The following is a 68,629-nucleotide window of genomic DNA, read 5'->3' on the forward strand; positions in this document are numbered from 1 at the left end:
TATAAATTCGCATTCTATTTCTATTGTAATTCTGCTTTTGCAGTTAAACAAACTTTGTCATAGCATCATCATTTACTGTGACCCTCTGAAAATAAAGTGAACACTGATTAGCACATTTTCGGGCACATGTCATGTCTGTCACTAAACAATGTCTTAATTTTAAATTCTTGTTCAGAATCACTGCTTTGACAACTACTGTCACTGTTCAAGGTCTGCACGAAGCTTCAAACTGCATATTATCACCCATTGACAAACTCGACATTTTATGAAGAGCCCCCTCTCACACTGACTGATCCTCCTTACCCTGTGTAAATAAGTAACAATTCATTTTATAACCTTGACTTTAAAGTATAGCCCTTCTACCCTCTTTTTTCTTCTTCCTAAACAAGTGACAAAGAACAAGGAAGCTGATTGAAGGGGTCCATTATGTATCAACTTAAAGAAAGGCAAAGTGATTGATGAAACTAGCAGTCACCTTCACTGCTAGCTACTGCACCTGTATCCTTTTTGTCAAATGACCTGAAAATCCTGCTGACAGTTTAACATTCACCACAAGGATACATTCTCTAGTCCTGTAGTTGTGAATATTTTTATTTGCTCAGAAATTCATGAGAAAATTTTTTAAGATGGAAGTACACATTTAAAATCAGTAGCAATTTGTATTTTCTTCCCACGTATCATGTGCTTTCTAACAGTTTACTTGGCAAAACTATTAAATAATACTTGCCAGTAAGCTGGCAAACCACAGCTCCTCTGCAGGTGTCACAGTTAAATCATTTACATTATGATCACTGTTTCAGTAAAATTTGCCAACAGTGATAAGAGAATCCTTCCCACAGAAGAAAACTAGTTTCCAGATTTCAGACTAAGTTTCAGAGCTTCTCATCAATAACCATTTAAAAACAACCCCCTCACCTTTTTTTAGTTATTATTGTCAGTTTTTAGATAATATCTGGCTATTTTAATATTATTACGGCTTAGTAGGTCAAGTACAACTTTCTTTTACCTCAAGAAAACGATTAAAAATGCCAATCCCAAATCATTCCTACAGTATTGGACCTGGTCTACTACTCTCTGTATGAAATAAAATTTTCACTGGAAAAGTGACAACTGAGAGGCAGGAAAATCTCAAAAATAATAAAAAATCCCTTCCTTTACTCTGTGTGGGACACAGCACCATTTCCTTTGGGCATTTATTACCTGTTAAAAACCAATCTTTTGGTGAGTGGCAGTTCAGGGTTTTTGAGAGCAAGCTGCAATATTTCTTCGGGTCTGCAGAGTCATAATTAAAGCTGAACTGAGTGGAATTGGAGAGGGAAGGTCAGCAAGGTGCCGTATGAGAGATGAGGCTGGGCTGATGGGCACCAAATGAACAAATTATGATGGGCCCCACTCAATGTGATGAGGTCAAATGCTTGTTTCTACCCACTGACAGTTCAATTTCCCTGAAATGTCTCTCGGTTCTCTATGAGCTAATTATGAATGAAAAGTTATCAAATGCCCTCACCAAAAAAGAGCTTTCTTGGAGCTTTTAATGTCAAAATATTGTTAGAAACACATGCTGGCCCAGCTTTTTAGCCAAACAATATCCAGAATAATCTAAATACCAGTGTTATACTACATACTTTTTACCTGAAGTATTGACATAAAACATTCTACAACACATAAGTTTTATAAAACAAACCCACATTGATATTGCCATTTATTAACAAAAGGCACTGTGCTTACAGCTTGTATTACATGAACCACATCTCTTTCAAATATTTCCACATTAATATTCACTTCCAAGGAAATTTTGCTGGATTTTTAAAGTACCAATGCTCAGCTGCATTCCAGCATGCAGATGACAGCCCAGCACAACTCTAAAGACACTGATAAAAATACATAGTTCTTTCATGAAGCCTCAGCTTGCAGAGTACCCTCCTGATTGCCTTTGTGAAGTATCATCTTTTGAAAATTCAAGTCCATATGTTTGCATATACTTCCAAAGTTTTAGATAAGCAGTAAGCATAGAAATTTGTAAATAGACTATTACAGATGTAATAGATCCTTTATGTTAAAAGAGAATAGAGAAGCAAATGGACTTTAAAACTAGCAACTAAGAACAGGAGCATATGAGAAATTCACACTACTTATTTGTGCAGAGATAATTTTGAAGACTTTTTTTGTCACAATTATTCACTACTTCAAAGTTAAGAAATTACAGCAGTCTAATGCTTCATTTTAGAATGTTACCTGGCTTCCTTTTACTATAAAGCTGTTTCTATTTGATATGTTTACTTACAAGTTAGAATTTTTAAAGGAAGCTAAGAACAGGTGGTCAGAACTTTACCTGATTGTATTATTTTTACATTTATACAAGATGGGACTGTGTGAGCATATTAATCACACCAATGTTTAAATTATACAAATTAATGCAACTGCAGCACACACACAGATGCAACAGGATGTTAAAGTCAGAGTGTATTTGATACACATTGATTCATAAACTAAGATTACTTTCAAATGTTAAGAATATGACATAAAATGAGTGTGAATAATGTAAAGGGAAACATTTACATCAGTGTTTTCTAAAAATTCAATGTAATTTTAAGGTTGCTTAAAGAAATTGGCTAAAATAAGCAACTGCAGAAGTGTAACAGAAATACTTTTAATCACAAAGTTTGAAGCAGTCATCTATGTGGCTAGCACATTTATCTATAATATAAAAGTAAGCCTGCAGGTTTTCAGTATAGCACAGTATTAAATTTATCAATATAACAGTTGCTGTCATTGTAGTTGGCATACTATCTACTTTAGTAGACACACTGCTGATCAAGTGTTACTACAACAACAAAAAAAACCCCAAAATTGTGCTGTAGAGCCTTCATGTTTAAGTACCACAATTAAGGCCAGAGAAATGCAGTTCATTCATTACAGAACCTTTTCAGGAAGTTGATTTTTTCTAATTCTTATTGTAATTGCATTGTTCTAATCCTGTATTATAAAGGCAGCTGCTTGCCTATCATTTGTACTTTCCTCGTTAATCCTGACTCAGTGAATTAACCTTTAATTACAGCCGTTAAAATTGAAATGAGCCTCTTGTCTGGCTGGGGCTGCCCCCTTCCAGTGCATGAGACTGATAAAAATTTTTAGGGTCAATGAATATGTCCCATGTCATGTCTGATAGATGCTAAAGATGTGAGGAGGTAAATGTTACCTTAGAAAGATGTGATTGAAATTTTTAAAAGCTAGGTTTTATTGACAAAGTAAAACAAAATTGCATCCTGTGTTACCCCTCCCTCTCTTCTTTCTGAGTTACACAGCATAACACACATACAGACACACTCTGTTTTACATACATTAATATGTTACACATTTAAAGAATAACTTACGGAATCAACGACACGTATTACACACCCTTGCTTTTAAATACCTAGCACCAACTCTATTTACAGCAGTCTTATTTTAAGGAGCAAAATACATGTATTTTTCATGTTGGAAAGAAAAAGCAGCATTACTTTAAATTCTCTCATAGATCTAAGCACTGAATTCTCAGAAAAGTTGGATTAGTTTTAAGGACAGTACTGACTTTCAACAGAAGGCAAAAAAAGATTGAGGGTTTCCCCACAGTAACTTATCTAAAGAAGTTTCTTCTTTTGCAGTATCTCACATCCCCTTTGATTTCTATTTTATAAATTGGATTTTAATATTGTAATTTCAATTTACTTTGCAATTTTAGCACTTTATTTTAAAATATATTTTAATATTTGTTTAATCATTTTTGCTCCCAAGATAACAAAACAGCAAAATAGCATTGAATCAAGAGCATTACTGTTAATCAAAGCTCCGATTACGCAGAATACAATTTAATTAATACACAAGTTGATAACTAATTATACATAGTATATAATTTATAACATATAAACTATACAATGTATACATTATATATAAAAGCATAAATAAAAGACCCAATCTGGAGAGTATCTAGTACTAAACCACACAGTAATCAACTAAATAAATGAAATTATACATATTAATAATACAATATATCTCTCAGACTGGGCACACTATGACTTGGTCCAGTGCCTCGTATCACAAACTTGTTTCTGACTCAGAAGAAAGATTATGTCTGAACTTCCAAAGCAAATTCTCTAATTTATTTAGAAGAAAAGAAGTTGAAGGTTCTTAGTTCTTAAGTGTAGTGCTTGTTAAGTTTTAATGTCTTAAACATAAGATGGGTATTCTGAAGGCTTTGACACCAACAAATATCACAAATATTGATAAATTAATTCCTAATTAAAGAGTAAAGGTGGAATGACACTTTAAAAAATACTCTCATAGCAGGTTTGAATTTTTTTTAAGCTATCATTTTATAAAAGCATGTGTAAGCGGTTTCTGAAAGGACATTATAACTTTCGAATTTTTTACGTAACACATATACTATGTTAGCAATTTAAGAATTCCCTCTTATATAGTAAACTTATATAAACATAGAGAAATTAAATTAAGCATGCAGGAGGTCTTTGTTTCATTCCTTCTCTGTCTTGGCAATGGTTAATATCTGCTGATGAGTAGCTACATTCATTTGCAGATCTCCAAATGCTTTCCCAAGGTGAGTAAGCACCATTATCCTCATTTTTCAGATGGAAAACTAAAAGATTAAGTTACTCCCTCCAGATCACACAGCAAGTAGTAAGCCAAAAATAGAACTCATTTTCCATATGTAACACCCAGTTCTGTATGCACTGGACCACACTGCCTTCCCACAAGCATCAGGTCACACCTAATCAGCTCTACAACTGAATTTTGGGCAGCACTAAGGTAAAGTTGCTTTTTAACTCTAAAATTTCAGACTATACCTTTTTATTTGCTTCATAGGTACAAACTTTCCCAGGCGCTCTGCTGACACGGTATCTGTAGCAAGTGGTTTCAACTGAGCTTTAGGCTAGTTACAAATGTTCTAGGGCACAGAGTAAGGGAAAATGGAGACAACGCAAATTCTTTAAACTGTTCCACATGCAAAAAGCACAATCTTAAGAAATGAAGCTGGAGAGAAAACTATGCAGAACTCCAAAAACACCTCTTCTCCATATGCAAGTGTAGTCAACAACACAAACAAGCTGTAAGCATGTACAGGGATAGGATATACATGGACTGTTTTGCAGCACACTTCCCCCTCCACCTCTCTCTTTATAATAAAAAGAAAGGCATCAGAAGAAGTATAATGAAAACACTGCATAGGAAAAAGCTCTTCTGTGATGAAACACCAGAAGGACAACACATTTCTTACAGGAAGATGAAAAACAAGAGGGCAAATAGTGAACTATAAAAATTAATAAAATGATATCAAGAATATCGTAACCTTGTGTTATCCTAACACAGAAACATCTGAGAGAACAGAAGATGCGGCTAACATTGAAAACTGATTTAAAAGAACCATCTTTTGTCTCAGTAAAAAAATATGGAAGTGTCATAAGAGGGACAGTAATATAAAAACAAGTTAATTAAAAATCAATGGTAGTTGAGCACACAGTCCTCTGCTATCACAAACAATAGTACTACATCTCTTTCACGGTATTAACAAGTTAATGTTTCTTCTGATACAGCCATTCCTGAAGTAAGAACTCAGACTAGAGCTTATATGAATGAAAAATGTATTAAAGCTATAGAATAACTACCGCTAACCAGGCTCTGAAAAAATTAAAACTCACTGAGCGCACTTGAATAAATATTTGGAAGAACTCCTATTCATTTCTCTACTGTAGGATTTTGCAAATTTTTAAGCACATTATGCTAACTTGTCCTGCAAGCTGCACACCAGACTACAGCCATGATATTAATCCATTATGCAATTTTTGTGTTCCCAGTACTTCTAAGAGAAGATCCTTCATGTAGGAAATGAACTTACTTCAGAGTCAGTTTTAACACTTGTTGTAGTGGAATGAGAAACAGCCTAAATGGCCAAAGCAACCTAAATGTTAAGAAAGTTTCCCCTGTAAAGACTACCCCCACAACCTAGAAATGGTAAAAACATATTTAAGGTGTTCTATACTGAAAAATATCTCTAGTTGAATGTTGAGGGACTTTATGTTTACTATTTCTCAAGGAATTCTGTAAGTGTGCTCAATTTGAAATTAAATGTATTTATCATCTGGTTTGACAGGTCTGCAGTTCGACCTTGACTTTTGTCAAAAGCTATTATTTCTGCTTTATGCATCACCACTCTAAAGAAGTTCTCAAAGTGCATCACATTGAAAAGTTCTGTTGAAGACATGAAACAAAACAAGATGATTTACTCCTTCCTTTCTAAACAGTTTCTGTGGAACTATTAGAAGCAGCAAACAATAAAAATGTATTATTGGTAATAACTACTATCAAGAAAATATAATGAACATGCTGAGTAAAACCTTAGTAAGTAAAGTGGTACCACTTCTACAATTATACCATAATTCCATATACACAATAATAAATGACAACACTAAATTGTTGCATTAAATATTTTTATAAATACTTCCTCACTGCAGTTTTCCCCTCCTTTGCTTTTACATGCTTTTATCATGACCTTCTCTAACTAACGCTTGACTTTTTCCCAAAATTATTCTCTACTTGGTGCAGGAGAAACAATCTGCTCCCTCAAATCCTACTTAACTCAGCCCATATTTCCACACATTTTTTGCCCCATGTAACTGCTGCGACTATCAGAGCTCTGGTCCAGCTGTCAATTCATCTTTGCACTAACATCGTTCTGTATCATAACAAGTTTCTTGCTACCAAAGCGGTATTTCCTTCTCACTTATTTTTAAAAGTATGTCATTTTTACTAGTTAATTATCATATGCAGCACAGTCGGGGCTCTACACATTTGGGAGAGCAATTGCTTGAACATTTTTACCATCTAAAAAGCTAATGAGAAAAGAACAGGTGGTTTAGCTTTTTTTCTCATCAGCTGTGTGATGGGTAGGAACTAATGAGCACTCCCCTCTTCTGCTTCTCTTTGATACCATAGGTCTCCTCTTCCTCCTCTCAGCATTCCTGTTTAAAATATTATTTGCTGCAGTAGGCTATAACCCTCCCAGTCTTTATGTAATTCATGAGTTTTGCTTTCAATTCCCTCTTCTCCGACTTTATAACCCCTTCAGGGACAACACCCATTTCCATGGTTTTCAGATAACCACTTTACACTGACAGCTTGCAGCTTTCTCTCACCTCCTATTTTTCACAGCAGCACATCTTCAAGTATCTTTCAAACCTGCAAATGTATGCATCTAAAACTCAACTGACTCCAAATGCAGAGTTTCCTCAAGCACTCAGGTCTGAATCGTCTTGCCTGTACACCCTGAAAAGCCTATAGAAGCCTCTGGTGACCTTAGCTACCTGGTTTGGTTGAACCACCTGAAGGTAAGACTACATGCACCAGAGGATTTTCTTTTCCTGGAATAGACTATAATACGCATGTGTGCATTTATATGAGGGGAACATGTGCTATATGTAAACATGAATCATAAAAACAAATTAGCCACAGGACAAAGCATTAGGTTGTGCACTGTAGTTTCTATTCAAGGATATTTAGGTTTTGCAGGTTTAAAGAGACCCATACCATTACTGTAAAATCATTCTTGTATTTATGCTTTTTATAATGTTCAGCAGCTTTGAATTTGAAGTTTCTAAAAGCTGTATCCAATTACAGTCCTGAATGATTTGAATAATAGACTGCCTGACATATTCCAAGATAAGTGGCTGCTACATTTCTTTGATATTAGGGTCATATACTGTACTTATCTATTTTTACTCCATGCTCTCCATTGCCTAGTAATAAATTAATTTCTCACTGTTACTTTGGCATGTGCCCTAGAGTTAAATTCATTTTCTCTCCCATTGAAGGAAGAAAAAGTTTTTTGAAGTATGACAACTATCCTCCTTATTTTTAGAATTAGTCATCACTCATTAAATTCCAAGTCCTATTTTAAGACGAATATTCCCCCATGAAGTGATAAAAGCTGTTTTTATATTTTCATTTTTTAGAAAATTAGCTGATGGTGCTGAACAACATGTGACAATAGTTATTTAACTACTGGCACACAAGACTTTTTACACTATATGGATATTATCTGAAAGAATAATAGAAGAGTTTTTAACCTTAGTGTTTAGCATTTGTTGCTTCCTGGTACACAAAACTGAGCAAAAGACCTCATGTATATCTACAACTATTATCAATGGTAATGAATGCCATGAGCTTAGATCTGAAAACAAAATATAGCCCAAAACATGTAATCACTGTCCAGGCAGCAACAATTAGGTCTTACGTGATCTGGGCTGTGTGCAGTCCAGAGAGTATGAGAAGATGTTCCAGCTGGTTGCATATTTTACCAGGAACTCAGCAGTACTGAGAGAGGCGTTTTGTAGAATCGGCCCTTGCGTGCAGAAATTGTCCACTGTTTAGCCTACGCCTTCTAGCTCTTTGTATCTAACACCTCTATTTCATGTAGCTACCTTCTGAAGAATGGGAAGAAGCAATTTAGGAAATGAATAGCGGCAATCATGAGGAAAACAAGCATGAATGTGGGAGAGGAACGTGTTCATGTATTGTAGATGATGAAAGAACTAAAGACACTGGCAAACAGAGGGTGTTCTCAAGCATCCAACGTTACCGACTGCCATCTTTAACTTACCCTCAAAGATGGTAATTCTGAAGTAAAGCAAAGACACCAAACTTATTCTTAAGCTAACCCTGTGCCAGGAAAACAGATGATTGCCTGTGTTTTGAACTATCAAAGCCATAAAGGATGGCAAAGGAGCAACTGTGGGATTGCAATCACGGGACTAACAATGCAGTTGTAGTTAAAACACAGGCTTGCCAGCTAATGCTGAATACTGCACTATAAAGTAACATGGTACAGTATTTCTGGCATTTTCAGACTGTGTGACGTGTGAATCACTATGCACCAGGCAAAGTGACTGCCTGTCCGCTTTTACTGTTCTGCTTGAAATTTAAACCACATCACAATTTTCTTAGATAAGGCTAATATCCAACAAATTATCTTAAAGTCTACCTTTTCAACACCAAATTTAAAAGCCTGTAAATGGAAAACCAAATCATCAGCTAAGATCTTTTATTTCTTGAGTCAAATTATTTGTGCAGTTCATTTATGTAAGAAGCATTTAACTTTGAAAAGGTATTGCTCCAAAAGCCAGCACAAAGTACCTTAGCAACAATTATTAAAGTTGCAGTGTAGGTTCTATATACCAGCCTCAGTAGAAACAAGGCTAGGCTAAAAAATGCCTGTGCCACAGGTATTTTTGGTTTGGTCACTCGCATCCACTTTTGCAAGGATAAGTATCCTATGTTATACCACTGCAATTACTTACTAAATTGCAAATTTAAATTGGAAAAAGAAAACAACTAAAAAAACTCACCAACCAAGAAAGAATGCAAAGTACTATCCTTTCCCCCAACAAAGGAATGCCCTCTACCTCCATGACTTTGCTAACCTTAATTATACCTATAGTTTTGAGATTCCCTAATGGAAAGTGCTACAAAGCAGAAAGCACTAACAGAATGAATCATGACACATACTGATACACTACTGATTGTAAATCTATACCCTTTTTATTTGCACTGAGGAGCTATGCTTCGTATACTCATGAAAAATTACTTCCAAGTAGCAAAACATCATAATTGGAGGCATGTATGGTAACAAACAGGCTGAGGATTAATATGTATGTGATTTTCTTGTTTATTTTTCATTGTGTAGCAACTATACGACTTGAAAGGTCTGTACAGTTTGGATATTTAATCTGTGAATTTAAGTTTCCCTGAGGAAGAGAAAAAGACTGAAAGAGAAGGTTAAAAATCCTTGAAGGCATCCAAATCAGACATGCAATATTCATACTTTTCTCCACATTTCAGAATATAATTATTACACAGCAAAAAAAGCTGCCAGCCTTGCATAAAATGCAGAATTTCATACAAGATATTTATAGGTGAAAAAAATTTAAACCCCAATCATTAATGACTGCTTCAAAAATATGTGAATTGCTTAAAGTAAGATCCCCCCCCTGCCCTGTTCATCCACACACCCCATTTTTTAAAGGCTGCTTACATCAATGATTGATGATCTTGATGGACTTAATCCCTCTAGGTCTGCTGTTAAACTTGGGGACAAAACAACTGCTGTAGGAACCGCTGTAGGAGTTGTCAGAGGACAGACTAGAAATAAAAAGGCAGTTGATATTTAACTTTAAAAAGGATTAAAATACTGGAAAGGACAATGAGCTATTTTTATTGAGTGCAAAAAGGTTTTAAGTCTTGATATAATTATTTTATCCTTGTATATTTTTTCAGACATATAGCCCCAATATTCAAAATAAACAATGAAAATATAAATAAAACTGATACATAGATGTGTTAGTTACATTAAGAGTATTTTGTCCTCCTTTCCCATTTTTTCCTCTACTTCATCCTTCAGCCTGATTCATACTATGCAGCATATTTTCATTTACAAGTTATGCGCAAAGCACTCATTAATGCAATTCTAACATGCATTGCACCCACAGAAGTAAACACAAAGAACAGCACTACAGAGCATAGCCAAAAAACAGTGTCAGCTCTACCCTACCCTCCCAAGACTACATTTTACTCTGTTCTTCAAAATTGTGATTTTTAGCATCTTATTGTAGTACCACAATTGGTTCATAAGTTGCAGAGATATTGTGCAAGTAACATCCATTAGCACCTGAGAAAATAAGCCCACTTTAACAAAAAACAAGTCCAGGCATATAACAGTTCTTAAAATAAATCTTTTACATACCACTACATTCTAAAATTTGAAACTATTTCTCAGTTCTAAACCAAACAAACAGAATCATCTCCTGTAATAACTGTGCTTAAAAATAAGTTGACAGTCTAAGCTTCTTTTTTTTTTCTTTTGGTCAGGAAGCTGGCACAACAAATAAACAGAATCAGTGTTTCACACATTTAAAATTCATTAAAATTCACTGAATTAACTGAATTGAATTTATGCCATGACAAAAATTAGCCTTTAATTAAGATACTTACAATCATCTAAATCTAAGAGAAACACGTCTTGTTTAGTTGGCGTTTTTCTATCTTGTACTGGTTTTTCTTCTTTCTGTTAAAATACATGAATATTTAATCCTTTACAGTATCAGCCAAAAAACCCAAAGTCTTTAATACTTTTCTGAAGCAAAGTGTATTTTCTCTGCTGTAAAATAAAAATGTATCTATTTTCAGAGCTCAGGATTCGGAGCATTTGCCTAGTAAGAAAGATTTCTTTGTACAGTTACACTGAACGTAAACTCCACATCTGAGTTACATTTACTCCCCTAAAACCCTTTTTTTCATTTAATATTAATAATAGTCACTACTCAAAGAAAACTTTTGGAGACAGATCAGACACTTCATTTGAGACTATTAAAGCACAGATAGAAGCTTTTTTTTTTTTAAAGACTTGGATGCTAACATCTCTGTTTCCATATGAAAAACAGGACAAAACCCATTCAGTAAGAAATTAGTGTTATTTGCTCTTATCTAGGAGTATGGAATCCTGTCCCATCATCTACTGGGTTTTTACTTAATTGCTGGAAAAATAACAAAACATTGATTTTTGTCTCCAAAAAAAGCTTCTGTTTTAAGCCTTAGGATCAAGTTCCAATACCAGTAACAACCGGCAGTACCTTAAGTAGAGTAGAGCAGTAATAAGAGTAATCTCGGTGACTTGGCAAATAATATTTCAGTAAAATTTCTTTCAACTAATAAACAGTTGCAAGCAAATCTAATAAGAGCAAGTATTCATCATACATACAGAACATGTCTAGACAGTGATGATTCAGGACAGCATTTAGTATGTCACAACGCAATACGGACTCCCACTAGGGTAGTTTAGTAGAAAGTATTTATCTTTGGATGTAGCCAGAACCTGGACACGTTACCCATTGGATTTTGTGATCATGCTGTTCCTATCCACTCTAAAGCATCCTTTGTCTGGATGGGCTGAAGAACTCCCCTGACTTTGTTCTCTCCGCCTCACTCATCTCACAAAAAGCTTTGTTACTCTTTCATAGAATAACTGCCTTTAGACCTTATGACATTGCTCTCTACTCAAGGTATTGCAAGTTATTTAAATGTAGTTACAGGAGTCGCACTTCGTGAATCTTCTAGTTTACCAGTTCCTCTTCAACAGCATGTGACAGTTAAATGCATACACATATACTGTTCTTTTAACTTTTCTAATAAAACAAGAGGCATAAATAAGTAAGTAAAACTCCATGTGCCCATCTGGGCTTCCATTTCTTGCAAGCTGTCAAAGTCTCTTCAGACACACAGGATACAAATTCATACAAGAGCTTGGATTCCTCTCAAACTCAGAGTTTGAGTGGATTAAACTCCAGAATCACATTCTTTGACTATTACCATAGAATAAAATGACTACTTCTAAAGATGCATTCCTTTTCCTCTAGTTTCTCAGCTTCAAGGTCAGTTGCAGACTAACAAAAATAACTATTTTAAACTATAAAAATAACTATTTGCTTCTGATTCTGGAAGAAAATCTACGGTTCCCTCCAAAGAACATGGAAGAAACTAGCTACTATTCTCACTGTTTGAAGCTGTTGATGTTAATGACTACAAGGTTTGACCTGAGCCAAAATGACATTGTTCATCATTTTCTTCCAATAAACCCATGGCTCAAATAGACAGTAGTCATTTATGTGATCATTACAGATGTCCTTTAGATATTCTGGGAGGAGAAGAATCTTGTGAACAGAGAAGAATGGAAGTCAGTATTTTAAAAATTATTTTTAAACCAACATACTTAAATAGTTGTTACTGTTATGGATGTTGAGTGTTTTACTATTGCTGATTTATCTGAAACACAAAACTCTTCTAGACAAAGGAAATACTACAAAATATACTTAAAATGGTGCTAATGTTATTCCATTCTTTAAATGCCTTGTCCAGAATTAGTGAGCGATTCTGCTGCAGAACCTCAAGTTTCATTCTGGTCACAACTACCAGACTTCATTTTTCTCTTTCAGTGTGACCACTGGCAAGTCATTAAGCTTCTTTAAGCTACTTCAAAAAAAAAAAAAAAAAAAAAAAAAATGAATCTATGAAATAAGGATGAAAAGTGTACTTCATAAGCTACATGTCCTAGTTGAATTACTCATGCCCATGAAGTGTCAGAGAAAAGATTTCATGACAATTCTTTCCATGAATTCCATGTCTTTTTATAGCACCATTTGGTGAATATTTAGCCCTGAATCAGGAGTCTGGCTGTTACCTGCAGCACTTTTAAAATAAACTACGTATCACAAGTTTTTTGCTAAACTACAAACTCTTCAGACACAAGAACATACTAAAAGAGAACACTGTTAAAGAAAATGCAAATACATTCATGCAGTTTCTGAACTTTTTCACTCCTTATCCCCAGTTATCCTGGGGATAGTTCTATCTCTAACTGGGATAGATAGTTCTATCTCCAACTATGATCAAGGTTCAAAGGTTATTCTTAGCCAGAATTCTGTATTTGCTGATTATTCTAGATGGGACAAGGGATTCCATTCCCTTTTATTGTGCAGTCAATTAAAGTCTATCAAAAGTGGTTCAACCACATGAGAGGCTATAGCACAAAGACGAAAATTTTGAATATGCTTCAGTTCCACCAATGGCAGCATTGCTAGGTCAAGATGTTTAAAAAAAATTAGGAGTCAGAGCCAAGAAATCCTCTTACTGTTAACCTGTTTACTGAAGACAAATAAGATAGGACATTGTATGTCACAAATAACACCAACAGTATGATCCTAAGGTCCTTTCCAACCCTAACTATTCTATGATTCTAAGATTCTATGATAATAGTACACTTCAGTTTGGTTTTTTCTGTTATTTATTTTACTATTCTGTTGTAGTTATTAAGTGAGTGGTTACAAAGCTTGATATAGAAAATGCATTTTTGATATACTACATAATTCATCTTTAAAAATGGGGAAAATCCTTCAAGGGAATTTCTTTGTTATACTTCAAAACAAAATAAAATGGTCCTAAGATAAGGGACAAGTACAGAATCATTACATCAAGGGAATGCTTGTTAAAAAAAAACTTCCACTGCACACTAGCAGAATATTGTACTTACACACATCAGTTTACTGTAACAAAAAACCAAAAGAAAAAAAAAACCTCCGACCATAAACCAAAAAACTCCATCAACAAACAAAAATCCCTACCATCTGGGAAATGTAAACCAGCATGCTAACTAAATCAATATAAAGCTAATGTTAAAGTATAATCACGTCTTATTTTCTACTTCAGTCAAGTGTGTCAAGCTTAAGTAAATACTCAGCTACTTATATGTGTATGCATGCTACACACACACATAAATACACAAATATTTTCATATTTATATGTCTTTTTCTAAATATATGAGTCTACACATATTGTGCGTAATTCTGTACGAAACACCAAAGAAATCGATTTACAGGAGTCTTGCCTATTTCAAACATTATTTTTAATTCGCTTTTTCCAAGAAAAGAAAATTGATTGGCTTTCTAGGAATAATAAGTAGCCAATGAATGCAACAAACACTAGCAACAGATATTCCTATTGAATAAAAAAGGCTCTGCATTCTAAAGCAAGACAATAAAAAGGCTCTGATGTGTCTGGCATTGCTTTGGAACATATTTTTTCATCTTTTTTCTTAAAACTAAGTCTACAGTATAACCCAAACAGTTTCCTACCAAGAGAGCCCACTATGGGAAAAGAATACTAAACAAAGAAGTTAAGCTATATTCCATCAAACATTTCTCCATTTGCAATTCATCTTGGTAATAGAGATAGAACCTGGTAACTGCATATAGGACTTGAAACAGGAGATTTCTCTTGCTCAATGCATAATTCATGTGCTCCGCCTGCAAAGTGTGTAAAATGAGAATTTCACACCGCAGCATGAGCCATGGAGCTGCAGAGAAAAGGCAGATGAAATCATATTTTGCTGTGCGATTTTATTTCTTATTCTCCCAATATTTATACAAAACCATCACTGACAATCCAAATGCATTGACAGATCACCCACTGTTTCCATTGTGTTAGCACTTGAAAAGAGATCAGGCAGAAAGATAGACAATTTGTTTTTGTATATTTTTTAAATAGTGGATCAGGTTTTTAACAGCTGAGTGACTGTATTATACTTGTATAAGGAGGTCAACAGTAGCTGATTTTAAAATCCCACTGTAGAGACACCTACTTATACATGCATGATCTGAAAATCTGCATTTTAGCTCTACAGTATTTATGCTTACAGTATAATATGTATCTGAACACCTCGAACTATCCATATTTCAAAATGATATAAAACACTGCAGTACAAGAGAGTGACTTTTCTATTCACTGCAGTTCAATTACAGTGAACACAACAGCTTTTACAAAATGATTCTTTAAGAAAAAAAAAAGGAAAACAATAATATATGCAAGAAAAATAATCTGAAGTTTTTGTAACCAATTTTAATGCTAGTATATGCATGGATGTATGCACAAATTAAGCTCCCATGTGAAGTGTAATTGAACCTTTTTAATTATGAAAATTCTGCTGAACATGGCAATGGTACGCAACAAAACATACAGAACAGTAAACATCACCTAATACATCAGCCATGCAGCATACATCATAATGTGTGGCAAACTGAGAAACAATAAAAATAGAGCCTACTAACTACTCCTCTTACCAATATGAAATTCAAAAAATAATTAGTTTTATTTAAAAGGAAAGGAAATGCTAATGAATCATCTCCCCATATATACTGACAAAATTAAGAACACCCTGTAGCAGAATAACAGAAGAAATAGCTTTTCCAGTAAAAATCTATCATAATAAAAACATGTGTTTCTGAAAGCCTGGCTGAAACCATCTGCTTCCTGGGTGGCCTGGAAAGAAGCAGAAAAGTTCAGAGATTTTCCTGTAAATGAAATGGGGCTTTGAGCAACCTGGTCTAGTGGAAAGTGTCCCTACCCATGGCACAGGAGGTGGTACTACGTGATCTTTAAGGCCTCTTCCCAGACAAACCATTTGATGATTCTATGATCTCTAACGCTCTTCACAGATCATTATCAATTGCTTCTTGATCAAGTAAGATTTCAGGACTACCGCAGCTTTCTTTCTCTTCTCTTAAAATCCAAGGGCTTGACAATTTTCCATTCACTTCAACAACACAATCCTAAGCTTCTTGGACATCTTGTTTCTCATATTATTCAGTGTATTTAACTTAACGCATTCTCGACTGCTGTTTTAAAATACAAAAAGTTTCCTTATGCTAGTAGTCCCCAAATATCCCATGAAAGAACTAGGCAGTTTAGGTAACTGTAGAGAAAGAAATCATGAACAATAGCACTGATATCCTGAGAAAAATGGACAATACAGCTGAGGGCAGACATTACTCTCTGAACACGGTGTTGCACTGGCTGCTCAAAACTAAGCATGTCAGGGTACCTATTACTTTCTGGTGAAAAAATACTGTGCTAATATGAGAAGCTGCAAACTGTTAGAATTAATTAACATCCCATCTAGTGTCAAAGGAGTTTATTCTGATTAGAATTTTCTTTTATTCTGAGAAGAATTTAGGTTGTATTTGTTGTGCTACTATTTTTTAGCAAGATCCAGTTTGCCTACCCTACTAGAAAAAACTCTGTCATAGATGAATTATCCAGTGTGGTACTTGGGCAGGAAACAATGATCAAAACATAGAAACACACCTCCATTTCTCAGATGCTACAGTCTCATTTCATCTTTTGTTCTACTTAGTGGAAGAAGGGAATATATTAAAAATTAGGGTTACAACACAGAGTTCTTACACAGACCTATAAAGTTAGAAAACAAAGATCATGGGCAACATTAGTTCAAGATTTAGAGAAACAGAGAACCTTACTTCCGCAATTAAAAGAAATGCACACTGAAACAACTTAATAAAGTTAAAACCTTCCCTCTTTAACTTTTCAAAACACACCTGTCCACCAGCTTCTACAATTGTATCAAGTGCAACAAACAATGACTGTTTTGACTATTCTTCATTCTATACAGTAATCCTGAGTGAAATATCTTGGCTTTATTAAAAATCAATTTTCAAAACCACATATTGGTAGTAAAATGGAAACTTCTGAGCTACAATTTTATCCTTTTTTTTTAAAAATAAAATACACAGAAAGAAACGCACAAGAAATATTTGATAACAAAGGAGTAAGTTTCAAAAATTCTTTTGTTATTCTACCTTTACAGATTAAGCATAAATTTCCCCATTTAATTATTTTTTAAATGAAAGGCAGAGAAACAGAAACCAATTCATGCCATAAGCTTTTGCTTTATAATGGTAGCTTGAGTATAGTGAGCTTTTAACCTCCTTTTCTTTACTAAGGTAAGGAATTAAACCTGAATTGACACATGAATGGTTCTGTTGAGTATTTCTGCTTATTCAAACATTTCCAAATCCAATTTAAAAAAGATGCATTTGAAAGTTTGCTACTTCATCAATGTTGTAAGAAAGGTAATACAATTTGAAGTAATGCAACAATTTTTAAGCTTTATTCCTATCAGAGACAGCGAGCAATAAAAAGTTCATTACTCTTAAGAATATTAATTCTATAATTTATGTACACACCTCAAGTACAGATGCATTAATTGCACCACTTTCAATTTTAACACGAAATTTTAAAAGCAGCTAGTGGTTTTATTACAATGTCTTCAAGCTCTCAAGAAACAATATACTAACATTTGTTTCTTGGTTTTGCTCACTGTCAGATGGAGGTCCTCTAGTAATCGTATGTCAAGATAACAATCATCCCAAATCAGGATATTACTTTTGCAAACTACCCTGCTTTCACCAGTTCAACAGTAACATAAAAAAATTAATTAGGTTCTATTATTCTTTATCTATCTGGAGTAAAAATATAATGCAATTAAAACTGAAATATGCTTTTAATTTTAAAATATTCTTATTTGCTTTACCTATCAAACTACTTTGATATTGGTCTTTCTATAAAAGGTCAAAAATTTTTTTCAGACATTCTGGGTTTTTAGATAGCCATAAAACCACTACCATCTCCATTCCTGCAGAAAGAAACACATATGGATTGTTAAATGCATCTTCCCATTATTGGATAGGATATAAAAAAAATCCCTTATTTTACCTTACTAGAAGTAGTACTTCTAGATTTTTCAGGCTCAGAGTCACTTTTAGAATACGATCCTGACTTGGAGTCTGAAGAACTTTCTTCTGATGAAGCAGATTCCGTATCAGAGGAACTAGATGTGGTTACCTTTTTGGAGATGCCCTTTGTTTTCTTTTCAGTGTCCTCTGAATCACTACATATTAAGAAAAAACTACTTAAGAGACATGTAAAACCACCAAATGAATCTGCTTAGGCAATATACTATGTTAACATTTCAAAGTTTTTTTAAAAGAATTTTAGATCAGTATTTAAGATAAAAAGCTCAGCTACAACGTTACACAATAAATCATCGCATATAATCTAAACCAACAAAACAGCCAAACAAAAACGTGAAGATATTAAATATTGAAATTATTTGCATGCAGTGCTTGTGACATTTCAGAAACACGGCAGACACCCTTTTACATAAATAAATTTTCAGACTATTCCACCTGTGATTAACAGAATCTTGATGGTTTATAAGATGTTTTTGCAAAGTAATGTTGGTTTAAAAAGAAAAAAAAAATCAATGCATTGAATTTATTTCTTCATTAATTCTTCTAAATTAAGCCCCCTAGAAATAAGACCCATAGTATCTACAAATATTTCAACCCATTAAAGGGTTTATACAGAAGAGCTATTACATTCTGACATCTCTGGTCATATTGAGTACCTTACAGCTAATGGACTTCAGAGACACTGTTCTTCCCACAGTAAAGTTCTGTTCACCCTGGCAGTGCTGGATTCTGTTACTCTATGCTAATAGCTACAGAATATTGTTAAAATCTGCCTCCTTTGCTTCTAATAACACTATAATTGCCAATTATAGATCACCATTTTGTCTTGGGTGGGGGGGAAGCTACTACCTAGAATTATCGCAAGAAATGAAAATTGTTCCCTAATGATTATCATGAAGCAGGTAAATTAGTGTTGCATATAGAAAAACTCCCTCTGTTCTTGGCGCTTCAGGCACCCATTTTATACTTCCAAATCAGGTGTTTCATATACCACCTGATTTAGCTACTGCCCCAAGACAATAAATTGGTTACTAAAGTGCTTGAAGGGTAACAAGGTCAACAATAATTAAACAAATCCAGACCACTCAACTACTAAGAGTCCCTCTGGACTCAAATTAAGCCGTTATGCATTATTGCTTAGCGTTAGGAGCAGTACAAAAGAATGTACTATGCTGCATTACAGTTTGAGATAGCAATGTTGTAAAAGGGAAAAAGACAGAGGAGGAGAACTGAAAACATGACAGACAGGAAAATAGTTAGGGCAATGCCTTCACCTCCCAAGAACCTTTCAGGACTGAATTGCCTAAATAACATTTAATCAAAATTATTAAAAGTCAGTATTAACATCTAACCCATGCTAATATTGCCTCCCCATGTAACTGAACTTGAAATCGACCCCACATATTCTAGTGAAAAGCATTATATTTGGAAAACAGCAAACATGAAGCTGCCAAAGCTAAAACTGAAAGAATACACACTTCACAAAAATAGTCCAGTGTAGCATATCTGATTATTAAAAATATGGTGAAAAAACAGGTACTATCAAAATTACATTTAAATATGACAACTTTTAAAAACTTGTTGAGGTCAATGAACTAAACATAAAAATTCACTAGCTAACACTATTTAAATTCTCTTCTTCATGACGTGTAACACAGGTACTGACAAAATTATCTAAATTTCTTTCATTGTCATTGAATTGAAACTGTAGTTGCGTTGCCAAATAAGTTATTGTGAACACATTATATAAATGCAGTAAGCTGGTTTTCAACAATTCCTATTTAGTTTATCTTTAAAATTAGATGTGAAGATTAAAAATGTTACTTTATTCTACATCAGCCAGTTTTGATAGGTAATCATTGTTTACCTTACTGCTTAAAATTTCAGATGTTATTCTAATAAAAAGAATTTACTGGTAACTAGCTCTTTAACTTTGCGATGATGAAAAGCCTGTATTAATTTAACCTACAGATTTCATTTGTTCTGAACAGGAAAAACAATATAAATCACTTTTAAAATCATTAAATCCTGACTTAAATTAATAAAGTCATAATTAGGGCATTATGCTGTGTTTGTTATGGAAGTGCCAAGGCGAGCTGCTTTAATTACTGTCTGTAATAAAAGGAGCAGAGTGTGTACTGCGCCCCAATCAGTGCTGTCAGCCACGACTGAGCTGAGCTGCAAACTCATCAAGTGAGCTGGCAGCAGACTACAGAGTAAAGGGCGATCATGTCTGCAGAGGCCACTTGCTGACAGCAGTGGAAGAAACAGATTCACACAATCCAAGGTATTAGCCCCAATTACTCAAAATTTTAATGATACTTTAATACATGATAATGTTGTTGATAATGGCCAATCTCAAAAAGCGCTAACACTTAAATATCATGACCGTTTCCCTTCACAGCCCTTGCCTCTAATATTTGGATCATAATCTTTTTAATATAACATTATTTAGAAAAATCAATTGTCTTAGTTATATAATGGCAAAGTGTTGAAGGACTTAATTTTAGCTCTCAGCAAAATTGCTGCAAAAGGTAATTATGTGTTTCACACAACTGTTTGATCACTTGCTCAGCCTCCCAAGGTTACATCAATTTTCAAAAAGCCACCCAAGATTTTACTGAAGTCACAAATTAATTCCAAACATAAGAGTAGTCTGATTAATATGAAAGTATGAACCCTGCTCATACACTGAATATTACTGACATATTCTGAAATAGGAGACATCACTCCTTGGCCATTATACCCTCAAAAAAGACTAATCAGCCGCTTAGCAGACTGTTTACAGGAAGCATGCTTTAACAGCTGATATCACAAAAAATTAAAACCATAAAAATGTATACCTACCTTTCATTAGCAGCTCTAGATGTTTTCTTTGCAGTACTTTCTTTGCTGTCTGATTCACTGTCACTTGATTCTTCACTAGGAGAGGAACTTCCACTACTCTCACTACTTCTGCTTTCCTCCTTATCATCTTCTTCCTCACTTTCACTACCAGTCTCACTCCCTGAAATAAAAACAACTCTTACAATTTTTTTCTTAATATGTTACCTAAGTATTTTAGGAATCCAAGTTTGTTCTAAATAAAACAATGTTCTTACGATCCAATTGGAAGCTTTAGCATTATTTATCCTGTGTCAAAAGCAGACAGGAGACTAACTTTCTCCTAATGTTTACAGAATTTTAAAAAGGTTAAAACCCTGTCCTCTTCAGCCTGTGGTATTATACTTTATCAAATTAGAAAGCCCAATAATAAATTAATTGCATGTGGTTCTTCAAAATTACATAACCCTGTCAGGAGTCAGAGATGACCTCAAATTCTCTAATCTATACATTCACTTCACTGCAAGATTATCTTTTCAACCAATTGCCTAATTAGATAATCTGTTCTTGAATACTGATAGAGATGACTGAATCACTGATTCATGAATTATATAGTTACCAAATATTTAAATATCTTAAGTGAATATATTCCTATCTTGCTTCAGAGACCATTAATTTCAGTGACACAATTCTTAAGCGCTTCTTCTGTGTATTTCCTCAGCTTAGAAATGAGAGGGAAGAACCTCTATGTTCAGATTTTAAGGTGTCCTTCTTCCATTCAATTAAATGCTAATAATTCTTCTAATGCTAAATATTTTGTGTGCCCAAAGTCTGGACCTGGCAGAATGATGTTCTTCATTACATCTGCACTGTATTACACCTACTGAAATGGCTGTCTTGGGGAACTGCCTGTGTGGCATTAAGATACCTGGAGATTGGTCAAAGGAACCTTTGCTCACTGAACTTAAGCAGCAGCTGTCAGTTATCTTCTCCATCATCACTCCCATTATAATAAATAGAAAACATTGTGTCGAACTTGAAAGCAATATGATAACACAATTTACTGAATAAACCCCATGAAAGACTACACAGTTAAACAAGTTCGGCCATTCATTTAACACAGCAGCACATGCTATCAAAATAGTACTACATCCATGATGAAATTCAAAAAACATCCAAGACTTACAGTTCCCAACAACCAAGCATATAGGGAATTCTTCCCACAAAAAGTTAGGTGCATTTAGTTTTACTTGGAGTTACAAACTCCCATTACTCTTACTAGACTCAAAGCAGGATGAAAATAATGAAAATAGCATGCAAGCTTTTTTATTTGGGAAACAAAGAAAAGTCCAATTCATTCAATAAACGCACAAGACATACCTGTATTAGTTATTGCTAATTTTGCAGTATTGCTAATACATCACTGTATTTACTGTAGCTATGTATACGCTCATTTACAGTGAATGTAAATTTTTGCCCCTGCTTTCCTGGTTTTATATACAGCTCTGAATTTTTTTATATTTTTTTTTTTTTAACTTTTTCAAATTCTTTTAAAGTAGTGGTCAGTTCTGAAGATACAGCTCTCCAGGCAGCAGAGATGCGAGTTGCTTTCCAAATATCTACCTGATGAATTGGTACCAGCAGACTCATCTTCCCCCTCTTCTGATTCAGAGTAGAACTTTTCAGTAGCTTTCTCTTTCTTTGGTTTACCTAGAATTCCAGTCCATTCCTTTGCCTGTAAATGTATTTCAATCTAAGTTTATTTTTACCACCAGCAATACAAAAAGATACACAACATGGCAAAGAAAAACACTTGCAGTAGTAGCATTCATCAGTTCCTAAATAAATCCTCTAAACAAGTGAAGAGAAACTTAAACTTCTCTTACTTTCCACAATTAGGAGAACCAGAAGTTTTGTATATACCTATAAAAGGTGGGGTACGTCTATTAGCGAGTGTAGAAAAAGATTTACTAAGGCAGATTAAAAGCATCAGTAATCATAAATAAATTTCTATGCCAAAAGAACCTGAAACCTGAGAGTTTTATCTCTAGACTCAGCTGAGTTTAGTCTATCACTAGAATGAAGGGTAAACATGGCTAATCACCACCTTTCTAATCCCAAATTTTCAGGGGAAACAAAAGTGGACCCAATAAGCAGCAGACGTTACAGCAGCCACAGAGGAATTGTATTTCACTTTCTTTGCAATTCTCCAAATAAAAGTAATTCTTACCACCAACAGAACACCAGAAAGTGTCAATACTTCGGCCATACTTTTTGTCTTTCTGTATCCCCCTGTACTACTACAGAAGCAGAACAAAGACTTAGGCTAGGAAAAACACCTGAACAAATAGGCATAAAACTATATATGGTGTCTGCTGTGATCTGGAATAAGACTAACTTTTGAAAGAGCTTCCTCTCTAACACCAAAAGCTGCTAACGCTTTGTGATGTTTCACCCATCAACTGGTATTTTAAAAGGCCAATATTCTTTTGGATGTAAATGACAGTTTAACTCAAGCTTCACTTGCATACATTGTGGAGGTACATGCAGTAAAATTAATGACAATGAAGAGACTCTCCAAAGAAAATACCTGGGGGGAGGAAAAAAAACCAGCCCAAAAAGGAAAGGATCTTCATGTTTGTTTTGAGATTTAAATGACTGGAGGGAGATGTTTTCTATTATGTTGTACATGGATGTTACTCCAGTTGATCAATTTCCTGCAATACATTTTTTGGGTTTTTTTGGGGGAGGGACAAAGGCACCTTTACAGGTTCTTTCATGCCAACCCTATCATTTATAATTCCCCATTTGAGCTGAGTGCCTTCATATTTTTCCCCTAAAAGCTTTCAGAAGTTTGTACACAAATACCTCTTTTCCTAAGAAGTATCTAGGAAGGTGGAAAAGTAATAAAGTACAAAGGAGAAATGCTTGTTTTACCTACACATTGCTGTTCACTGGACTCAGAAAGTCCTACGTGCTTTTTAGAATTTTCTCTACATTCTATGCCTCATGTCTTATTTGCAAATTAATTCATGTGCAATTTACTGTAGAAGTTGGTTCATGACAAGGACCAAGTGCTTTTCTGGGTACACCTATTGCAATGACATACCTCTGGAATCACACTATATTCCAATACATTCACATTTCTGTTACTGTTCAATAGCTTTCACTGACATTTAGCAGGACTCTGGAATCTGATGCATAAATCACAGCTTTGGTACCACAACATGACTTTACCTCAGAATTACAATCCAGTAACAAAAAGGTATTGGCAGTAAGAGACCAGCTGTGTAATGTCAACAAGTGCCTACTGCATTAATAGGTGACACTCTTCCATTATAAACTTCTATTATAAACATTCATAATTATCTCCAGATGATCTGAAATGTAAACACTGCTCTCTTCCAAACATCAGATTTCCAAATATATATAGTTTCCTTCCCTGCTGCTACCTTTTCTTCATACTACCTTTTTTTTTTCCTGTTTAGACTTGGATTTGTACAAACACCTCCTACTTTGGTAGGAGCTACATTCATCATTAACAACAACTGACAAACTACAGCACAGTAAACAGAGCTATGAAGAACAGAGGTATGAAATCAAAAGTGAGACAGAGGGAGAAAAAAACCCACTTAATCCACAAGCAAAGCAGAAGCGGCCTAGAGTTGATCCACTTCTCCCACTGAAACGAGCAAGCACTGTACATGTTTCCAAGCTAAAATAAGCAACACAGATACTCAAGTGCATCAAAGTTTTTCAGTACAGCATATAGATAGTATTTAAATACTTGTATTTTAGTCTAATACTCTATATTGATGAGTGCCTTCTGGCAAAGTGAAACTGCTTTTAATGATGCTGACGTACCGACTCGGCTATTTCAACGTTTCGGACGGAGGGGTCAGGTGCCACCTCCGGCCAGTCAGACAGCTCCAGGTAGCCGGTAGCTTGGCTGTTCAGTGTGTGAGACAAAGTGCCAAGCTGGAAATGATCCCTATCTATTAAAAAAAAAATGGGGGAGGGGAGAAAGACATAAACACCATGAGCTCTACCACAAAGAGCAATCTTAATCAGGACTAAAGGTAATTGCCATTGTATTACCTCAAATGTCATGGAACAAATATAAACTAGGAAGCTCTTCATAGGTCAAAAAACTGATTTCAGTCCATAGATTACAATAATCTCCCCCATAATGGTCAATAAAAAAGCTAATCAGTCAGTGTGTTTAGAGGTGTTGCTCTGAAATGTAGCTTCTCTAAAAATTACTTTACTGTGAATATTAAGAATGACAGCACAGTTAAACAATCCATATACATGTCTTGACACAAACACATCCAGAATTTTAATAGTTTTTCTTCAAAATGGAGCTCCTTTTAGAGCTTCAAAACTGGGACTAAGTATGAAGATTTAAATTGCAAACCATCACAGTCACAGAGCATTTTTAATTAAAATAACCTGATAACCTTTTAATTTGAGATGACAGACAATGGGTCTTACTTGTAAAAAGACATAGAAAATGCACAGGGAAAATTATGACTTTGAAGAAAAACAACAAAAAACTAATCTATTGAGATTCAATTTATTTCAGATTCTCAAAAACATTTGCAATACTCACATTAACAATCTTCTATTAAAGTCCAGGTAAAAGACTAGAGCTATTTTCCTAAATTGAGGAATCATTTTCCTCGAAAGAAACACCTTCTGTTATTTAAAATCCACATGAGCAGAAATGGTTCAGTTTGTCAGGGTTTATCATCAGAGAAACACACTGTGTTTGTGCCATGTAAACCTTGCTTGCCGAAAAGCAAGTAAGCAGAGTGAGTACCCTTGCGTATTAATCATTTGTATTTGCTAAGTAACCTAATTTGTAAGCATATTTGAAATAGGACAGGCTGCCACATTCCTTTACACAATGAACATTTACCAAATGATTTTGGCATTTATACCTTTAAAAGGAGACTCAAGCAATGGGGCAGGTTTCTGTGCCAGAAATATTTTTTTGGCATATTTGCTTAAAGCTCCACTCTTCTCATTCGGAACAATAAGCTGCCTAATAAATCTTGTACGGTCTCTGATGTCGTAGCTTTGATCATACTTGCCGAGATTTAATACGTACTGGGTAAGCAATTTTGTCTGTGGAAAAAAACAGGACAAGAACAGAATACAAGTTATTTATGATTATTGATAACTCTGGATAAACATATTTAAAGAGGTAATAAAAATGAATGGTTATGTCAAACAAATGTTGTTCCACAGGGAATATGCATTTCTAAAGCTGCAAATGGAATTCTGCAGCCAAAGCACATGTCCTCTTCTGTATTGGGGAGGTGAATGCTGAGTACTGAGAAGCAGCCATGTGCTAGATTATTAAACTGCTGAAGTGGAAAGAAAGGCATCATTAAAAAAATAATCATATATGGCAAACCCGCTGAAGGGTCTACGTGAGGATAATGAATGTGGAAATACAACTAAAAACATGGCACTCAAAACTTAATCGGAAAAATATGCAGGACATCAAAACATCAGAGGGTATTAGGGGGCTGGCAAACTGCTTCTGCTGAGGTGTGTTTTATGAAGAGATACTGTCCCTGGCATAAGCAGTGTCTGCACTCTGACTGCACTCAGTTACTTTATCCTGAATTATGACCCATTAAAGCAGACACATGAATCACTGAACTGGATTACTGCAAATTATTTGCAGTGCATTTAGCTGTTACTTTTTCATAAAAGCAAGCTGCTGATGCCCTCTAAAAACCAGGATAAAAGACTTCTATTTTTTTCCTTGAAGCTTAAAGCCTGCAGTAATATTGGTCATTTATTTATTTATGTAAGAGAGCAACTTATATTATCACAGCTTTTCACAGCATAATAGGATTTCCTAATTTGATGTCTGAGAATATTAGCATGTATTAAATAATTTAAATAATTCAGTTAAGTTTTTAAAGCTAAAAAAAAAGTATTAAGAAAAAAAATCAAGGAGACTTTACCAGTATCTTAGTAATAATGTAGTGTAACCAGAACAATAGTTCTGGAACAGACTTGTAACCATTATATACCCTTAAAAAAGTATGCCACTTTCTATACAAGCAAACCAGAAAAACAACTAAAATAATACACCATCATAAGGAAGTAAATTTTAGTATTTCAACTAAGAATGGATGAGTAACACAGGGTTAAAAATGTATTGTCAACAAGGATTTCTTCTGTTTCTACAAAAAACCAACCTTGCATATATATCTTGTTTATAGTGTTATTTTTATAACAACACAGTTTCAATCATGTGAATGGGAAAATATGAAGTAAAAAAAAAGGAAACCAGTCAATTTTGTTACATGCATTTTGCTAAGAAAAGTTCAGTTTCATAATTTCTATCTTGAAGTTGCAAGTTAAAGATTTTTCTAGATGTAAAAATACTTTTTTCAGAATATTGATTAACTCCTGTAAATGAAATACAACGTAAACAAAAAATCTTTTAAATTCTAATCACATATAATGCAAGGTATGCAAGCATTTTACAAAATACCATATGGTAGCAAAGACTTGAAGAAATTAGTTATATTACATTGGAATAATAGAAAAAGCACAGCTAAAAAAAGCCTTTCAGTGAAACATTTTTCATTTCTTTTTTCTCCGTGATACCCAAGGATGGTTCTGCGAAAACTTATTTTTTCCCCCAAAGGTACTGTCTTAGCTCTAGGAAAGGTAAAACTTTCCCATATGTATTTCATAGCTTACTGGCAGCTATTTCTATATCGGGGTGTAAAATTTTTAACAACTGCATCAGACAGAACATACGTAATCGGCACTCATGCAGGACTTCTGCTGTTCAATTTAAATGGAATTGGAAGGGAGGTTCTCAGATAGCATGAATTAAACTAAATGAGGGATACCTCCTGCAGCCTTTGCCATCACTTCTCCTCTGTAAAACAAAACAAGACTACTTGCTGTCATGGCAGAAAGCTAAGCAGAAGAGATCATAACACAGTGGCTTCTCCTTGTGAATTGCTACACAATTGGGAAAAGTTGAGTGACTTGCTATCATGGTGGGCATTTTTTCAGTGAGTGTTGACTGAATTAGATAAAAGAGTCGATCCTGAAATACTGCATTTTCTTTAATGGAATAATTTTCTCCATGATCCTTTCCCCTTTGCTCCTCCCTTTCCTCTCCCCTAAGTATCTTTTCCACATAGTCCTGTACAGATAAAGACACAATAAAGTTACAGGGAAGAAGGCTCCCTATCTGCAAGAAGTCTCCTTGCAAGCATCATGTACAGTATAAAGAGCAAGAAAACACTTTTTTTTCCCTTGTCTTATAGCAACGCAACCAAACAAGTAACAAAGCTCTTCTACATGGAGGTATGTAATGGAATTATTTTAATAATTACTTTTAATTAAAAACAAACAAACGAACAAAAAAACCCCAACAAATACACATCAGTTTTTCCAACAAAGGAATGTACATAAAAAGCTGAAAATTATTTGAGTAAGTGTATTATTTTGGTGAAATATAATAGACTCTACACACCATGACTGTCCAGAAAGGCAAAGTATTCTGATACATGTTATAATACATTTATCATCATATGTCAACATTGCCCATCATCTGAACATGCTCATTATATACGCATAATATAATTTCTTTTATCTCCACACTGTTAGAAACTATTACTATTTTTTGTACATTTACATTTGGCTAATATGACAAGTATACTTCCGAGTCATCCTTCAGCAGTATTTCCACAATTTTCCAGTGGTAATACTTCTCTTTAAAAATTTAATGCCTATCCAATATTAGGACTGATAGATCCCCACTGGAAAATTTTTATAATACAAGCATCACCAACAGATGAGACTACAATGAGAGAGAAACAGCTGCCTGTCTACTCTTTGATATCGTTAGTTTGCAGTAACATGATTCTTCAGATACGCAAGATAAGGCTATTGTGCTAAACCATGTTGAACATATCTATTTACACACTAGGATTACTCGTGACTTTTTCTGGTGTGACTCCCTTCTACTGCATTATACAAGAGAATCCCATCATAATCTCTTTATTCTTTTTACTATAGTCAAGAAAAAGATAAGGCAATTAGATGACATTTTCTATTTAAAACTTTCTCTTATGTGGGCTATATATTTAGACAGCTATCTAGCACATTCATAAGGATTTTTATGTCCCTAAATGATGAAAGAAGTAAGTAAGTTCACCAAACAACAGAGACAACCAGAAGAAGGTCTGTTCTTACTACATATTTATCTAGATAGGACTGAACCTGAAACTCTGCCTTAAATTATAAAAAGCCTTTTAAAGATCATGGGGTCATCACAGAATTTCACAGATACTGGAAATTCTTACAAAAATCCTGAATCTTACAAAGCACTCCTGAAAATGTTCTGTGTTAAGTGTTTAAATGTAAGCTAAGGCAATTTATCAGAAAGTAAAAAAACATATTTACAGAAGAGGAAAAAATAACAGTGTCTTATTTCCTCCATATTTTTGTGCTTTTCTCCAAACAAGACTTAACAGTTGAGTTTTACCTGTCTTTCCCTCACCTCAGGGAAGAGCTCTTTTTGTCTGGTTGGTGTTGAGTCTTTTTTGGCTATCCTACCACTACTTTTTAATAAAGTGATGTTGTATCTTTGAGATTTTCACAACTCAACTGACTTCGGATGAAACTGATAAAAGGATTCAAAAAGTATCATGTGGTAGGGTGGGATACAGAGGGAGAAAACACAAAGATGAGGAGATAGGGACAGACTAACAACTGAGTAGTGAAGTGTACAAGATCTGCCTTGAAGTTTGAAAAATTAGACTGAAAAATGGCTGGACTTTTTAGAAACTGAAGTCATTCCAGAAAGAAATGTTTTAATACAGAATAAGTAAAGAAGAGTTACTCCTGGGAAAAAGGATGTAGATATAGGAAGAGTGCTGCCAGCTCCTAAAGGCAAACCCATCATATTCCAGTTTGGAAAGAGCTTTGAATCAAGCCAAGCCATCAACCTACTCTGTTACAGTTCAGTGTATGACTAGCTTGGACACATGAGAAGACAGCATATTTTTCCACAACCTAAAACACTAAAAGAGGAAAATACACTTCGATGAAATTCATTCAAGTAGGCATATTAGGAGACAGTTTCTTCTGCTTTATCATCATTACTGTATTTGAATAAAGCATTATGCAACATTCATAATGACAGTTTAAAACTTCTTAAGGTGAGAAACTGGAAGAAGAGCATCACAGAAAGCATAATCTCCTTTTAGGAAATGGATTTGCTAAATACAGTATGGAAAAATTACTGTTAAATTACAAAAATTATATGGAAAATTAGTAAACATCCTGTAATGGGTCAAAAAGAGACAGTTCAGACAATCAAACCAATCTTCCCAGAGCTCAGTCAGCATTTTCACTAAGAGGACATGATAGAAAAAAACCACTTTTGTTATTGTCCCAGTTTTAGACTCTATAAGCAAAGGACAAGCATCCATTCTAATCTGAATGCAGTCAAAACAGTTCACCTCCCACAGAATAAAGTCTCAGATGAAGTCTGTGGCTGGCTATAGCTATCAAAGAACAAGGTGACACCACAGATGCAGAGGTGTAAGATTCTGTGCTGTCCAAGCTGTTGTACAACAAAGAGGCCTAGTAGCCCAGGAAAGCATGTATTTCAGATAATACGTTTCTTCTACACTTGGACTTCCTTATTTTTTTTTTTTTACCCCACACTCTCTACAGGCTAAAGTAAGAAATACAGAAAAAATATGCATCTTTAAGATGAGATGAGTACTAATGGAAAGACATAATGGGACCTTTTGCTGGCATCTCCTTGTAGATACTCTGAATAAAAAATGAGCAGCTTCTTGTTCAGATTTACAGAACTCCCTTGAAAATTCTGGTCTTAGACCAGAAAACAGCAAATCACACTTGGAAAATCTACTATCTGGTACTAGTAATACAATATTTTTTTCTATTTATGTGAAATAAAAAATCCACAATTTCCCTAGAAAGAAAGAGGCAACAAAAGTGAGTGATCTCATCACGGCATTCATATTTACAGACTCAAAGACTCATGGTTAGATTTAGACTCCAAGGACTGCTTGAAAACTGATGTTCAGCTTTTATTTGTAGAATAATATGGACTAGTTTTGGTTACTTATATAAAAGAAATTGCTACTGATCTAAACAGACTGTACAAAACCTTCTGTGACTCTAAATATGTACACTTCTAAGTTTAAGCTTACCTGCTTTGAGTTTGTTAAATAGAGTTTTGCACCCAAATTTAGGATCTGCAGCTTTACAAGGTCATCTTCATTAGTGAAGCTCTTGGCTGTCTTTCTCAAAACATCAGGTGCGATCTTCGGAACCCGTTCACAGTACTCGCCAATGAGCCAGAGAATGCTGGCTCTGGCTACTGGAACCTGAGAAAACATTGACCATTCTTAAGTTAGCACAATCACAAAGACTACTTGTGCCTGTCTGTGTTCAGTAATAATAAAATACTGTTCAGTAAAATACTATTTAAAGACAACTGCAATGCAAGAAATAGAGACCAAAATTATACACTGTTCAATTGGCCAATGTCATAGATTGAATATTCGTGCAATTTAAGATACAGATCCTGTCCCAAAACCCATGTATTAAGTGCATTACAAGTTGACAAGACAGAGAAGGACTAGAAACAGAAGCTCACAGAAATGATATGCATCATGTTCATGGTACAAGCTTGTGGCAGTTGGAAAGTCAATCCAAGCCTTCAAGACATGGCTGGGAATTCTTGCCACCAGGTTATGCTAAATACCATGTTGAAACAGAACAGTGCTTTTTTGTGACTATATTTATCTAAAAAAGTTTCCAACAATAGAGCTTGCTCAAATCCTGCTTATCTACTTGAAAAAACTCAAGAATTTAAGACTATTTCTATCTTTCCTCCATTTTTATTTAAAATTGTATGACAGTAAGATTTGTATTTTTGCAGATGTCCAAGGTCAGCTAAACATAGAATTTTGGAGAGGAAGGAGTTCTCAATACAAGCTAACCCCTTAACTGAGAACACTGTGACCAGAAGCTTCTCGCAGGTCTTACCGTTTCAGAGCTACTTCATTGTTTCACCGAAATAAATAACTGGCAGTAGGTTTTTAGATGAACTCCTATCATATGGCTCAGATTTCAAAAGGACAGTACTGTCACAGATGGAGAGGAAGCAAAACGTAAAAGCACAGAAGGAAAGAGAAACTCATGCTCCACGCAGAGTTTAGTGAGGAGTACTTACTAGTTAAATGAAGTGACATTCACACATTCTTCTCAAAGGTAATCTAGTCTATATAATCTGGTGGTTAAATTAAAAACTGCATTTGTGCTATATACCTCCCCAAAAACATTCTCCTTCCTTGAGAGGAAGGAAGAAAATCCGCAATGAGGAAATTCTTCTAGGCAGAAGCATGTTTTACACAGCATCTACAAACCATGGTGCTGTCATGTTCTGTAGAGACTCTTGTTCAATAGATGTTGAAATATTAGTGAAAAACATAACTGTTCTACCAAATGACTGACTGTAGCTCAGAAAAAAAGGAAAGCTTCCAACTGTAACTGCAATTTTCATCCAATTTTGCTGTTTTTTTCTAAAAAAGTAAAGAACATTGGCACTAACACTTTCAATTACTCCATATTCTATGCAGTATTCTTTCTTAATAAGCTTACACTTAAGCAAACGTAAGTTCTGCCTTAGGTAAGATTCACAGGAGAAACAAGCTTTGGAAATTCAGCATTGTTGTTCTTGAAAAAATAATTCTTAGCATCTTTTATACAACATTTGAATTACTTTTCCAGCATATGTCAATTTTTAATATACAAACCCCTGTTTCTCAGAATTACAATAGGGACCAACTATTAAGTACCCTATCCTGTATACACATAAAATTTAAAAGTACTGCTTTGCAGTTACATTCATAAAAGGTAACAAATACAAGTGAACTATCAAGGTCCAGGATAGCAATTTGCAAACTATGGTCCACAGTCTCTAGTTACTGGCTCACTAAGCCATACTAAAGAAATACTAACTATATTCATGAGAAATTTTAATGATTAAAGTTTGGGAACAGCTTTGAATAAAGTCAGCCTCACAATATCTGCCTCTATACTTCATATTGTTGCAAATACACATGCCAACAAAAATATAAACAGGCATATCATGGGGAAAACAGAGGACTGTGTCTCCCGACAGAGAAAGTAACCAGATCACAGAAAGACTGAATAGAGAAGTTCAACAACAACAAAAAATCCCATTGAGAGATAAATGCCAATTCAAAACATGGAAAAGGTAAATTTTAAGGCAGATGTAACATAATGTATTAAGAGTGATTTAACATAAATATATGTATTTATTGAGATACAGATTAGTATTTCTTTTGTGTGTGAATTGACAAGGAAATTTAAATAGTCTTAGAACTTAAAGTGTGAGAGAGAGAAACAAGCTACTGAACAACTGCTAAATATAAAAACTTTAAATGCAGTCAGAGTATGTCGCCTGTGAAATGGTAAGACTGATGCCATTACTGTACACTGACTTCAGAAGGGAAAGAGGTTATTTCTAATGTTCCAAAGGTTACACTGCATTAAGACCTCACTCCCCATCTATTATCTTAAATTGGGCTAAAGAATAGTAATTGAGTGGTACATTAAATTTTCCAGTATTGGAGCAGTTCAAGTTGCCTGCTGTACAGAGATATACCTCTAAATAAGAATATATAGGCAACTTCAGATTTCAGTTATGCTAGATTTATTTTTCTATAATATTTCATTACAGACTTGTTAAAATATTAGAATTCTGACAAGATCATGCAATACCACAGTTTGGGCAAGAGACTATTAGAAACATCCCTTTTTCTACAATTGTTTTTTTCATAAAGCAGAATTCCTCACAGAACAGACCAATTTCAGTAATCATACTTATGAAAGACAAACATCACTGATGTAATTTTCTCAGTCAAATCAGGACCACACTTTAAAACCACAATTAAATAGGTTTAAACAGTGTGCATTTAAGCATAGTGTTTTACTCTTTAAAGTTTTTTCCTAGTTTGTGAAATGTAATTATAAGAATAATAAACTAGCTTTAGAATACAAAACAAATTAAGCCTAATTTGAAAAATAGCAATAACGGAAGGCAGATGAAATTTCTCATGAGACTGCCTTTTCACCAGGTGGTTAGTTTACTAGGTAAATACTGTACATATGAAACACAATTTTGTGCAACAAGAATCAATATCAATTAGACTTTCTGAATCAAACCCTAAGTGGAAGCCACTTTAATGAAAAGCTTATGTCGAACTGATGAACCCAATGTTTCTGTGTCACTGGATTCATCTGGGGTCGAAATCACACAGTATTTTCAGACGACTTTTTCTCTGTTTAAGTCTCCCAGTTCTCAACCATGTAATACCAAGTACATGATCCTGCAGCCATTGTTTCCAGGGCATTCTAAACAGCAAACAAGAAACGAAGCTACTTCTAGACCTTCATTGCCTTTTCCAGTTTAGCTCAAGTAGGGACCTTGAATTGACAAAAATGCAGCAAATAATACTTTCATTATTCAGCCCTGCTCTGCATTATCCTCAAAGGCAAACAGGATTGTAAATTACTTTGCCTGATGTTTTATTCCATGTGCCCTGAGCAAGTGGTTAAGTGCACTTTTTAAGCCTTAGAACCAGAAGGCAGTTCCTATTGCCATTTCAACCCATTACATGTCTGGAGGAAAATAAATAAATGGTTAAAAAAAAATTAAAAAAAAAAAAAAAAAAAAACAAAACCAAAAAAACAACCCAGGCAGACCCTCTTCCCTCAAAGGAAGAATCTGGTTACTGCAGATAGAGAAAGACATTATAAAGACTTTACAGATCACTGTAAGCAGCATAATTCAAAAGCTATTGTAGTTCAGCTCTAACCTTGTTACACAACATACTATGTTTAAGTACAACTTAAACCCACCAGTTCTGGTTATCCACATTTGTCACAAACCCAGGATATATTCAAATTGTAAATGAGGTCTAAATCTCTAAATTCAGAAGAAAATTTGCATAGCTAGCAATTCTTTTAAATTTTATTGGAATCAGAAATGGAAAGAGGGATGAAGTCCACGTGAAACATCAGACTGGCAGCAAGAAGAAAGGCACACAGGAAAGAATAGGAGTAAAAAACAAGTGTTGAAGGCTTTTTGTTTTCAGATGGTAGACCTTCAAGGACTCCTCCATTATTTGAACCTCTACACATAAAATTCCTTTAAAAAAGGATTGGTTTTTATTCAAGCTCAATATTTGTTTCAAGTTCAGTGTACAGTGTCCCTGGACACAATAGCCCAAAGGCCATGTATGTCTATCAAATTCTAAAATATTGCATAGTTACTAGAGCAAGTAAAAAAATCATCATATTATGAGAATTGTTCATTAAGGAATTACTTAAATAAAGGTTTAAAAATACATTATTAAGGTGTATCCTAGGAAAAAGAATGTAGCTAGAATGTGTATCTTGGAAAACTGAAATACATGTCAACATATGAATATCGCATCTTGTGACAGCTTCCCAACATTGAGGTAACAGAGAACTTGAAGAAAGCAAGCAACCTCTGCTGTGAAGCCATATCAGAGACATAGCAATAAGCAGCATTACACAAGAACACTGCAGAGGACCTTAAGTTTGTTATTGTTGGATGAATGGACAGAGCAGTGCCAAAAACTCCCAGTTACCTAATCTAGTAATAAGAATCCAACCCAAACCAGTAATTAGTAATTCTCAATTGCTCCCATAAGTGACATGCTTTGCCCCACATATTAAATTCTTCAAAGTTACATGCATCAACCTTAATTTTCCTCTTTTTCTTGTCTTTATCCCACCAAGAAGTGTTCCTCCTCATCTCTAGATAAGAAAACAGTCTCAGTCATATTCTAAAAGGAACTAGAAATGAGTCTGTAATGAAAACCACCAGCTATTGAAAGAAAAAAACCCAACCAAAGAGATAGTCTTGAAAAAGCCAGAGCTACTGCTACTGGGTACAATTTACCAACATAAATTATTTTTCTAAAAAGAAAAGGCAGAAACTAATTTGGAGACTGCTGCACCTTGTTTATATGAGGAAATACACAAATGTAGACCACCACTGAGACATTTATACTCAGAGCTAATTCTTGTTAGGTTGATTTACATTCATTCATTGCTAAAATGAATTAAGATAAATCAAAAGAGGCATACTTTGGATGTTGCACAAAAGTGTCTCATGTTAATTCAGTTTAATCAATGCAATCTAGCCAATCCACTTTAAAACTTAATTCAGATTGAATCTGTAAGCTCACTTAGACAAATTCTGGACCACAGGTGTTTTGAAGTCATGTATGGCTATATGACACATATTTGATGAGAGAATATTCTCAAAGCTTCTGAAAAAGCCTACAAACAACATCTTTGAAAATGCCATCTTTTATAAGATGGAAAGGCACTCTCATGAATAAAAAAGGAACAGATACTAGAAAAGACAAAAAACAGTTAGAATGGAAGCAATCATCAGATGTCCCAAGGGACCTATAGGGGAAAACCTGCTGTTCAACAGATTCGCAAGTAACCAAGAAAAAGGTTATTTAGCGAGGAGATAGTCTGCTGACACAAAATTATCCAAGGTAATCTAAACTAATATAGAGCCTGAACAGTTGAAGATTACTTACCTACTAGTGATACTTAAAAATCAGAAGTGGTTTTTCAGAAGTGATACAGCTGGCCTTGAAACATTAATAACAGGACTTGGAAAAAAAAAAAATTTTACACATTCTGAACCCTAAAGTATTTCTAGGGAAAAATATCTTGGAGCTGGAATATTGATCTGTACTATGCACAGGTCTTGGTACTCAACAAATATCAGACACAAAACAGATCTCAAGGATCTTTGCCTGAGCACACCTGAGATAGAAGTTTAAGGTACAAATGATAACATAGCAAAGGTAGAAAAATAAGCGCTCTTTTTAGATACGCAAGAAACAATTAATTACAGGGCAAGCTGAAATAGATCTAGTTCTAAACTTTAATGTAAATGAGAGTCAATAGTCTGCAAGAGCTCAGTAGTTTTTAATTGAACTTCCTAATATTTCTTGTAATTGGTCAGATATATTTAGCTTACTGTCTATCCTACCACTTTCTAAATGGCTTTGTAGATGAAGCAGATGAAGACAAGATTAAGGAACATAAGAATGAGAAAATTTCAGATTGGATGGCCTGAAAGAAACATTGATTCAAAAGATTTTAAAGCACCTTATCAGTGACAATCACAATTTCAGGCTAACCCAAGTGAAATTTATAACAACATGAACAAAGTAAATTCAGGCGCCAACCTAAAAATGTTTTCTATCCAGTTTACACTGGTTTTGTTTATTGTAGTGGCTAAGTGTTCATCATTTACCTAAACTAAATAATAACAGAACAATCAAAACCTTAAGTGCTTTTCTATTTAAATGAATTTAATTCTGTTCATGTTTTGGTTGTGTTTTACATAGTATTAAATTGGTTTCAACTTTCAAGAAGCATCAAAACTGCTTTTCCACACTTCAGATACTTTAAAAAAAAATTCATGTATTTAAAGCTTGAAATATTAACCCAGAAGTATTAATTGCATAAAATAGCTACAAAACGCTTTTTGGTATTGAACAGTATATTTGGAAAACAACTATTTTCTCTTGAATAATATGCTGAAATACGATGACAAGCTAATTTGACAAAGTGCCAGAAGATGTGTATAAGATTATACACAATTCATGAGAGAGTAATTATCAATCAAAATATTGCACAAATTTTCTGAAATCATAGGTGTTTTTTATAAAACAGGTAATACTTATTTGATACAGAATTAGCAGCAGTATCTTATAGCCTCTTTTGGTTCTGGATATAAGCAATACAGTAGAATTTTCTTTACATCAGTTAAGAAGTTTGATTGCAAGCTCCTAGTGACCAAAAATGTGTATGTTTAATCTGCTCAGCAAGAATGAACTGACCAGATTGCATTTCCTTTTTCTTTTTATATTCTAAACTTTGTTAAAGTCAAAAATAGCAGATTCACTTATTTAGAAAATATTTACTGCTCTATCATCAATAAATGTGTAATGATATGAAACAGTTCTATTTATAGCATCCCCAGAAAAATAATTACTGACAGATCAAAATTTGTCACCACTGAGGTATGATAAAATAGGTAGCTAATCATTTTCAGCCCTATAGGGTAAGACCACTACATGTTTCATCAATAACTGGGACTCTGAGGAAAACTGGGAAGTAAATACTGAAATACTTGAATATCTATTTAACCTAAGGATAGATTATAGATAATAATGTAAATTTTACTGTTTAATGTCACAGAATCTTAAACACCCAGAAGATGAAAATGCAACTTCAAGAAACATTGCAACACACCCACAGGAGCATGTCTGGCACCATTGAAAGATCAGGTGATTTCAGGATAGGGAAAAATTTTTAGAATAAAACTTTTTAAACTGTACCCCAGATCAGTAAGACAACTAGCTGAAAATCCTCAAGTTGAGTGCTTTGTCATTATTTTCATTTCAACTTACCCGCTCCACGTTTGAAACGTGCTATTCATCTTGGCCTAATGGTACTAGGAATACTCAACAGATCCGGGGATCTCTTTCAAAATAGCTCCTGAGGTCTAAAGCACAAATTGATGCCATCTGATTGCTTCTATTTCCTCTTCCTTAAGATCATAAAAAACGATATTTTATGCTAAAAATACAATAATGTTCTAGTTCACTAATATATCTATTTCCATCTATGGCCCAGATTCAAAGTAGCTGGTGTGATTTTTATCAGTCAGTAAGGAATATAAAACATTGTGCACAAATACTCACTGTAATGTTATCCAGGAGTTTGGCCATATGCTTAATAATTTCACCATGGTGTTCTGGCTGTGTTTGCAGCAGTTTCTTAATGACAACAACACTTTCAGCAACTACAATTTCTGTTTAAGACAAAACAAATCATTGATTTTAAAAGCATTTATGCAAAGGAAAAAGCCATAAATAATTGATTGTAAAAGATGTTATCAGCTTTCTAAATATGCTTTGCAGAACTGAATTCTATTTACTTGGTAACTAAGATGTAAAACGCTCTAAGTAATACAAGTTCAGCTTCCCGAATCAAGTTATAAGGCGCAGAAAGAGGACACAGAAGTGCTCTAAATGTACGTCATGGCTTAAGCCCAGCCGGTAACTCGGAACCACACAGCCACTCGCTCCCTCCTCCCGCTCCTGGAGGGATGGGGAGGAGAATCAAAAGCATGTAGCTCCCATCAGTTAAGAGCAGTCCAGTAACTAAGGTATAATACAAAACCACTACTGCTACCACCAATGATAATAATGATAAGGGAAATAACAAGGGGAGAGGATACAATTGCTCATCCCCCGCCAACCGATACCCAGCCCGACCCGAGCAGTGATCTGGGCCTTCCGGGTAACTCCCCCCAGTCTATATACTGGGCATGACGTGCTGTGGTATGGAATACCCCTTTGGCCAGTTTGGGTCAGGTGTCCTGTCTCTGCTTCCTCCTGGCTTCCCCTCCTCCCTGGCAGAGCATGAGACTGAGGAAGTCCTTGGTCGGAGTAAACATTAACTTAGCAACAACTAAAAACATCGGTGTTATCAGCGCTGTTCCCAAGCTGAAAGTCAAAACCACAGCACTGCACCAGCTACTAAAAAGGAGAAAAAATGAGTGCTGTAGCTGAACCCAGGACGATGTAAAATATCATCCTATTACATACTTTTTAAAAATCCCCTTTTAGTAAAGCTGCACTTTGTATTTTTCCTTTTCAGACTGAGGAACAGCATGAAAAAAAATCTGTTTTTCATTGAAAATATGCATATTCATAAGTAATTTGCTGCCTGCATTAACAATACAAGCGCTTGTTTAAATTTTCAAAGATACCTACAATGTCAAATGTAACAGCTCATTCATAAACCAAGAAAAATAACTAAACATTTCCTTTGCACTTTTTCACCTTTTAAACAGTCTCTCTCAGGTCTGTAATCTAATCTCTAATACATTCAAACAAAGCTTCTAAATAGCAAGCTGTTCTAAGATTTATGCCAAAGTCATGCACTGGAGTGCTTAACTACTGTAACAAGTAACATTCACAGCCTGATCAACCTGTATGAAATGTACAATTCTTGAAGCTGAAAAAAACCAATTGGTGCTGAGGTAAGCTTCTGTGCAAGAGTAAATTCATGCTGCAAGGAAAACTGAAACCGAAACAGACTACTGTAGAAGTTCAACATTTCATTGATACTACAAAAAGGGAGTAACTATTTCTCCTAAACTATCATTGTTTAAAACAAAGAAAAGGCCCAACTACCATTTGTTAAACAGAGGTATTCCCACGTTTCAGGAGTTACACTGATGCATGGACAGCAATCAAGCATGCCGAAGTTTCAAAAGAACAGCATGGGGAAGAGATGTGTGATTTTTTTTTTTTAAGAAAGTGAACTTCTTTATGGAGAAAGACTTTTCAAAACCTGTAAGTATGCATCATTAAGCCGTAAGCTTTTGAAATGCTTAAATCTTACCTTGTGTCTTTTTGAGTCATCCTTTATCTGAAATCACATCTTAGCCATTTTTCTAGACTAATTTCTCAAAGCAAGGTTAAGACACCTATTTCACATATCTCAATGTCTCACACAATCCTACAGATCAGTTGTGTTTGGTCAGATATTAAAACAAAAAGACAGTTCTCAAAATTCTAAAATTACAATCTGGAATGTTTAGAGAGGAGGACATCATAATGACAACCTTCATTAACGAGTGTTCTGTGATACTACTTAATGATTAAGCAAAATAACACTGGACCCAAAAATATGAGCAGACACGAAGTCATTATTAAAAACACCCGTTTAACAGTGTAGAACCAATCATGATAAAATGATGTGCAGTACATTAAGTCACCATAGAAACTACTTTAATCCAATCTGCAGGACCAAATTTAAAAATGGAACCAGAATTATAAGCAAATAAACTAACAGGTTCCTTTTACATGAGTCTAGATACCAAAAAAAGAAAGTACAAATAAAAGCAAAATGAGTTTGTATTAGAAAAAGGACTGACCTAATCTAGAAGAGAGGCTTTCTGAGGCTTGCTTTATGCACATGAAGAATCCCAAAATGAGCATGAAATAAAAGACAACATTTAGGTTTGAAGACAAAAAAACCCTCAAAAGGTAGAGATAAAATTGGCATTCTGAATGAGTGGTAAAAAAATCTGAAAATCTAACTGCTGGAGTTATCAAAGAGAAAGTACATGCAAGACAATGATAAATGAATGCAAGAATTTCAAAACAGAGTGTAAACTAAATTATATTAAAGAGTCATAAAAAGTAAACCAAAATTTAAAAATAAAGACTAAGTATCACAGAAAATCTGATCAGGAATGCCTTTATCAATAAAGAAGACTACAAGAGCAACTTCCATTTTCACAAGTCATAGGAAAATCTTCGTATAATGTTCACTGCTAGTTTTCTTTACTAATTTTGAAGCAACTACTCTGAACAACATAGTATCTGAAGACCCTGGACAAGTTCTCAAAGACCTAAAATATATTCAGTCGCACAATGCTCCATTTTGCCAAATAATTATGCATATAAAAATTAACAATGTAGTGGACAGTCAGTTGTGGGGACAGAAATAGAATTTTTCGTAACTGAGAGTTTGACGTCATTATAATAGAAACTCAGGGAAAAGACCTTAGCAAAGAGTGTTTTACCAGAGAACATTCAAAAGCTGCATTCTGAAATACATTTGATACCACTGATGCTGAGTTGAATTTCCTTCCACTTACACTAACCAGTAATTCCAGAAACTAAACCACACAACTGAAGAGACTAATTTATCCTAAGTCTGTAATTTATATAACAACTATTTCTAAAAGCAGCAAAACTGCATCAACTGTTTTTGGAAAGAATATACCAACTGAATCTCATCATGAGGCTGTAAGTGCACCCTTACCAAATTTGCAGATGATACCTAGCTAAGTGGTGTGATTGACACACGAGGGACGGCATGTCACTGAGAAAGACCTGGACAAGCTTGAGAAGTGGGCCCATGTGAACCTCAAGAGGTTCAACAAGGGCAATTGCAAGGTCCTGCACATGGGTTGGGGCAACCCCTGGTATCAATACAGACTGGGGGATGAAAAGATTGAAAGCGGCCCTGCAGAGAAGGGTAGATGTACTGGTGGACAAAAAAGTGGACAAGAGCCAGCAATGTGTGCTCATAGTGCAGAAAGCCAACTGTACCTTGAGCTGTATTGAAAGAATTGTGGCCAGCAGGTCAAGGTAGCTGATCCTGACCCTCTGCTCCAGAGAGACCTCACTTGGAGTACTGCATGCAGCTCTGTAGTCCTCAGCACAGGAAAGACATGTTGGAGAGGGTCCAGAAGAGGGCCACAAAAATGATCAGAAGGATGGATAAAGCAAGTCATATGGTGACAGTAGTGCAGAAAAAATTGAGTCAATTGGACTCATTTCTGAAAACCTGGACCAAAGAGCATGGCATTAAATGGATATATATCACACCCCATGTCATGCACCAGCCTCTGGGAAAATCAAATGACACAATGCACTGTTAAAGACTACACTGAAAGCAATGGGAAGTGGAACTTTCAAACACTGGGATACATACTTAGAAAAGCCACCTGGTTAGTTAACACTAGAGAATCTGTCACTTGGTCTGGGCTGGCCCAATCAAAACTTTTACATACCGTGGAAGGGAATAAAGTTCCTGTAGTGGACATAAAAAGCATGCTAAGGAAAACAATCTGGGTTATTTCTACCTCAGGCAATGGCAAACCCATTCAGAGAATTGCTTTTACTCAAGGATCTGGGTGTGCTTGGTAGGTAACGCGTGAGGAATTCACGTGATGGGGATGTCCCATGGTGGGGAAGTCCCATATGTAGGGATTTGATTTTGGGTTAGAACAGCCAGTGAGTTAAATTGTTTGACGTTAACTGCTATAAAACACTGTATATTATCACTTCTAGGATGCCTCTACACCAACCACCACACTGGGCACCTCGTGGTGCCCACCTCTGCCACTCTGGATTTGTGGATCTGAACCCACCTCCCTTTTGATCACCACATTAATGAAGAATTAACTCTGATGAAACCAGACAAGCACAGCTGTGATGGAATCAGAACTGGCTCCAGCATGCAATAATCCAACATCACAGACCAACTTTCCTGCCCTGAAAGACTATAATAACAGACGGAGCCCAAAGTCATGGGCTACATAAACTTGACATTTATAGAGATGGTCCATAGTCTAAGGGAATGATGTTCGTGTGTATATCAAAAGACAGGAAAGATGATGGGGTATTGAAACTGTGAGACCTGGGCATACTACATCCAGTTCTGGAGTCCTCTGCACAGGAAAGACATAGGCCTGCTGGGGCACTTCCAGAGAGGGACACAAAAATGATCGGAGGGATGGAACACCTCTCCTATAAAGACAGGTTGAGAGAGTTGGGATCATTCAGCCTGAAGAAGAGAAGGTGCTGGGGAGATCTTATAGTAGTCTTTCAATATTGAAAGGGGACTTATAAGAAAGAAGGGGACGACAGACTTTCTAGCAGGGCCTGTTGCAACAGTACAAGGAATAACGATTTTGAAGTAAAAGAGGGGATATTCGGACTAGATATAAGGAAGATATTTTTTACAATGATGGTGGTGAAACACTGAAACTGGTTGCCCAGAAAGGTGTTAGATACCCCACTGCTGGAAACATTCAAGGTCGGGCTGGACAGGCTCTGAGCAACTTCATCTAGTTGAAAGGGGGGTGGACTAGATGACCTTTAAAGGTCCCTTTAACCCAAACATTCTATGATTTGGTTGTTAGAAGGTTATGCAAATAGTTAAAACTAAAGTAACAAGGCAATTATTAGAGCTAAGTATCCAAACAAACATTAAGTTTCTGCTTTTCAGAACTGTCTGAACCTGGTTAATTTTTCCACCCTTATAAATAATGAACCCTGAAACCACATCAATACATATAAACTGAATGCTACAAAGAGTTGGTTTTCTAACAGTAATTCCAATAGATAGGTAGTGGTTACCTGATTTATTAACAGTTCCAGTGATTTTGTGACTTGCCTGTTCAAGTTTGTATAGATTGGTAGAAAAAATTTTAGCTATACATCTTACAATTGTGTTTACATTCAACCTGCAATTTCCAACAGAAAATGAAAGTCAGCCATTGAAGGAAAATCTGCAGGATCTCTAGTATATACAGTACAGACAGACAAAAGACTTCCTATAATCCCATTTGTCTGTTACACCTGAGAAGACTTTTACGTTACAGTGGGGCCAGCGGTTAGTGGAAATTATCAAGGCAATTGCTTAAAGGAAATGCATCACTCAAATTCCAAATGTCACACCAAAGATCTAAAATGACTTTTCTTGCTATACTTTCTTCTGTAGATGAGGAAGGAAAATAATTCTTAGCCCTCAACATGGCTCCCAGAAACAAGGCTCTGGGGAAGCTGGGAACCACTCTTGAATTTTCTTTGTATATTTATGAGGGCTTTGTTTAAAGTCAAATTTTCCCTACTCAGGGAAGACATGGGCTATGGTAAGAAAACATCTGAATCACAGAAGCATATAGAGAAACTAGAAACTTTAATGATGAGACAATCAAAGAGTTCTGTGAAAAGTTATTCCACACCTGTCTTCTGAAGACATTATTTTGAGAAGTGACACTTTGCCTCTCAGCCACCTTGCAGAATTATTAATGGCACAGCTCCTGAGCCAGATACAGCCAACATGTCTTGGCTCTTGGTTTGTATCCACAGTAAGGGCCCTTCCAGAACAAGGACATAGAATTTGAAGGCAGTTTTGCCACAGGCTCATTCTCCAAGATTCTATTTTGATTTAGTAGAATTAATTTGGTCATATCTCTTTCACACTCAAGTGAAATTACCCATAATAAAACAGTGCAGAGAAAGCAGAGCTAACTCTGCTTTCAGGGACCTCAGAACCTGACGGACTTAACAGCATGGGCTTCATGCTACACAAAGGCAGCAGAACGGTTTTCAGGATTCAAAGAACTGTGGAAGAAGTAGCACAGCAAACAGATTGCTTGCACACTTTAGTGGTGAAAATTGGAGGAAAGCAAGATTAACCAAGACTCTATTCTCCTTCTCATGCTGAATCTCTGTTTTTTCTCCCTTACCATGTCCCAAACTCTTCTTATGTTCAGTAAACTGTGACTATTCGTAATTTCCTGCCACCTCAAGAAAGGCACCATGTAAATTATGCCATTCTATTCATTCCTTGAAAGAGGGAATAAAGACACTGCAGCTATGGTAAAGTAATTTGCCAGATGCCAGGTTTAAAAGATCCTCAATATATCCTTTGCAGTCTTTCAGAACAGTAAGCACAAAAAGATAATTTTATTTGCTAGACAACTACTCAGAAACAGTCAAGAAAACTAATCTTGCTGAGACAGACCTTTGTATACATGCACATGCATATGTGTGTGAGTATATATGGAACTACTTTGAGGAAAATATTAAATTGAGAAGCTATGATAAAAGAAGAAAAGCTTTTTCATCTTGCTTCCTTCTTAGCAAAAAGAATACTGGGAGGAGGACCTGCAGTTCATAAACCAAATAACAGAAAGCTCTGAGTGTATCAGGGGCTCACAGGATGACAATGTGCTGCCAAAGTGATGTCTCTAATAAAGGCCTTCTTAGGATGACCATGAAAAATATGTCCAGTAGATATGGAGAGGAATTAATGCTGCTTTTCAAAGCTTAGAGGAGATCTCACCTGTGTTCTTTGAACAACCCTAATTACCCTAGGCATCCCAATCCCACTCCTTCCCTCCTTCCCAAAGTTTATTATTTTAACTGAATCTTTCTTAAAGCTATTTCCAATATTTAACCATGTTAATGTAGATTGTACACTATATAATAATCTTCCAATTCTCTTACTGACTTCTTCTGTGCAACATTCATTGGTAACTGTTAAGAATAAGCAATATTATCAGGTACTGATTTACAGTGCTGTTATAACCTATTTGACTTTATATGTTCCTTAGTGACTTGCAACTCCATTTCACTCTATAAAAATAACAGAAGGCTAAATTACAAAATCAAGCCAAATTTGGGCCTGTTTATCCTAAAACTATTTAAGATGGTTTTTTCAGTTAGGCATTGATGCACACAAAAAAAAAAAAAAAAGGAAAAAAAAAAAGAAAAATTCCAAGCTTTCAGCACCCTCTGCAGGCTAACTATTTTGATGCAACTAAGCATGTAACAGTAAAACTACTGTCATCTATGATAATCACAACAGCACACTTGAATAATTGCAGTATTTCAGGGAAAAAAAAAAAAAAAAAAAAAAGGAAAAAACAGCAACAACAACCAAACAAACAACAGAACCAAACCCAAACAAAAGAGGTAAATATGTATTTGCAGGCCACAAGGAATTCATTTCGCTAACAAAAGAGAAAAGAAGTACCCCAGTGATTATGAGAGCCTTTGAAGTACTTTATACAAAAAAGCAGCACTAAATCACTGTTTTTATCTAGTCATGTCAGATTAATTCTTATAAAAGTGAACTCCCATACACTTTTCAAAGTGATCTGCTCTGTGTGGTTCTCATTAAGAAAAGGTTTCATGCCTTCAGCTACTCAGAAAACAAACACAACAATTAGCTTACCATCCCTGTTGGAGAGCAAACATACAAGGCCGTTAAGGCATGTGTCAGTCACTTCGGTGATGTTAGTTGCACATCTGCCTATAGCCTGAATTGTAGCTGCAGCAAACTGTTTATCTTGGCTTTTCACGTAAGTCTAAGGAAACAGGATTTTCATTAGTCAATACACGAGTCTTGTCAACCAAAGGCTTACCCTACTATCCTCATAAGACAGATATACTGTATAAGAATTTCTGTATAGAAAGCTACACTGCACATTAGAAGTTACACTTTTTTCACCTCACCTAGGAGACATTTTCTTGCTGGCTTTGGTCACCCATAGCCATGCAAACCTCTCATTTCAAGAAAGGTTGGGGCAGGGGACAATTACCCAAAACCAGCAATTAGTTTCTGTGCAAGGATGGAGAAGTTGATGAGCTCTCTTTTCGGAGAGGTTTCAGTTCATTTAACCAGGAGCATCTGTGAAACTATCAATAACCTACCTGCCTGAGAATCAGTACCTTTCAGAGAAATCCAGCCAGAGAACTGAAGCAATGAAAATAGATGTCATAAGCAAAGAGCAAAGAAAGAACGACAGACACTGTTTCATAACATTGGCAGAACATCTTGCTGATACATACAGAGACATTGAAAATAATACTATCTCAACAAATGACTTATAGAAATCAGGTTTAGCAACAAATGCTAATGGCCAAATATTGCTAAAATTAAGACCCTATATTCTAGTGACTTACAGTGTCAGTCAAGTTGGTAGAATTTGTTTTAAAGAATTCGGAATAATTGAGTTTTTCTCTTCAATTTTTTTTTCTTTTGTTTTGTTTGGTTTTGTAGCTGGAAGGAGAGTGAGGAACAAAACACTGAAACGCTTTTCCACATAGAAAAAGCTTCATTATATATTGTGATATGAAACAGCTTCATTTCCATTCCAAGAACATTTTACCCTGGAAAAGACTTTAACTTGATAAAACTAAGACCAAACATCCAGTAATGGCAATTGGCGAACAGAGAGTGTTTCATGTAAAAAGAATAAACTTTTGCACAAACCTGAAATTCCCGAAGCAGAGTTGATATGTTGGCTTCATTTGCTAGATTTGTCAAGATTTCAAGCTGCAAGAAAAAGATATTTTATCAAAAGCTAAAATAAAATCTTACAAAAAGCACCACATATACACTACAGTTTTATTGTTTATAAATAAAAGATAATACTACTAAAAATACCACCTAGAATTCAACAGAGTATACCAGATTTTAGTATAAACTTGTAGCAGCATTGCACTCAGAAAGAATATTCTCCTCACAAGCACAAACAAGATTTTCAAAGCAGGACTCTAGGGTTCAGTGATGCATTTTCTATAAGCTCTAGCTTTAGTGTTGCACTGAATACCAAATGAGCTTGAGATACTTCTGGCAGCATGCTATACAACAGGCCTTAGAATACAGGAACCATGTGACACTCTAAGAAGTAACAGAAATTACAACTGCAGATGGGGAAAAAAATAAAGTGTCCATTACATTCAGATGAACTGCAATAAAAGACCTTTAAACTCAGGAAAGAAACCGTTGCATCTACGAATCTCCTTAGATCTTAATCAACATGAGCAATGTCCTCTTCTTTGTTCCTCGTGAACAAGAGGACGATATACAACACTCGGCATATATTGTTAAAATGCTGTGCTTCCAGGCTCTTCTAACTTTGAAAAAGGAAGAATTCCAGTACAATCTAAATGAGGTAAACTGAAGCAAAAGACAACTCTGTCTCTGTAAAGGGAAGTCATGCCCCAGAAATCTGTTGGTATTTTTTGAGTTGGGTGCACACAGACAACACCACTTACTGATACAGTCCACTCATACTTCTGAAGCAATTTGATAAGACCTGTCACCAAAGGCTCTTAAAGATACATACCTGGCACAGCATAAAAGCAAGTGGATAAATGGAAGAGAAGAACAAGTGGAAAAAAAAAAGACTATTTTACAGTACAGACAGGCTATCAATGGAATCCCATAAACATCTTGGTTGGTCTTTTGCTTTTCAACATATTCATATTTGAACTATGAAAGAAATGAGAAGACAAGTGACAAAGTTCTCAGAGAAATTAAGACAAAGGCAGACTATAAAATGCTGCAGAAAAAATTTAAATACTAGGTGACTGGTTAATAAAATTGCAAAATAAATAAAATCGCCAAAGGTAAACATAATGTCCATAATTGGGGAAAAACCTTAGCTTTAAAGGAAATGAGCCAGGCTCTGAGCAGATTACTAAAAATTGTAACTGAGAATTTGTGGCTAAAATAGATAATTCCACAGAAATATAAGCTCAATGCTAATCAGTGATGAAAAAAGCAAACTTGATGTTGGGAAAGAAACAAAGAACAAAACAGAAATCAAAACAGTGCAGCAGATGAATTTCAGGTTGGTCCTACATCTTAAATAGGTTTGCCTATCTTAAAGGAGATAGGATGGAACTATAGAGGTAGGGGGTGGAGAAAGCACAAGATTTTCTTATGTATGTAATAGTGTAGGTTGTCCTACATTTTTCAGCCACAAAGAAATGAGACATTGAAAGGAAAAAACATAATTTGTACTTCTCCACCAGTGTATTACCAATTAATATGGGAATTTACATTTATTAACTTTCAATTATTTCAGGAGTGACTTTTCATAGATATTTTTTGCTGGATAACACTAAGTCTTACTAGTATTCCTGACAGTTTTCATAATTATTATTGTGGGGATGATCTTCTTGCCTCCAACTGCCCCAAATTTACTATCATTTAAAATATGACAGGTTGGGCATATCGATCATGGACTGCACCACTCTGCGCATGTAATGAGTGCAACATGGATGTAAAGTGAAAATAAGGAGGAAATGTTTCTTTAAGAAACCTGTGCCTTTCACTCCAAACACAAGTGCCTATGACCATCTAAAGCAAAACAAGAGAAAAGGCATATAATAGCAGACCATTTTTTAGCTATTGTTTTATCAAGGATTTCACGTGCGTTAAAGACTAGAGAAAATAAGAAGACGACAGCCTAAAACGTGCACTGAGTTGTGGCCTTGGAGAAAGCCTAAAGTATTTCTCATGTCGCATGCTGACTTTGAAGTAAATTTGGGACTCTATCACCGTCCCATTTTGTTCATGGAAACAGATTTAAACTCTTTTAAGCTAACTGTATTGAAGACTGTCTGATTTCATTTCTCTTCATTTGAGAAGTTTGTTTCTCCCATGAAAATAGTCAAACACTAAATGTTTGAATGGCTGGTTAGATTAAAATAGTAATAATCTCTATCACTCCAAGATACCAAAAGCTGTAGGGGAAACCATAACTCACCTGCCATCTACAACATGGTAACAAGAGAACTTTCAGATTGCCTGCCAAGTCTAAAGGACACTTGCAGATTTAACTAAAAGCTGCAACTCCACACTCCTTAGTGAAAAAATGGAACATCCTAACTGTAACAGTGCAAGAAAATTTTACCTTTCTGTTGCAGACAGGTTTGTCTAGCAATATGTAGTTGAACTCAATTTTAAACTCACCTTCAGTGTTTTGATCATTGTTGGGTCAGTTGACCTAACATAGAAACTCTTCAGATAAGGTTCAAACATGCCCTGAAAAGCAGACATAATTTAAGTAGCTCTCCTGTGTTTCACATAAAATGTGATGTAGAAAACTCTAAATAGGTTGTACCTTTCTCTGAATTGACATAGTGGCAATATTTTGCAGAACAATATACTGCACCTCCCTAGAATTTGAAAAGAAAAACAAGAGTTATTCTGCAAAATTACAAATATATAGAGTTATGCAACATAGCAAGGAAAGTCCACAGAATCATAGAATTGTTTGGGTTGGAAGGGACCTTAAAGATCATCTAGCTCTGACCCCCACCTTGCCATAGACAGGAAAACCTTCCCTGGACCAGGTTGCTCAAAGCCCCATCCAACCTGGCCTTGAACACTTCCAGGGATGGGGTATCAACAACTTCTCTGGGCAACCTGTTCCTGTGTCAATATGAAGAAAAAAGTCACTGACACTAGTGCAATGCTTCCTGTAAGCCTTGGGTCTTTGTTTAAACAAAAAATTTTTTCAAACATCGTCATTCTGGCTTCTCCAGAATCTTACATTTTGTCTACCATCCTGAAACTTAAGTATTTCAGGTTGACGCAGCTGAGAACAAGAACATGGGCTTTATCTGTAGTGTGGGAATGACTGTCAGTTACAAGCACAGCTAATCATTGCACAACCAGCAAGAACTGCTATGACCTTTTTTTAGTTTTAAAAAATCTCCTAATAATTCTCAAAAAGGGCCAGGATCTCCAAAGCAGTACTTTACCATAACAGGCTTTGAGAGATGCAGACTACATGATTATGCAATACTCTGAACACAAAAACATGAAACATGTTTGGAGGATATTCTAATCATTAATGAATTAGTTTAAAAGCCTCAGCAGAAGTCAGCAAAAACAAATCTGGGCAGTACACTGAAGCTTTTAAACTACAGAGTTTCTGCCACCAATTGCTTAAAAACTAAGTAATAATTTACACGCAATTTTTCTGAACCATGAGTGCTCAAATTCACTCATGATGCAAATCATATCCTAATAGAGAAATCATCTCATCCATTATCTCCTCTTATTCAAAACTGTCTAATAGCCCTCTGGTAATTACAGCTGTTGCTTACAAAAGAAAGGTAATAATAGAGAAGTACTTAATATCTTTTAAACCTATTCTTATGTAATTCTTACATAGGTAAATGGAAATAGTCAGCTGTACACGATGAACTAAGACTGGAAATTGCTATGAAATGCTCTTTCAGCCACTCTCACCCTAACTAGATTATAGTTTATTTGACATTAATTTAAAGGCCATAGGCACGTAACTTCAAGAGCAAACAGCAAAAGCTTATTTCAAAATGGGCCTAATAGCAAAAATGTTTCACACAGGCTGGTAACAGAGAACAGACAATCCATTCAGTACAGGAAAATCAGGAGACTAACGTCATATTAGGCATTAGTTGAGATACAGGAAAGATGTGACTTCTCTTTTGATGAAATCTGAGTATAAATGAGTAGTAAACAATAATGCAAAAATAATCCTTTCAACCTGTATGAGTTTAGTTCTATACATTACCTATGCATACTCCAAACTGCTTTAACCATTTTACTTACCTTTGTATAAAGAGAATGGAAGCATACTGTACTATAAAACCAAACACAAAAATAACAGTGATTTGTTTTTACCTGAAATAAAAACATGAATGCTCTACTAAGCCTGATTTTACTTCTTTACTAACTTTTAAATGATTGAGACATTAGACATAAGTTTATAGAGGTTCTGCAGAAGGTTCTGCAGAGGTTCTGCAGAAGTTTTACAGAGCAAGATGAGCTGTATGGTGACCAGGCTTACAAAAGTTGAAGTCCAGCTAAGATAAATAATCTTGTCAGACACAACAAATGTGGTTTGTTTTGGGGGTTTGTTTTGTTTTGGGTTTTTAAAAGTTTTTAGTCTGTTTGATGTGGCTAACTTTAAAAAATACTTTTCGCAGCAAAGTTCTAGACAAAAATACCATGCTTAGTTAGAAAGTTGTTCTGAAAACATCTTAAAATTGTGTTTCCTATTACTGCTCCAAGGCTTTTCAAACAGATACATGGAAGTTCAAAATATAAAAGCTGAGGAAAAAAACCCCACCAGTTTTATGCAGCAAATTTTGGCGTAATACACCAAAACTATCAAACACAAAGAAAAAGAGTATTATCAATCTTATGAAACATATGGCCAGTGAGACCCTTCATAGGAAAGTAAGCAATTTCACACTGAAGATGATAAAATCAAAATTAGATGTCCTGAATGTAACAGAAACTTGTTCTTTAACAGTCCAAGGATTAAAGAAACACAAGGGATTCAGCAGCATCAAGTAGCATTCTAAAAAAAAAACCCACCACATTTCTTAGTTTCTCTGTCAAAAAGTCTTCAATATAAAGTGCAGGAAAAAAAACCAACACATACCTGAAGACTTCTTCAGTGCCTGGCAACACAGTAAGGAACTCCAATGCAATTAAAATTCTACTAACTTCCAACAATAAAGAAATCAAGAAACTAAGCAAATGAGTTAGTACTGCCTCTACTTGTATGCTAACTAGACAGCCAGGATTCTTATCAGAATGAAAGTCCTAATTAATAATAGTTAACATCAGTGATCAATCAGTAACATGATACTGAATGATCACTGGATGTGATACAGAAAACGATGGAATTAATGATCATTTGTTACGTAAAATTTAATATTACAGGACAATTTTAAAATGAAGCTAATACTGCAATAGTTATATTCTTATAACCACACCTAAACAGTATGTACAAAATCTCTCACAAAAAGTAGACATGGCAGTGTAAAGCACAGATCATACCTACCTATTACTACGAAGTAAACGCACCAATGACTTAGAAACAATACCAGCTTCTGATTTTGGTGCCAAATGCCAGTACAGCTGTGAAACTGCCATTACCACCTAAAAGAACATTTAGAACAGTACGTTATCTTCAAATCTTCCACATACCTATCACATTTGCTTCAGTCCTGCAGAGCTACCAATCCACTTTTCAGAAAGCAAAGTGCACACCCACATTCTTTGAAATCCACCAAAGCAGTTTGGAGAAAAACATCAGTGGAAAGATACTTTTACTCCTAAAACCAAAGCTAATTAAGTACCTCTCATTCCTCCCAGTATTTGTACACAGAAAGACAGAGGAAGAAGAAAAAAGACAAAAGTAATTCAAATTGTAAACATACAGATATCATCCTTCCTAAGTCAGTAGTGCTAACAACATCTGCACAAATTAATTAGGAAATACTGTTTAAAAGTTCTGCAAATTTAATCCTCTTATCTTTATTAAAAAGAGGTACAATACTACCCATTATTTAGTTTCCACTTCAAATCTTTCATTCTCTTATCCTATTATGCAATTTATAATGCAACAGCTGCTTTAACTGGCAACTTCTAAAGTCTCAAATCCAACAGAAAGTTAAAACTACAAGTTTGTATGCCAACATCCTGGCTAGCAAAAACGCAGAAGACTGGGATGTAAGTAACATAAAAACCATACTGATTTTTTTTCTCTTCAAGTTTTCTCATAAGGAAAAGACAAGTTATGAGCTTTATGCTAATAAGCCATGTCACAACCTTTTCTACAATATTGGCATGGTCAGCTTTTTGTTCAAAACAAAACAAATCATTGAAAGGAGACTCCAAGTAAAGCTATGATTACAAAACTTGACATGGTATCTTGGTACTTTCTTAGTACCACTGAAACAAAAATTATTATTAAACAATAAAAAGTCATTAAAAACAGCTGAAAAGAGGAGACAACTGGAAGATTTTTAGCAATATACTACAGGGATCTTTTAATACTGACAAAAATCTAAGATCGAAGAGAAAGGTATTAAATTAATTGCTGGCAAATTCCGTGAATGGTACAAAAATTGCTGTAATAGCACTTCAGAGCAGCATGATTTCACTTGACAAACTACGCTTAACATCTCAGTTAACTTTAATATCAGAAAGTTAAAGATCATAAATGTGAGAATCAATACTATATTTAACAGATATAATGAAAATAATTTATGGAATTAACTGAACCTGTTCTCAGTGCAGTGTGATGGCAAACATACCTAACATACTTGTTCTTTGCATGAGATGAGGAAATACTGTATAGATGTTGTAACCGTGATTTTAGCAAAGGCTGTGCTTTAACAGAAGTACTGTTGTAAAACTACATCCAGTTTGTTTTAAAAGTCTTGGCAGATCATAAGTGGTTTTGAAAAGAGTTAGACATTAGTCAGAATCCAGAAATATGTTCCAGGGGAGAAATAAAAACTTGGTCTGTTTAGCTTATCGAGAACAGACTTGAAGGTAACTTAATCATGATGTTGTAATTGTTTTTGCAATGATAGGAATATTCATTATCACCGGAAGTCTTTTCCTGAAGACAATTATTCTTGTTTAACAGGACAAACTGAGGTTGGAAATGAAGTTCTCTGATCTGAGTAATGTCACAATGATTCACCATCAACATGGCTTTCACCAGTTTTAAAAATCTACCTGCCTCTGAAAATATCATGGAAATACTGCACAACATATGCTACACCTGATGTCGTATCCATCTTGGAACCATGCCAAAACACCAACACTAACAATCTGGCTTGGACTGACAAAGAATTCAGGCATATAATTGTCTACTTTTAAAACGTGAGACTCAAAGAAAAGCGTAACTTAATGAATCAATAACAACTATGACTTTCTTTGTACATCTCTACCACCAGAACTGACAGTTTGTGCCATCCTAGATGCTTAGAACTTAAGGGTTAAAAACTAGCTATGGTATAGTCATTACACGCTACAGAAGCTGGATTCAATGTTATCATATTTTCTCTAATATTTTGTTTGTCCTTAATATTTGGAGCATGTAACACATTCAGTCCAGATGTTTTATTAAGAAGCCAAGTGAATTCCAAAAAAAGAAAGAACCACTGTACTTCTGTAAATTACTGAAGAGTATTATCACAATTTTTAAAGAGATGTAGATTTTACTTTTCAACCTTTAAAATTTTCTAAAGTACACTTAGTAGTTGAATATTTTAGTCAAAAACAAATTTGTCATACAGCAGCATTTCGGCTTTGAAGCAAGGGTTTTGTATTTTGTAACAGCAGCCTGTGATCTGGGTCCATAGTATAGGTGTCTTTCACTTTCTGATCCTTTTCTTTCTGTTCTTCATCAGATTCATAGAAATTATTTTCACTATATTCTTCTACCACCTTATCAACCTAAAAAAGACAAAATGACAAAAACATACACAGAATATTGAATCAACTGGTTTTATTTATTAAGGAAGTAGCACACACCACCACAATTTCATACGAGATTTATACTAGTTTTTAAAAATAGCTACCACCTCTTCTACCTCAGTTTGCTCAAAGCAGTAAATGTACCAACACAGAAAACAGCTTAACTATATATGGAAAATTTCCATAAAATAAGATGAACTGCTAAATGGAATACCTTCATTAACACTCTATAAACTAGATTAAGTATGTATATTGATCTTTTTTAGACATAAAGCCTATGATCTGAAATTGGCATTTCTGAAAAGTTATTTAAAATTCTCTCTTTTTTGAAAACTTCTTACAAACCATGTGCATTCTTCCCTCTCTTGCAATATACAGATTATCTGTGGAAATATCAAATCTCAAAAGAAGGGACAGTGTTTTTCTTCTTAAGAAATTATACGGGGAAAAAGGTTACGTATCCTGAGAATGGTGTTCCCTGATGAAGTTCAAATCCTCAAGCTGTTTAAATGCAGTTATGAATTACCAGCATAACGTCACTTAATAAATCAAGCACAAGACACTGAAAGGATTCATTAAAATTTGACATATGAGTAAATTAGGCCTTTCTTTTACTCCAGAAGACTAAATAAAAGAATATAAAGGAATATGTCTGATTATGTAAATATGACGAATTAAAACAATCTCAAGATTTCTGATAAGGATCAAAAAAATTGATAAATAATAGATCCAGAGCATTTCATTATGCTTATATATAATTAGCATTAAAAATCCATAAACTTAAATAAGATGGAAATCATATGGATTAGATCAAACCAAATGTCAAATCCCAGCAGCTCTGTTCTGGATTATCAATAACAACAGTAGTCAACATTGCACAACTTTTTTTAAAAAATAAGCTACTGACTTCTGCAACTTGTCATATCCAAGTGTATGGCCTTGCTCTCCTAAGTTCCTCCATCTCACTTTGTCACCAGCTAAGACAAAGCATTACTGTGGCTAGCTGGAATTACTCCCACTTGAATGGGCTAGTTGGTACCGAATACCAGCTGTGCCAATAGCTATACCTGTCTGCCTCTCAAGTCTCTGTACAACTATTTTAAGGAATATCCAACTCCACACGATGGTTATAGGAGGATTATTTAAATCATATACTCAAGTGCTGATTTTTTAAAAGACAATTACTTTTGAAACAAATGTATCTTTTTAATTCTGGCTGGCAGTAGCAAAACAATCAAAGGTGAATGGAACAATAGCTAGACTTACTTAATAGGTCTTTAGAAAACTTGTCAAGGGTAAACTCAAACCTTTATTGCGTGCCTTGGTCAAAACTCATGTATAGAGGAAAAGCCCACAAAAGTGTCTTCAGTAGCAGCAAGGAAGGGTGAGAGAAGTAAGAACTGACAATAAATCAAAGCTGTCTTTTTATTCTGTTTTTTATTACAATTTGAACAGGCACTGAAAATAAAAAATTCCCTTCACGTTTCTTCTGATTTTTACTACCCAATGCCACCAGTGCTCTCAGTATTTTACAGAATCCCTACCAAGCTCTTAGATTTCTTATGCAACAGCAACCAAAGCGATTTAATTTATGACTTTGTTTATACATCTTTGTGACAGTAATCCTCCTAAACTAAAAACTCAGGATGCTAAATCAGGAGTACTGGTAACCAAATTCCCTTCCTTGTCTACAGGTCAGGCTACATGAAAGCAAAATTCCTGATCCCAGTGCAATTCAACCCTGCACTTGAAAAGCTTCCTCTAACAGGAGGTGGAGAATTCAATCTTCATTGATTCAGTCTACAGTATCCCTGTCTTGACTGCTAACAGGCACGCACATCAGTACTATTGAACTCAACAGGAACAGAGTTGGTGATTGTATTTAACTCATTAATCACTGTTGTAAAAAAAACAGCTTGAGCTCTAGAATTTCTGACTTAAAAAACAAAATAAAAAATTGATGGCTAGAAACATATTTGGAGCAAACTTCCAAATAATTATAAAGCAACTTATGCCTCTTATGAAAATATTTTTCATTTAAATCCCATTAGAGTCTTTAGACTGAATTCACTTTCTTCATATCCCCAAAGCAGAAGTATTAGTATGGTCTTTTCTCTTTCATAATAATATATTTATGATATGAATAAATATATAAATATTTACAATGATATAAATATATCTTATTTCTTTTATTTATTATTCTCTTTCATAATCATATATTTTATTTTATTTATTTTTCTCATATCTGTTGAGATCTGGCACGAAATAATTACATTCCAGACAAAGGATGATGATGACACACAGGGAAATAAGTTTAATGAACTGAAATTCATTAAAATCACTTGAAGTCCTTAATCACTCAGAATCTGTAGTCACAAGGACCTACTAAGACAAACAGAATATGTATATGTAATACTGCAAGAATTGCACATTACTATGGAAAGGAAAGCAAAGTATTATGTGAAAGAGCCAGGATAACGAAAGACAAAAACCTGCAGCCTTTTTGTTGTGCAAGAACTGTTGTTTCAAATTCTATTAATTATCCCAGGCATGGAAAGCAGTTACCAGAAACTGTGAAAACATTCAATCATTCACAACCCCTTAAGCCTCAACTTGAACTGCTGACAATACTCACTGTCAAAGAGAGACAACTGTATGTTTAGATCATAAAATCATTTAAGTTGGAAAATCATCAAGTCTGTTAACCTAACACTGCCACGTCCACCAGTAAACCATGTCCATAAGTGCCACATCTACACATCTTTTAAATATCTCTAAGGGTGGTGACTCAACCACTTCCCTGGGCAGCCTGTTCCAGTGCTTGACAACCCTTTTAGTGAAGAAATTTTTCCTAATACACAATTGAAATCTCTCCTGGCGTAACTTGAGGCCATTTCCTCGTCCTACCACTTATTACTCACCTCATTAGAACTTCCTTTCAGGTAGCTGCAGAAAGCAATACAGTCTCCCCTAAGCCTCCTTTTCTCCAGGTTAAACCACTGCAGTTCCCTCAGCCACTTGTCGTAAGACTTGTGCTCCAGACCTTTCACCAGCTTCATTGTTCTTCTTTAGATATATTCCAGCACTTTAATGTCTGTCTCATAGTGAGGGGCCCAGAACTGAACACAGGATTCAAGGTGCAGCCTCACCAGTGCCCAGTGCAGGAGGATGATCACTGCCCTGGTCCTGCTGCCGCACTATTGCTGATACAGGCCAGGGTGCCATTGGCCTTCTTGGCTGCCTGGGCACAAGCTGTCTCATGTTCAGCTCCACCAATCAGCTCCCCCAGGTCCTTTTCCATGCGCAGCTTTCCAGCCACTCTTCCCCAAGCCTGGAGCATTGCATGGGGTTGTTGTGGCTGAAGTGCACAACTCGGCACTTTGCCTTGTTGTGAATCTCATATCATTGGCCACAGCCCATGGATCCAGCCTGTCCAGATCCCTCTGCAAAGCCTTCCTATCCTCAAGCAGATCAACACTCCTGCCCAACTTGGTGGTTTCTTGTAAACTTACTTGAGGGTACACTCGATCCGCTCATCCAGACCATTGATAAAGACATTAAACAGAACTGTCTGCAGTACTGAGCCCTGGGGAACACCACTTGCAACCAGCTGCTAACTGGATTTAACTCCATTCACCACCATTGGCAATGCAGCCAGTTTATTACCCAGCGAACAGTATGCCTGTCTAAGCCATGAGCAGCAAATTTCTCTAGGATAATGCTGTGGGCAACACTGTCAAAGGTTTTACTAAAGTCCAGGTAAACAACATCAACAGCCCATCTCTTATCCATTGAATAGGTCATTTTCTCATAGAAGGAGATCAGGTTAGCCAAGCAGTCCTGTACATGCCACATAATGGTACTCAAGATCATCTGCTCCATAACGTTCCCTGCCACAGAGGTCAGACTGACAGATCTGTAGTTCCACAGATCCTCCTTCTGGCCCTCCCTGGATGAGCGTCACACTTGCCGACCTCCAGTTAACTGGGACCTCCCTTGTTATCCAGGACTGCTGATAAATTATGGGAAGTGGCTTGATGAGCGCTTCTGCCAGCTCCCCTAGTACCCTTAGATGGATTCAATCTGGTGTGTCTCTAAATGGTGGAAGAGGTTGCTACACATTTCCCCTTGGATTATGGGGGCTTCATTATGCTCCCCATCTCTGTCTTCCAGCTCAGGGGCCTGGGTACCCCAGGAAAAAAAACTGGTCTTACTATTAAAGACTGAGGCAAAGAAGGCATTAAGTACCTCAGCCTTTTCCTCGTTCTTTGTCACTACGTTTTGCTCCACATCCTTTGCCCTTCAGGACTGCCTCCCAAGAGAGGCAGTCAAGCCCTTCGTCAAGCAGGCCCCTAAACAGGCCCAAGTCTGCCTTATGGAAGTCCAAGGTAGCAGTTTTTCTGACCCCCATCCTGACTTTTCCAAGAACTCTGTTATTTCATGCCACTGTGCCCAAAACAGCCTCCAACAATCACATGTCCAGTAGGGCACCTTCCCTACTTGGCTCCCTCACCAACTGTGTCAGGAAGGTATCTGCCACACACTCCAGGAACCTCCTGGACTGTTTCTTCTCCACTGTACTGTATGTCCAGCAGACATCTGGTAATTTGAAGTTCCCCATGAGAAGAAGGGCTAGCGACTGAGAGGCTTCTGCTGTCTGCTTATAGAGTATTTCACCTGGCTCTTCAAAATTTCATCCGTCCCTTCAGACTTCTTCATAAGTCTGCATTTACCCAAGTAACCAGGTGTGTTTTGGCACACACCAAGTTACTTTTACAGCCATAGAATGGTTTGGGTTGGAAGGGAGCTTAAAGATCACCTAGTTCCAACTCCCCCACCATGGGCTGGGACACCTTCCACTAGGCCACTAGTTAACTTCTGCTACCACAGATAAGCCTTATTGCTTGATAGCACAGAGTATCAGTATTCTGTTAAGTAGTTTGAGGCCTGAGTAGAAAACCTAAAAAATGGAACTATTCAAGCCAACTGACACACAATATATCACCAGCAGAAACCTCATCTTAGAAACCTAGCTGAATTGTTTCTCTGTCCCCTGATAAACTCTGTAGTGCAAGATTGAAGCTTGTACAAAAGGAAGAGACTGGGGACAGCTACCAACTGCCCTCTGAAGCGGCACAGAGCCACCTTCAAGGTGGCAAGCACCACTGAAGCCTCTTGGTACTGTAACAAAGGGGGAAAGTGTTGTGCAGAGATCTTAGCAAGAGCCTCCATGCTCAGCAACAATGCTAGTTGAGGGGAAGAATAACAACTTGAACTGCATGGCCCTTATACTAGGTCTACATCTTGAACTCCAACCAGAAAAGACTGTGAATGGGATATAATGGAGAAAACAGCACTGCTAACACTCTAATATTTTTACTGCCAGCACAGGACTGAATACAAGACTCTTTGTCTTTGGGAGATCAGAGTATTCCTGTTTTAACTATTAATGTTGAATCAACAGCTGCAAGCTTCCACAGATCATTCCTGCACACTTATTCTCCAGTCCTCAGAATCTATATTGCACCTACACTAAGTTGCTGGAGATGCTTCTTCATTTGTCCTTGAAGAAATGCCATATACTGGCGGCACTCAAATTTTACTTTCCTAGATTTCTAATTAAAGTGCAGACTGATGATAACTAGTACATATTAGGAGGTCTGTGAGAAAAAATCCCAGTACTCTAATCCTTTTTGACAGGTGAGAGACAGCATGAGAGGTCAGGGAGCAGAATCAAATGTTTTCATGCTTTCTCTTGTCCTTTCAATCACTTTATAAGCAGTTTCACAGTTGATTTAAGATGAATCATGACATTAAAAGTTTTTTATTTTGTTTTGATTTTTTAAAAGCATGTTTTATTTTCCACTAGGATCAGTAAAATGATGCGGCTCACTTTGTGGCCATAGGATAACTAGGCCTGCTGAATTTTCAGAACTAGTAGGTGGTACAAATAGAACAGAACAGAGGTACTCCCCTTCCATAGCATTCTTCAGCTAAACTGCATTAAGTACATTTAACAGTCTGCAGTAGCATGTGACTTAATTGTGCAGTTAACAGCTTTCCTAAATTGCAAAATTACTAAAAAGTTCAGAACCCTGGGAGAACAAAGTGATTAAAAACTGAGACCACTAGCATTCCAGGCTAGGAATTGCAAATGGACCTTCTGCAATTTATTCAATCCAGTAGAGAACTAAGTATTTTAGTGTGAAAGAACATATGTAATTCCCTTTTACGTTATTCCAGATACATAGTTTAGGGGACATCTTCATAAAGTATTAACAGCTTAAATGAAGAAACTGCCGGGTAACAAGTTCCACTGGCCTGTTTTTAAAGTCACTACATATATGAGCTAACATTTAACTGAGATCTTGCTTGAAATTACATTTAATATGGCATTAAAGTTGAGAATATGCCTTCCATCTAGGGTAAAGCACATTATGTGAATGCTACAATTACCTCCAAACAGAGCTTCACACATCCACAAACTCAGACTAAAGTAAAATTTCACTGAAATCCAAAGTATGAACACATAACTATTTGCTGACTCCACCAGCCTTAACTCCATCACCTATTCAAAAGTGATTCAAGTATTTGTATTCCTAGGTTAGGTATAAGTGATTTTAACACTATAGGCTTCAGTTTGCTCCTCAGATTCGTAAGAGAAAACAGCTTTTTTTTGGGTCCTGCGGCAGAACCTTTGGCAGATAAGAATTTTGCTATCCCATAGCCCTTTCGTATTTCTAAGAACTGTTCTCAAAACAGTTTTGGGTAAGTTAAGTTTTGAAGGTTAGAAGAGCTTTGGGACTAGTCACTAGTCAGTGAATCTGACTGCAATACCAAACCCACCTTAGCCAACCAAGATCAGCAGTCCACGTGCTGCATCATGAACATCATCCTTGGAAAAGCGAAAAGGCAGAAAATATACAGAACATTTTCCTGCTTCTAGGATTAATGATGCATCTAAGATACGTCTAAAATTTTCATGTTGTGTGTGAAGATGCATACCTAAATCCCTCAACGTGCTTCATGGGTGGGTTTCAGAACACTAGAACAGATGTATCTTTGGTCTATCAGAGCAAACCAAGCATCCTCAAGACTGCTCAAAATGCCAAGGAGATTAGCTGTGACAAGTTTCTGACAGATAAGCAGACCTCAACCAATCACATTTGTTGATAACCACATGCTGACAGAAGCATGCATCCTTTCCACAATAGAAAGTCTTTGAGTAAGATAAGTACATTAGTATTGGTAAAACTTGACATGAAGAATTGCTAGTGGTCTAGAAAAATAAGGCACATGGTGAAAATATTTGAGGAATGCAAGTGTAACCAATGTAATCTGCAGCCTGACTTAAGAAAGGCCTTAGAAAGCACAAAACCAAATTTGCCACAAAGATCTTCAGGTATAAACCAAATGACAGTAAGTTGTAACTCTTGCCTTATTAAGCGAAAAGGAGTTGAAGAATCAAAGAATAAAAAGACCAGATCATCCACTCCGTAACTAATGGCTTCGAAGTATACTCAACTCTCTCTTAGGCAGGCTGCCATTATAACCACCTGTGTGATACAGACTTGTGCTACTGTGAATGGACTAATGGGACCTAGTAATAATCTGATGAGATGCTCTGATGGCCATGGGAATTATTATGGGATTATTTCAAGTACCTAAGTATAAGTAGGTAGTGCCATTTTATACTCTCTCAAGTATAAGAAATACCTGCCTGGGTCTGGCAGATCCTGATGAATGGAGCCTACAGGAGATCTGTAACAAATGAAGACTAGGCAGGGTGGTACCTTGTGGCATTTAGAACAACACTAGACCCTCAGATACATGAACTGTATCCCAGTTTCTCTAAAGGTTAAAAGCTTCAGATACTTCCCCTTCTGTAGCACAAAATTAATAAAGGAAATCATTAAACTCTTCTCCTTTTTAAAAGACAGTTACTGAAATCTTTTAATGTTACACAGAGAAAAAACAAGTTTCCAGCACTTTTCAAACTCCTGCTGATACTCTTGTTTGCTGAGTCATTGGAACGGAATGGGCTAGGGATTACAGAACAGGTGAGAAACAACCAGAAGGCAGTACCAGGATGCATGTTACAGTAACAGTTACAAACTGTAGCTACTCTTGAATGGACAGAAATCAGGAGTTCACTTTGTTGTCACCAAGCCAGAACAGCATGTTCTGTGTGGTATCAGACATGTTGCACTCACACCTTTCAGGAACAAAGATACCCAAAAATGAATGAGAATTTTAGAAACTTAATTTCTCCATTCTACCATATATAGAATATAAAAAGATTCTGGAAATGAAGAAGTGGTCTAGGATATGACCTGTATTCTACCAGGAAAGAATTTGTAAAGTGGTTTCCTGAAGAAATATGCAGTCATAGGACCAGAAGGCATAAGCCCACTACTTCCTTCTAAATTACATCAAAATAGACTGAACATCTTCAGTCCAAAAGTCAGCAAAAATGCTGAAAAAATGCAATGATTAGGTAGGTGATATATAAATAATAACATAGAGCTAAAGTATTTATACAAAATTATCCACTAACAAACACTGCATTCTATTACTTCACCAGGGACCAGACACAAACCCCCCAAAACAAAAAAAACATGAAACCAAAAAAGAAAAAAAAAACCCACCCAAAAAACCCCCAAACCAACAAACTATTAAAAAAAAAAAAGAAAAAAAATCCCCAATATTCTAAGCCTGAGCTCCTAACAGTTTTACACTACAGCTCTGAGACAACAGTATTGCACAGGTGGACGTATGGGTTTGAGGACCACTGAACATTAAATATTTTCCAATACATCACAATTACAGGAACATCTGTGCTAAGTAACTTCATACCAAACTAATGTGAAAACTCAGAAAGTGTTCAAAAGCTCATTCTCATTGCTGTAAGCAGCAGCAACTAAGTCTAAGACTGCTGTCTAAAAATAGGGGCTAAGACTTAAATATGCTGCAGTAATTAACATCCTTCTGCAACACCCCAATTCCCTATTATTGTTGTAACAAAGTCTCATGATATTTGCAGCTGGAATTAAAACAATCAATTATGATTTTTAGATCACTTTCATTTATTCAAAGCAGTTAAATTCTCCTCAAAATGGAAGTGAGGCATAAAATAGCTTTCTCTTACCACAAAAGCACTCATTTCAATAGCGTGTGGAAAAGGTACAATAATGAGAGTGCAAAGACAAGAGATTTACAAAGCAAAGAACAGAAAAATGTTTAGAGTGTAAGAAGAGCAGAAGAACAGAAAATACAAGGAAAACCAAGAAAGGATAAAATAAATATTGCAAAAATAAAATTGAGAAGGAACAAAGGTGAAGGGATAAATTGAAGGGAAAAGAAAACATCTGCTTCTGACTAAAAGTTCCCCATCTTATTTCCCTCAAGTCCAAAATTAAAGTGGAATTTGGAACTTGTATTCAGAAGTTAAATTGAATGCTTGAGGAGTTTTTAGGCTCTTTATGATGGTTGAAGTTTAATCTCAGTTTAAGTACCTGAAGGCAGTATAATCCACCCCATCAAGATAGCAAGCACTTATGAACCAACTGCCAATCAGAATTCTTCCACAGCGTTGCACAGTAGAGTGAACAATGAAGAAAATCAGGTATGATAGTTACTTCGGGTCTGTCACTATATGCTCTAGAAATAGTAGCACTTGTCATGTTGTTATAAAGAAAGTATGGAGGAAGAAGGATCTCAGCCTATACAGCACTGTAATGGTTCATATTGTTTTTCTAATGTTCCTAATATACCCTCTAGCTACACTGAATGTACAATCCAACATTTAAACCACACATAGAGCCCTATCTCTACGTGTCAGTCAGGAGCCTCAGGTTTTCAAGACACAAAATGACCTGAAATCTCAGAAGAATGACAACTGTACCTGCGCTTACATTGTCAGTCCATAAGATCAAAATCTGCTATACTCAGCAGACAGTCTGCCCCACTAAGATTTTTTTTCTTCATCCTAAAGCATAAGTAGGCAAAGGAGCTGAAAGCACCTTAAAAATCTGCTGATTTGCTTCAGTGATATTCTCACACCAACAACTTCTGATACATTTATTCTGCTGGTAAAAGCCATGATGGAAAAGCTCGTGTTGCTACCATCCAAGTCTAAGTTACCCCCAGTCTTCTTGTCTGGCATTTTTCCAGCCATAAACCGGGACAAACTTGTGGATAGACTGTCAAAGAGATGGATAATCCAAGATAATTTGCAGTTCTTTATATTTACTCCTTCCCATGGTCCTTTACAGATATGCCATAGCCAATGAAGACTACTACCTGATATTACGAACAGAAGTGTACAGCCTGAGGCTCAGGATTCTAAAGCTGAGTCTGACCTCACATAGGTCTTTCTCAAATAGAGGAATTAAGCAAAGGTTTACTTTTGCAAAGAGGGAGCTAAGGGAAGCTTATTTTGCAGCCCTCAGTTATCCACAGAAAAACCTAGTGTAACAGTGAAAAAGCTACGTAAGTTACTAGACAGAGAATAATACACCACAGATAGATGCCCAGAATAGAATTTATGAATATTTTGGCATCCAGGAAGGACACAAAGTATTTTAAGACAGCATTCATTTCATATTGCTCGCATAATTTTCTATGATTAAAAATCATCGAAATAGCAAAAATTAAAGCTAGAAACTTTGGTATCTCATGGGCTGATGGGAGTCTGGTACATCTGACATTTAAATGCAAGATTATGAGCATTATACAGTTGATACTTAGGTTTCCATGAGAATATTTCAATGTTTCCCTCAAGTTAATTTTCATCTCTAAGTCAATGATCTAGACCAAGATAAAAACAATTTTATCAGCTTATTTGAAACAGATGGCTAGAATGCCTCTTATTCTCTACATAAATAATAAAAACCCCTCATCCAAAGTCAAGAAGGTGAGACTACAGCATCAGTTTGCAGTCCATAGAAACTTTGCCAGTGAAATTTGTGGGAAAAGTAGGGCTTGCTTTCTTACTTTGAGTTAATACAGATGTCCTAGAGAACTTGCCTACACAGATTGTATCCACTGCTGCTATTCTACTGGAATTCTATCACGGGACTAAAGAAAACCACAGCAATGCACTCTGCTGCAAAGATAAACGGCATTTTTATCTAGAGACTGTACTTCTCTTTTGTCAGTAGTAAGTGTTTGGCAGACACAAAGCAAACCAAATCAGGAAATTCAATCAGGCGGAAATTTAACCCTCCCTGTCCTTTCAGTTATCTTCTGCTGATTCAATTCCTTTATCCAGATTGCCTTAAAACACTACCTCTAACACAAAGGATGGGAGGAAGAAGATGGAGCAAGAATGCTCCATTTCAGTGACAAAAGATTATGATCATGAAAATAGTCTCAGATTATATCCATAATAACCAGAAAGTTTTGTTTAGAATTTCAAGTAATCAGCTTTCCACAATCAACTTCAGGCCATTTTTTTGTTATAAATCTATGCTTTAAGTTATACTCATCTTATTAAGCAGCATACATAAAACTGGTATTACAGTAAAGTAGCTAACCAGTCAATTTTATGTCCCTAATGCTTCAAAAAATATCTTCAAATAAGTCACTTAATACTAAACATTAACACCTTCTCCTGTATATCTAAAAGAACCTGGTCAGAGTACTGTACTCTGACAAAAAGGGAAACTGTAACCGAATCCAGAATCCTCCAATTCAGACTCAGGATTCTGACAGGTATACTAAGAATGGAAGAAAGAAATATAACACATAACTTCACTGTACACTAGTTTTCTTAAATTTAATCCTTTGTTCTTATCAGCTAAATCAGGGTCAAGTAAGTCTACTGATCTATGTGGTTTCACACGTGTAGCGGAAGAGGACAGCTGAATGGAAACTGAAAATGAGGTGACTGCTTTTGATCTCTGGGGAAGAAAATTCTCTAGCCTCAATCTTTGAGGGCAGGGGGAAAAAATAATTAAAAAAAGAAATTAGCAAAACTACCATCTGGTAGAACCACACAGCACAAATATCTACAGTGAAACTTCAGTATGGTCTACAATGTACTAATACAGAACATATCTTGATTAATTTTATCCTGAAAGATTGAATGTTATTAATCAATACTTAAGTGTCTTCGGCTATCTATGTCTCCCTACTCATCTTCTTACTGCAGGAGAGCACAAAAGAACTTCTAAATCTTCTACTGAGCGGCTGAGAAGAGAAAGGAAGGTATATTCAAGTTGATTCATTATTAAGTATTCTGTATGTAAATCATTCAAAATACTTTAGCTTGTTTCATTTTTATCAATTTACCTAGGTAATTCACCTAGTTAACAGGAGGCTATCAACCTAAATACACCTTTCCCTTCTTCTGTCTCAGCCTCTCAGACGTTAGAATTTCTACTATACTCTCCTGCAATAAACCAGTAGAATTGACTCAGAATACTTGTTGCAGAGTTAGCAAGTTTTACAAAAGTTAAGGACAGTATTTTGTGCATGAATCTTAATATTTACTATTACAGCTAACTCAATGTGCACCCCAACACAGGGAACAAAAAATGAATATTCAGAGCAATTGCAGACACTGCTGAGCCATATTAAATACCCATCACACACAGCCATGACCTTTATGGAATAAACTAAGAATTCATAAGATACTAAGAAAACTCTACAAGAGCAGGAAACATTTCACAGCATTTAACAGGAGTCCAGAGATCACAGAATGGTTGAGGTCAGAAGAGACCTCAGTATCTTGTCAGAGCTAGCAATCAAAATAAATACTTTCAATCTGTTTCTTCCTGTAATCCCTTGAAAGCCAGGCAGCCTTCCAGGATACATGGTTTCAGCTATATACGTTCAATGACTTGCTAAGCCACTGTCCATCATATTTGGAAAACCATGGCAGTCAAGTGAAGTTCCATATGACTGGAAGAAAGGTAATATAACCCCCACTGTCAAGAAGGGGAAGGTGGAAGACCCAGGGAACTACAGACCAGTCAGGCTCACTTCTGGCCTGGCAAAATCTTGGAGCAGATTCTCCT

At 35.7% G+C, this 68,629-nt stretch overlaps 1 protein-coding gene across 1 annotated transcript; it reads right to left on the reverse strand.

Moving 5' to 3' along the window:
• Positions 1-10,066: 10,066 nt before the first annotated feature.
• LOC104399758 (AP-3 complex subunit beta-1-like) lies at positions 10,067-59,411 on the reverse strand. The gene is made up of 16 exons (XM_010020616.1): positions 59,274-59,411; positions 55,425-55,586; positions 53,176-53,273; positions 50,455-50,509; positions 50,304-50,375; positions 47,811-47,873; positions 46,770-46,902; positions 38,915-39,024; positions 31,265-31,441; positions 25,970-26,156; positions 24,891-25,021; positions 22,650-22,761; positions 21,051-21,210; positions 18,166-18,340; positions 11,038-11,110; positions 10,067-10,188 (listed from the first exon to the last, which is right to left on the reverse strand). Exons 1-16 carry the CDS (start codon positions 59,409-59,411, stop codon positions 10,067-10,069), a joined length of 1,968 nt encoding a protein of 655 aa, XP_010018918.1.
• Positions 59,412-68,629: the final 9,218 nt, after the last annotated feature.

Source organism: Nestor notabilis, unplaced genomic scaffold (assembly GCF_000696875.1).
Source record: "Nestor notabilis isolate BGI_N333 unplaced genomic scaffold, ASM69687v1 scaffold23878, whole genome shotgun sequence".
NCBI classification, from domain to species: Eukaryota; Metazoa; Chordata; class Aves; order Psittaciformes; family Psittacidae; genus Nestor; species Nestor notabilis.

Coding starts and splice junctions, on each gene's coding strand:
- LOC104399758 (XM_010020616.1), bottom strand. CDS start 59,411: ATGACCTATTCAATGGATAAGAGATGGGCTGTTGATGTTGTTTACCTG. Junction 25,022..25,969: donor GCTTGAGTCTCCTTTTAAAG/GTATAAATGCCA, acceptor TTTTTTTAATAG/ATAGGGATCATTTCCAGCTT. Junction 11,111..18,165: donor GAAGTACTACTTCTAGTAAG/GTAAAATAAGGG, acceptor GTATTTTAACAG/AAAGAAGAAAAACCAGTACA.